At 52.5% G+C, this 69,186-nt stretch overlaps 3 protein-coding genes across 5 annotated transcripts in view; 1 reads left to right on the top strand and 2 right to left on the bottom strand.

The window, feature by feature from the left end:
* Nucleotides 1-11,816, top strand: part of IL11RA (interleukin 11 receptor subunit alpha) — a 24,441-nt gene extending 12,625 nt beyond the window's left edge. Inside the window, exons 1-13 of one of the 3 annotated variants that reach the window (XM_079330788.1) lie at nt 1-217; nt 4,875-4,974; nt 5,296-5,356; nt 5,463-5,629; nt 5,798-5,912; nt 6,700-6,732; nt 7,136-7,299; nt 7,439-7,602; nt 7,712-7,853; nt 8,252-8,347; nt 8,527-8,626; nt 9,243-9,322; nt 9,460-9,998. The exon at nt 1-217 is cut by the window's left edge and continues 8 nt beyond it. In XM_079330788.1, the coding sequence (XP_079186914.1) occupies nt 8-217; nt 4,875-4,974; nt 5,296-5,356; nt 5,463-5,629; nt 5,798-5,912; nt 6,700-6,732; nt 7,136-7,299; nt 7,439-7,602; nt 7,712-7,853; nt 8,252-8,347; nt 8,527-8,626; nt 9,243-9,322; nt 9,460-9,476 (1,449 nt within the window). In that variant the 5' untranslated portion in view covers nt 1-7 and the 3' untranslated portion in view covers nt 9,477-9,998. Of the gene's footprint in view, nt 218-2,454; nt 2,647-4,874; nt 4,975-5,295; nt 5,357-5,462; nt 5,630-5,797; nt 5,913-6,699; nt 6,733-7,135; nt 7,300-7,438; nt 7,603-7,711; nt 7,854-8,251; nt 8,348-8,526; nt 8,627-9,242; nt 9,323-9,459 lie in introns of those variants that run through there. The other 2 variants (XM_079330789.1, XM_079330790.1) reach the window with 2 other exon arrangements.
* Nucleotides 11,817-30,827: 19,011 nt separating this feature from the next.
* On the bottom strand, nt 30,828-33,837 carry LOC306814408 (C-C motif chemokine 19-like). The gene is made up of 4 exons (XM_079330403.1): nt 33,695-33,837; nt 32,524-32,647; nt 32,099-32,186; nt 30,828-31,605 (listed from the first exon to the last, which is right to left on the bottom strand). Exons 1-4 carry the CDS (start codon nt 33,750-33,752, stop codon nt 31,585-31,587), a joined length of 291 nt encoding a protein of 96 aa, XP_079186529.1. The 5' UTR covers nt 33,753-33,837; the 3' UTR covers nt 30,828-31,584.
* Nucleotides 33,838-39,661: 5,824 nt separating this feature from the next.
* On the bottom strand, nt 39,662-43,182 carry LOC306814309 (C-C motif chemokine 21-like). The gene is made up of 5 exons (XM_079330237.1): nt 43,023-43,182; nt 41,960-42,080; nt 41,667-41,850; nt 40,752-41,352; nt 39,662-40,695 (listed from the first exon to the last, which is right to left on the bottom strand). The coding sequence occupies exons 1-3, from the start codon at nt 43,087-43,089 to the stop codon at nt 41,682-41,684; spliced, it is 357 nt and encodes a 118-aa protein (XP_079186363.1). The 5' UTR covers nt 43,090-43,182; the 3' UTR covers nt 39,662-40,695; nt 40,752-41,352; nt 41,667-41,681.
* Nucleotides 43,183-69,186: the final 26,004 nt, after the last annotated feature.

Genomic DNA, 69,186 nt, shown 5'->3' with positions numbered 1-69,186 from the left:
CTTGCCGATGCCTCCAGTTACAACCAGGAGCCAGAGACTTCTTCCCGCAGGATGGAGCAGGGGAGAGCGGAAATCAGGGTGTTGGGTTGAGAGTTTCCCGTTGGGGAAAGAGCAGAGCTTGACCACCACGGTGCTGCTGGCATGCCGAGGAGTCCAGGGCCCCCCCAAGCCAAGCACCAGGAGCTGCTGGCAGCTGCTGGCTCCACAGAGGAGAGAGGTGACCCTTGGGTTGTGAGGGGCTTGGGCTTGGATTTGGACACCAGTGGGGCTGTGGTCAGCTGGGTGTCACCAGTGGATGCTGGGGGGATTGGTATAGTTTGGATGGATGTGCATTGTGTCTGGCTGTGGAGATAACTGGTTCCTTGGGTGATGCTGGGGTTATCCCTATGTTTGGGCTGAGCTGGGGTTAACTCCACTCCAGGGCTGCATTTGGTTTAGCCCCACATTTCAACTGTGTAACTCCATGACTGGGCTGTGCTGAGATTAACCCTGTGTTTGAACTGAGATGTGGTTTAACTCCACTTCTGAGCTGTGCCGAGTTTAACCCCACATTAGCATGGCATAACCACGTGTTTGACCTATGCTAGGTCCAGCCTCCCATTTTAGCTAGCTGGGTTTAGCCCCACTCCTGGGCTGGGCTGAGTTTAACCACACATTTAGGCTGCATTGGATTTAATTCTCCTTGTGGGCTGGGTGGAATTTAATTCTCCTTCTGGGTTCCTCCCAGTGTTTGGGTTGCCCTGAGTTAATCCATGCATCAGAACCTTACTGGGTTTAGTCCTATGTTCAGACTGTGCACAGCTCTTATTGGACTGCACTGGCCTCACAGGGAAAGACTCCAACTGGTTTTACGGGTTTAACTGGGGTATTTCCAGTGTGCTGGGACTGCACTGGCTGGAGCTATGCAGTGTGTGTTGGCACAGCCCAGCATGGCATGGTACCCCCACAGCAGGTGTGGGGGCCCATGCACCCCAACAAAGTGGTGCAGAGAAAAACAGCCTTTTTTGAGGCCCCAAGGCAGTGGGAGTGGGGGGGACTGGAGACAGTGCTCAGAGCATCACCCCCACAGTGCCCAAGGTGGGCAAGGTGCTGCCTCAGGTGCTGCTTGTAGTCCTGGAGGTTGTGTCTGGCCCTGGTGGTGGTGGGGGACGTGCTTCTCTCCAGCACCCACTGCTGGGCTTTCTCTGGGCACCCAGGGAGGGTGCCAGCAGCGTTCAGGGGACAGGGGTGGCTGTTGCAGGGGACCAGCCAGCAGTGGAGCTGATGCTCCCCTCCCAGGCACACGTTGGTACAGTGATTATGGAAGTCAACAGTGCTGCAGGGATGGGGAATTCCAGGGCCCCAGGCAGATCAGCAGCCACAGGGATGCACTCAGACTGTGCCATGGCTCCTCAGAGCAAGGCATGGTGCTTCTGCAGGCCTGTCAGGTGCAGAGGGATTAGCAAGGGACTTCTCCCAAGGCACATTTCCCCACAGGGAAACAAGGAGAGGGGAATTCCTGTGGCATTCCACATTTCAGCATAGGACATTTTTCCTACAGCAGTTACTGGCAGAGAGGAGGGTTTGTAGCACAGGGTCAGAGATGCTCCCATAGCTCAGGGGATACTCAGGGTGGTGCCATCTCTTGGGCATTAGAGTCAACTTCAGGGCTCTGCCCATTCCATCAGGGCCTGGCACAGGATAGGCAGAGCTGCCAAGGGCTCTTGGGTTATTTACCATGTCTTTATTGCAGCAGTGCTGCCCCTGACCACCCTAGGAAGAGGTTAAGAGGCACCCCAGTTTTCTGTGCTTGGTGGGAAGCATCCCACATCTCCACGCTGCCATCTGCAGCCTTGAGGAATGGTGTCATCTGCTTCTGTCCCCACCACCCCAGTTCTGTGTGCAGCCTGTTTGCTTTGAAGAGTAACTTCAAATGAATTAAAAAAAAAAATAAATAGGAAAACAAAACCCAATGTCTTTCAAATCACCGAGCACAATGGAAAGTTGGCTTCCCCCAGGAATCTGTGCTGGGCTCTGCCAGGCCACAGCAGGGCATGGCACAGAGCAGCTGTGCCCAGGGAACTGTCACACCCGACGCGGACACTGGTGCCGGTGCACATGGCCATGATTTTGAGGGAACTTTTACAGTAGTTCAGTTTGAATACAGAAAGAAGCTTATGTCAGGATTTCTCATCACCACTGCCCAAAAACTCTTGCATGAGTTCAGATGGTGCCCAGCAGAACAGCAGGATCAGGGAGGGATGGAGGGTGACACTTTGCAGTTCTGGCTCACATCCACGGGTGCCAGAGGCTGCCCAGTCACCCTGGCCATGCCAGTGACAAGCATCCCGTGCTGAGGGAGCAGGATCCAGACCTGCTGCCCTTCCTACTGGGACCAAACCACACCCCCAGGCTGAGCTGGGTCCCTCTGCCCTGGCTGTGGAACGGGATGTCACCCAGCCCCGACTGGCGGCAGGCGTCTCTCTGGCCAGCATCAGCATGAAAGGAGGAAGAAAAGCTCCGATTGTTCCCTCTGTCCCGGCTCGGCTCCAGCACCACTGTGTCGGGACTCTGCGTCCCCAGCATGTGTCACTGCTGGTGCAGGCACCGAGGGATGTTTTCTCTGCCTGTGTGCCCATCTGTGGGGGTGTGGAGCTGCCAAGGAAGGTAGGCCTGGCCACTCACATGCTTGTGTTCATTTGCACGCCTGTTTCTGCCTTGGCCAAGGAGTTTGGTGGCAGAAAATAAGGGATCCTTTCTGGGCAGGCTGTCTTGTAGCACCTGGCCCCCTGCCCTGCTTCTGCACCTGGGGCAGATGAGGGCTCTGAGTCTCTTCTCCAGCTCTGTGGCTCTTTCCCCTTTGGGCAGGCAAGGAAGGGCTTGCCCTGCTGCTTCTCCCTGCAGTGATGCTTTGTCCCCAGGGATGGTTTTTGGCAGTGCTCACGTGGGTCGTTTACTGAGTCAGTGTGTGTCTGGAGGGGCTCTGTGCTGCCTTCTCACACTGTGCTGGCAGGGTGCCCCTCTGGGGCAGGGGAGCTCATGGGGTGCTGGGGTGAGGATGGGAAGCTCTGGGAGGACCCTGGGATAAAGGGTGGAAGATGTGGATGAGCAGTGTTAGGGTTAGAGTTAGGGATCACTAGGGTTAGGGTCTAGGTTAGTGGTTCCTAACTAGACTTAACCACTTGGGTCATTATGGAAACAGGCAGGATACCCTCTGCAGTGTTTGAATGAAAAAACAGGATAGTCAGGAGAAGAATTTATTTTAAAGCAGTTTTTCTCTCCCTTCTTCCTGACACACACACATACACCCACCCCCTTCCTCCTCCCCCCAGAATTATTCCTTCGCTCTAGCCCACGTGGTTTTTGGAGTTATTTTTGGTTGCTGCTTCTAAGACAAAATACACTCATTTTCATCTTTTTTTTTTTTTTTTTTTTTTTTTTTTTCCATCACCAAAATATTTTACTTTCAGGCCAAATGTTCCCAGTTACTTACCAGCATAGTTTTGGCAGAGATTTTTTGACTGATATTTCTTGGGAACGTTTCTGGGGTGGTTTGGTAGGAAAAGCTTATGACAGCCTCATTAAATTATTTACATTTGGGCTTGTGTTTGAGGCTGCCTGGCATGCTCAGAACAGGGTTGATGTGGGGTGCCACATGCCTTCCCCCCTGCAGCAAATTGCCTTGTAGCTCTTGTTTCCTTCGCCGGGTTGCTTGGTCTGTGGCCATGGGCACTCGGCCACAGGAGGGGAACTGGCTGCTGCTCTGGGGTGCCTTTGCTGGGCTAGAGCATCCCTCCCTCCAGTCTCTCAGCTGTTGAACCCAGGGGGACACAGATTTGTGCCTGCAGATTTGTGCCTACAGTCTTGTGCCTGCTCTTGGGGCTGGCAGGGAGCTCACTGCCTTATGTGCCCTCAGCCCCTGCATGCAGTTGGAAGCAGAGCCCAGCAGTGTGGGTGTAAATGAAAAGGCCTGTCCAATTGTGAGGGGTGGGCAGGGGGTCTTCTAGGGAAAAATTATTCATTTCTAACTGACAGAGACCATGTGGCACTCCTGGTAGGGATAGTGTGATGCTGGCCAGACGAATGCCCTGGAGGGGATGCTTGCTGGCACAGATGGGTGATGGGGCTGGGATAGACAGGGTGACACTGGCTGGTGTGCCCACAGTGGTGTGTGTAGGTTGGGATGGATAGAGTGATGGCTGGCAGGGAGGCTCCACTCTGTGGCAGGGGTTGACCCACGATGAACTGGGTGCCCATCCCTGGCTGTGCATCCCCTGCCCCTCTCACTGGTGATCACTGAGTGGGGGGAAGGGGTTTCAGCACCATTCTCCCACACATGGAGGCTTACGGGACCAGCTCACAGTGGGTCCAGGCATGGGCAGCGATGTGAGACTTGGTACAACCTGAGCTGTCACCTGCTCTCCCTGGTTGTGTGAGTCTTTAGATCTGATTGCTGTCAACTACCTCATAGATACAGGCCAGAATCTCTCCTTGGTCCCTTCCCACCCCAGCTGCACATGCACAGGTCTCTGGACCACCCTGGGGTTGGGAGCCAGCCAAGGCTCCCAGCACAGGATTGTAATGGCAAAGAACCCTTAATGCCTCCAACCCACACAGCCCCAAGCTGCTGGCCAGTGTTTGCCCCCTGCATCCCTTCTCTAGGCATGGGGGCTGCTCAGCAGCCAGGAACCAGCTGTGACTCTGGCACAGACACTGCCAGATGTGCCAGCTGGGGTCTTGGGATTCAGTCCCTCTTCTGTCCCCCTCAGGATGGGATGAGATGAGAGGGAGATGCAGGATCCATGGCCCTGCAGGAATGCTGTGGGCTGTGGACCATACCAGCTGCCCCACTGCAGGGAATAACACTCACTCCTGCCCTTCTCTGCCTTCTCCAGATGCACAGTTCCATCCCAGGCCTGGGCAGGGTGATGGTGTTCCTCACAGCAGCCCTGGCATCAGCCTCCTTTGCTATCCCTGAAGACTGGGGAGAGGAAGGTGAGACTCCCACCAAGCACACCCATATAGCACCCCCCACCATGCCCCAGGCATGAGGACACCCCATTTCTCCCAGACAGGAGCAGACCTACCAGGGCTACATGAAACACAGCCCTACATCCTACAGTGATGGCCAACCTGTGTTTCTGTTCATTGCCCAGCCCCAACTGGGACGAGTCCTCACTAATTCCCCTGTGGTGCTACCTGCATGAAGCAAGACCCCATAGCCAGCACCCACCCACTGTGGGTACGGCCCCAGGGGCTCCCCAGCTGCCCTGGCGTGGGGTGCTAACACCCATCTGGGGATGTGTGTCCCTCCAGGCGTGCAGTATGGACAGCTGGGGACAGACGTGACCCTGCCATGCCCTGGTGTCCGTGCCAGGTAAGTCTTTCCCCTGCATATCAAGAGCTCTATCCAATGGGATGGTTTACAGGGTGGGCCTGGGCATTCCTGTGCTCTGACAGCCTGCCTGCTCTCTCCTGCTCAGCTCACCAGTGCAGTGGAGACGAGCAGGCGCCACGGCGCTGCCGGAGGGCTCAGCCATCCAGCAGGGATCCCTGGTGCTGCCAAGGGCCAGCCTGGCCTCCATGGGCACATACAGCTGCCATGGCGAGGATGGAGGCCTCCTGCACACTGTGTCCCTGCGTCTGGGGCGTGAGTAGCATGTCTGTGAGCTGGGCTCTTCTAGGGGGAGTGTGGTGCCTGTACACCTGCCAGGGGCTTGCCAAAAGGGGGCTTAGGGTTGGCATGGGCATCCCTGTGTGCTGGATGGGCTGTGGGATGGGGGACTCATGGCTGATTGTTGTTTCCCCTGGACCCCAGACCTGCCTGGAGTTCCCTTTGTGTCCTGCAGAGCATCTGACTATGAGAATTTCTCTTGCTCCTGGACCTCCAGTGTGGAGACCTTCCTCCCTACCAGATACATCACCACATACAGGTGAAGTATCCCTACAGGGCATGGATTGGGCTTGTTATGGGTCACAGCCAAATCCATCTAGCCATCCCACATGTGCCCTGGGTTCACCTCCTTCCCCAAGGACTGTGCTGCACCCCAGAGCAAGCCCTGTTTTGGGGTGAGCAGAGCACCAAGCATTTGCTTGCTTTCAGTGGGGGTCTCAGCAGCACTGGGGGGCTGTCACAAGCAAGCTCCCTCCCTGCTGACAGCTCTGCCAGCACCAGAGGGGCAATCAAAGAGAAGCAGGTCATCTGCAAGCCTCCACGCTCTGGCATGCTTTGGGATGAAAGGAGCCCTGACAGCATTGCTGCTTCTAATTATCCCTGCAAGCCAAATTAGTGGGCGGCTTTGAAGTCCAATGGAACTCATAAAGCACAGCCCTGCTGAAAGCTGCAGGAGCTGAGGGCTTGGCGGGGAGGGGGCTGAGTGGAGTATCAGGGGCTCCAATGGGAGGGGGAGTGGAAGCATGGGTTTTGGGGGGGCTTTAGGGGAAGGGTGAAGCCAGGCTCTTGGGAACTGCTTTTATCAGTGTCTCTGTGTCTTTGCGGCTGGGTGATGAAATTCAAGGCAGGAAAGATGTCCCATTTCTTTTCCCTGGGATCCCCAGCTCATGTTGCCACGCTGTTCACTAGAAGAGCTGGACATGGTTTTAGCTCTGTCCCTCATGCTGTCACATGTGACTGCTGTCCCTCCTCTGGGTCATAGTGGGGTTCACTTTGTGCTACCCCCTCATTCTAATCATCTGCTTTTCCATCTGTCTCCATGGCAGGAAGAAATCCCTGACAGGCGAAGAAAAGCGGAGGTAGGACTGATTCCCATCCTGCTCCTGCTCCCTAAGCACTGGCCCCCATCCCAAAGGCTCTGCTGCTCTCTTCAGCAGGGTCTCCAAAGCAAGAGCTCCATCAGGGAGCCAGCTGCTTCCCAGCTGCCCTGGGAGTCTGGGGGAAGGGTTTGCCTTAGGGAGAAGGGTTTGCCTCAGGGAGAGGCCTTCCCAGGCAGAGTGTGGAGCTGGGATGAGGGTCCTTTATGTCATGCTTAAAGGGATATGCCAGATTCGGGAAGGGTGAGTGCAGCCGAGCCAGAGGGGCTGCCTTCTCCCCCAGGGTCTTGGCATAGGGGTCTCCCATGCAGCTCCTTGGCAGCATTTGGGAACTATGCATGGTGAGCAGGTAGGACATGTCCCCATCCTGCCTCCCTGTCTGCAGGAACAAGAACGGGCATGTGGGGCTGTGCCTGCAGGATCCGTCCTGCCCTGGCACCTGCACCGTGCACAGGTCGGAGTTCTGGAGCTCCTACCGCCTGAACATCACCGAGGTGAACCCCCTGGGCTTCAGCTATCGCCTTCTTGATGTCACCATGCAGGCCATCAGTGAGTCCCCATCCATCTGTCTGTCTGTCCCACAGTTTGTCCATCCCCGGGCAGTTGCCTGGGGGTGGCAGTGGGGATCCCTACACCCCTGTGCAAGGCAGGGCAGGGTGACAGGGGCTTCCTGTCCTTTCCCACACAGTTAAGCCAGACCCTCCAGAGGGCTTGGTGGTGGAGCCCATCCCCCTGGCCCCACGGCGACTCCACGTGAGCTGGAAGTATCCTTCCTCCTGGCCCAAGGAGCCCCACTTCCAGCTGAGATTTCGGCTCCAGTACCGACCCGTCATCCACCGTTCCTGGTCCGTGGTAAGGGTGCAAGGAAAGGGTGCCAGCCCAGGAGCGGGTGTGCATGGGGCCAGGGAGGGTAGTGGGGCCTGCCCCTGCCTGCCCCACAGCTCCTCTCTGCCTGGCACAGGTAGAGACGGTGAATCTGTCTGAGGTTATCACGGATGCCTTCGCCGGGCTGGAGCACGTGGTCCAAGTCAGTGCCAAGGATTTCCTGGATGCGGGGAATTGGAGCGAGTGGAGTGCTGAGGCCCGAGCAACACCAGTCAGAGGTGAGAAGCAGCCTACCACATTATGCCATCCCTCCCAAAGTCCCCCTGAACTGCCCCTCCTCAGTCCCCTCCCCATGGCACTCATTTCCCCCAGTTTCAACCAGAGTCAGTCTCAACTCCAGGGCAACTTAAGGTCGGGAGGCAGAGCTGCAGGAGGATAAAACATCTCCCAGCCCATGTCAGTCTGCAACTGTGCTGATGCCATTTGGGGATTGCCTCCCACAGGCTTGGGACAGATCAGGGCTTCCAAAGCACCACAGTGCTTTAGCACCACAGTGGCACCCTTGGGGTCATGGGACCTCTGGGGCACAAAGATACCCTTCCACACTCCTCTCTGTGGGTCCCTGGGGTGCTGAATATGCTTTTAGTGAGTGTTTCCATCCCTTCTGTCCTTCCAGACTTGGCCTCCACAGTAAGTGAAGAAACCACTACAGATGCCAGACTGGAGAGCCTGGCTGAGGAGCCCTCCCAGGCTCCCAACCCTGAGCCCATCAGTGAGTAGAGCCAGGGGTGGTGGGCAGAAGTGCCCTGTGTATGGTTGAGAGAATGGGAAGGGTCTCTTGCCCCAAGCCTGTGTGTGGCTGGGCTACTGGTGTGTCCAGAAGCTTGCCATAGGTCCCCCATGTGCTGGGGATTGTGGCATCCCTCAGCTGTGACAATCTGTCTGTCCCAGATCGCAGTGACCCCTTGGAGAAGATGGCTGTCCTGGTGTCCCTTGGGATCTTTGCCTTCTTCATCCTGGCTGCTGTTCTTGTCATCACCATCCTCATCTGGTAGGCTGGGTTTTGAGAAGGAGGGGCTGTATGATGCCATTCTGAACCCTCAACATGGAGTGCCCTGTGATCCCCCAGCCCTGCTCTGGGATCCCTGCCAAAACACACTTGATGCCCTGTAGGGTGGTTTACGTTGCCCTTGCCCCTATGCCACACCAGTGCCTCTTCCCAGCACACCTGTTACCCCCCAGCCTGCCAGGGCTCTTTCTAAGATCCAAGGGACCTTTATATGAATCCCCTCAGATGCTGCTCCTTCTAACATCATCCCAAAGGCTCCTGCTGGGGAGTCTCATGCTCCAGAGTCAGCAGAGACATCCCTGCATGTGCCTTTGCTCCCTGGGAATACTGTCCCCGGGTCACCTCTCATCCTGCCACCATGGAATCTCCCTGGCATGCTCTGGCTCTGCTGTCAGTCCCTGTTCCCATCCCAGTCCTGTTCTATCTGGTGACCAGTTCTTGCTGTAGCCCTGGAGCTGACCCACAGGAGAGGTTAAGCTAAGCTGGGCACAGCTGGGCACAGCTGGATGGAAACACAGCAGGATCACTGGGAATGTGGGCAATCCTGATGCTCAGGAGGCTGCGTAGGGCCTTCAGCCACCATTGCTGTCATCCCCAGGCTCCGGGTGAGGAAACATGGCAAGGACAAGACCAAACCCAACTTTTTGGTTGCTGCCACCCACTTGAAGGCACTACCAAGTGAGTCGGGGTGCAGGGTGGGGAATGGGGGGGAATGTGGGGTGAGGAATGGGGGGAATGTGGGGCAGGAAATGCGGGGCATGGGGCAGGTCAGTGTCTCCAGTGTCCCCCTTGACCCCTGTCCTCTCTCTCGGCAGAAGCTCAGATCCTGTAGTGAGCCCTGGCCGATCCCTGCTCCCTGCACCCGCTTGCCCACGCGTGGGACTTGATGCCACTGCTGGCCCCCAAGGACCCCACGCCTCCCGGGTCACCCCACAGCTGTGGACATTGCCGGAGCCCCCAGCACCCTGGGGTAGCAGGATGGATCCTAAGGAGAGAGGCTCTGCTCTCAGGAGCGTTGGACTGCCTGAGCCCACCAGGAGCCAGCTGGAGTCACTTCAGGCTCAGGGTGACAGGCCAGCTCCACCTCCGAGCGCTGCTAAACAAATGGGGATAAGACATTGAGCCAGCCCCACTTCACTGCCTAGTGTTGAGGGGGACCATGGGTGTGGGCTCCCGGGGGTGCTGGGCATCAGTGCCAGACCGAGGGGTGCCTGTCACCCCGCACCAGCCGCCAGCAGGCGGAACAGAACACCCCCTGCCCTTCCCTCTGCCCCAATCCCCCGTGCTGTGGCTGGACGGAGCAGCGATGCTAATAAAGGGGATATGCCAATGCTGCCATTGGCACTGTCCAGGCAAAAACCCTGTGCAGCTGATGCTGGGCCAAGGGAACAGTGAGTGCCAGCTTGGGAATGGTCCTTGCAGGAGGTGCACAGGCAGCAGGGCTGCCTCCCAAACTGTTCAGCTGCCTGGAGGGGCTGAGGGAGCGTGACAGCTGAGACAGGACCCTCTGCACAGCCCCCCTTGCTCTGCATGTGGCCCCCTTGCTGCACCCCAACCCAGCCTCTTAATGGCTTCCATGTGTTGGCACCTCCCGACCCCAGTGCTCAGTGCCAGCAGCCCAACGAGATCCAGATGGAGCTGGGTGGAAATTCAGACAGTGACAACACGTGGAGCACGGGGAGCAGAGCCAGGGTGGGGACCCACCTGGGTCCTGGGGCTGCCCATGAGCCTACAATGCAGAAGAAACCTGGACTGGGGGCACCCACAAAGGGTCCTTGTGTGGACTGGGTTGGAGGGAACTGGGGCAGGCTGTACCTTTTCTGGTGTGTTGTGTGCCCACAGGCTCCCTGCTGCTCTCTCTGGGTGCCCTGGTTGTGGGATCTGTGCTTGGCTTTGTGGGGTTGCAGCCCCTCACTGTCCCTCATGAGCACATGAGAGAGATGGGGTTCAACCCTCTGTCTGAAGTGTGCTGCTGGAGTGACACTATCCCTGGTCCAGAGCAGGGCTCTCCACAGGGCAGGTAAGGTAGATCACCAGTTTGGGGAGCTATAAGGAGCCAGATCTTGCCTGGACTTCCAGGCTCAGCAGCCACATCACCACTCCCAGGTGTATTCCCAGGTTGACAGCTCCAGCTTTATCACACTGCCACCATCTGCTGGGCTCTGGTCCCCAGCATCCAACCCAACCAAGGCACATTCTAATGTGTCACACAGTCACCCTTGTCTCTTCTCAGTCCTGGTCACCCTTGTCTCTTCTCAGTCCCCAGTGTGGCACAGGCAGCCTTTACCATTGGAAACCTCCTCTTACCACCACCAGATCCCACTGTTCTGCCACTATGGAAGGGATCAGGGCAGTGGTTGTCCAGATTTGCTGTGGAACACAGGTAATGTACATCCCATAGCTGTGGCTCCAGTGTTTGCAAACAATTTCCCAGTATCTTCCCAGCAATTCTCAGTAATATCCCAGCATCTAGTGCTGGTTTAGAGCCTGCTCAAGATGTAGCAGCACAACAGACAGAAAATGGGAGACAGCAGCTGTGGCCCCTGTATTCTGCCTGCTTTTAAACTCCAGAAGGTCCAGGCATGCTCCAAATAAAAGTTTGTTGCTGCTGGCTGGGGACCTCATAGATCTGTTGCCCTCATGTGTCAAGTCATGTCCCCTTCCTTAGCTGGGGTTTGCCTGGCCAGGCAGTAGGGACACCCAGTTCTGGTGACCAGGGCAGCTTGAGGGCAGGAGAGGCACATCTGGTGCTCATCACTGTATCCTGCTGCCCATGGTCCTGGAGGGTGACCCCTTTCCTCTCTGATGTAAAGAGTCATGACCTGCCATCCATTTGGCAGCTGGAGATGCCAAGAACAGGCAGGAGATCTGCATGCCACCACAATATCCTGCCTGCCTGCACTGTGGCTTCCTGCTGGGATGCCCCATGACTCAGCTCCCTGCCCCAGCAGCCTGTAAATGTGGCACAGACCCTGGGGACCCAAAGAAAGCAGCAAATTCTGTGCTTTGAGGTATAAAGCTGCCTGGTGCTGGGTGCTGCTCTCCCTGTTGCTGAAGGGGAAGATGCACTGGTGCTGGATGTGGGCAAACAAGGCTTTTCAGCAGACTGAAGATGCAAGGGGAGGGCTGGGGCGAGCAGCAATGTGGAATAAAGGAGAGGGATCCAGATGCCAAAATCAACTTTTTCTTCAAGCTGTGAAGAAGAAAAACAGGAAGGGACCATGAGACCAGTCCCAGTGCCGGCACCTCCCTGTCCCAGTGTGGGGCCAGGGCACTTCCTGCAGGCTTGGGCTCTCTGGTGGCTCGCACAGCCATGAGTGAGCAGAGGCTTCCTGCTGCAGCCTGGAGCCCTGCCTGGACCCACCCTGCCCCAAGTAGGCAGAGGCACATCCAAACTTGCCTTTGCTGCCGTATCCCACCCTCCCCAGGGTGGTGCTGTGCCAAGATCGCCAGGGGAGCTGGTACAAGCCAGGCCTGGAGATGCAGAGAATGTGCCAGGCCAAAGCAGGCCATGGACTGCATCCTCATGGGGCAGGGATGAGTCCAGCTTCCTGGCATGGAACAGGGACCAGCTTAAGCCCAGCAGGAAAAAAGTGCTGGAGAGCATGGCCTGGGATATACTTGGTTTAAAAAATTTCCGTCAGGCAATGCTGTGCACCAGAGCAGGTGCCCAGCACTGGGACACAGAGACGTCCATATCCATTGTCCCCATCCAGCACAGGGTGCCCAGATCGTGTCTCAGGCAGGGCTTGTTTGGGAAATCTATAGCTTTGGCAAAAGCCTTTGCAGCAGGGCACTGGTTATGGGTGGTTGTGCAGCACTGCCTGAGCTGTTTGAGTGCCACCAACCCTGCCAAATTTCTGAGCTAGCCCTCAGGATTAGCCTCCTCCTCTCCCTGCCTTGCTGCCAGGATCAGCCCGCATTTTGCAGGGGAGGAGGCGAGTTGCACAGGACTGTGAAGAAAAACAGTCTCAACTTACCTCTCATGGCTGCTTCTGCTTCCTTCTGTGTCAAATCCTGGGCCAAGGAAAGAAGTAAAAGCAGCTTCTGCACAATAGCCAGGAAATATACATCTCTATGTGTCATGTAGTGATGTAGAGAGCAAAGGGTGCATACACAGTCAGTGGTTCAACAGGGAGGGGAGGATCCATGGATTGAGAGAAGGAGACTGCAGATGTATATATGAATGTGTGGGTCAGTTGTCAGAGGGAGGAAGGGATAGATGAATTTATAGATTAATGTATGGATAGGTAATTTGGACAATCAGTTACTATCCTAAGCATCAAAGATGCTCACTCTGCAGGGGCTGACTTGTGAAGAAGGATGAGGGCCATGGGCAGAGAGCAAGGACTCTGTTTGGGAACAAAGCTTGGGCGTGACCTGTGCACCCAGTTCTCATGTGGCATCACAGCTGACATGAGGAGACAGAGCCTGAGCTGTCCTCAGTGCAGGTCTGAGAGTACAGAGGAGAACGTGGGCATCTCCAGAGGGATTGCACCCCCTCAGGAGCCACTTCCATCTCACACTGCCCAGACACTGAGAGAGTAGGAGCAGCAGAGACAGTGTGCCTGGACACACATTGCATCCAAACATGAATGATTTAACAATGTAGTGCTAAGCATTCACCCTGACCATGGCTTTCATCTCACCTCCATGTGGATACCTTTGCCTGGGAGCTTGCTAGAGATCCAAGCACTCAACTCATTAGAGATCCTCCATACTCCCTCTTCTTCATCTGCCTCCCTCTCTAGCTGCCACAGGTCTGAAAACTCCTTGCTCTTCTTTCCTGAAACAGAAAAGTAGATATAATCCACCAGGCCAAATGTGAAGAAGGAAGAGACCTGAGACATCTTTTTGCTGCTGCATTGTCAGCTTCTCCTCCAGAAAGGGGTTGTTTCTTTCTTTCCTTGCTGGGGCTGGCCCCTTCCCTGCCTCTGGGATGCTTTTGGTCTTTCACAGATGGGAAGTGGCAAGCACCTGGCCACAGAGATGCTGGGAGGCAACAGCCAGCAGCACAGCTCTGCAGAAATAGCTACACCTGCTCCAAGCAGCAGCAGCCCACGATTTTCCTGGTAGATTTTTCGTTTTTCTGGGGTTTTTTTTTTAGCACTGGAAACAGTCCTGTTGTCCAAGCAAGAGTTCCTAGTGTTTTGTGTTTCTGCCCTGGAGTGTGGTGGCACTAGGGGACACGTGCTGTGAGCTCCCCATCCACATGTTTCTGCCATGCAACGTGAGGACTACACCTCCTCAGTACTGCCTTGTCACTTGCTCAGAGGAGATGATCTCCTCCCTTCCCCATGGCAGGAGCTCCATCCTCTCCTACAGCTGCAGGGTCTAAAACAGAGCAGGACATGCTTTGGGGGCTTCCCTGGGCAGCCTCCCTGCCTGCTCTCCTCCCACCAGCTGCACTTTTTCCTCCCCTACCTTCACTGCCACATCATCATTCATTGTCAGCATGGGCAGATAAACAAGTAGAGGTTATGGACAACATGGCCCAGTCTTATGCAGGAACTTCTCAACCAGCTGGGACTCTCCAGTGCTCCCCATGTTTCCAGGATTCCATGGAGCAGGCACTGGGCAGACAGAGTTCTGTACAGCTGTGCCTTTGTCTGCATCCTGAATGTGGTGGACCCAAGTTAAATGTGCCTCTGGGACTCTAGTGTGTGCTTTGCAGGGTCACATCATTCAAGCAACTCCCAGCCTTTGTTCTCCACCTGGAGATCCACCAGGTTTGGGAGTAGTTGAGCTGCACATGAATTTTAGGCACTGGCATTGGCATAGTCAGCTCTGTGCTGAAGGATCTGGAGGTTCTAAGATGCCCAAAGTCTCAGCTCTAAAAACCCCTCCTGGGATGATGGCTGATCCCCAGCATGATCTGCAGGTCTTAAAGGCACTGATTCCCGGGGGAAAGCTAACCTGGAAAGTACTGATCACTAGAAATGTGCTGACCTGGAAGGTGCTCATGCCAGAGAGGATGCTGACTTGGAAGGTGCTGATTGCCAGTGGAGTGCTGGAGATGCCAGTCTGGAGGGCACTGATTCCCTGGAGGATACTAGCTTGGAATAGAGATGCCTGAGAGGATGCCAAACTGGAAGGCACCAATCCCCAGGGGTTTGCTGACCTGAAAGGCACCATTTGTCCAGAACATGGTGCTTTTTCCCCTACCACAGAACATTTATTTCAGCTCCCCACTCAGACTGGGCAGCAGCTTGGCCAGGGTCCTCTCCAAGGGCTTGGGCTAGGGATCCACAGTGAGGCAGGCATCTGTGGCTGGCGGCAAAGAGCCTGGCCAGCTGCCTGGAGGAAGCTGAACCAGCCCCACCTATTCCAATTTCCCTCCTCCCCGGAACTCCCAGCTATGGGCAAGGGGGCTGTGGCTCCCAGCTGCTGCCAAGATAACCAAGCTGTATCCTTCTGCAGGCGAGATACACAGACTCTGCTTTCCCACTAGATGGCAAACACTGCCTTCAGAAACAGCCTTCGGAGAAATTGTGCCCATCCCTGTGAGAGGAGGCTGAGAAAATGCTCAGGGAAAGTCCTGGGGGTGATGGACCTGAGGCTTCTTCAGGGTGGGGCTGGGGGTGGCAGGGACCCTGGCATTCTCCTCATCTTGCTCCTTCTGTCATTTCTGAAATGGTTTTGCTTTCCCACCTGCCTGGTTTCTCCCTTGTCCTGGAAGACCCATCCCTTGTCCTATGCTGGTGGACCTGAGCACCCTGGCTGAGCAGGAAAAGCATCTGGTTAACCCTGGGTAGCACCTTGAACTTCCACAGCCACAGAGTGAAGCCCAGAAGCTTTTCTGGGAATTAATTACATTGTGGTTTCTGAACCAAATGAGTGTTCATTCCTCTCTATGAGTGCCCAGGTCCACAGGCAAGCCATTATGCTGTGTAGAAATAAAGGAGGCAGGCATGAAGGCTGTGAATGGGAATGTGCACACTTGTCTAAGGTCTTTTACTACCTCAGAAGTATTTCCAGGCTTGTTTAAGTTTTAATTCAGACCCAGATTTTTTTGTGGTCTCTGTATTATCCTTGTGCAGAAGTTTCCTGAGTGTTTGCTGCTGGCCCTGGCATTGGTGCAATATTGCTGTGTGGTTAAACATGATGTGTCATAGCTAATGAAGGAGCTAACTGTGGATAGTAAATGTTTAATATGGACAAATCAAGCCAATTAGGGAATGTCAAGAGGAAAGTGTGTCATCTCAGCTGTGTCTGTCCTCTGTGGAGGAGAGGTCCTGTGGGAAAGTAAAACCCCTGCCACTGCAGGATCAGCAGCTCCTAACACCAAGAATAAAGATGGGATAACAGCCAAGGGCAAAGATGCTGGATGCTGATCTTCCTGCAGACCTCCAGTCCACCCTGTGGGTACCTTCACCTGGGGACAAGGACAGATTTTCAGAACAAAATTTTATTTCTAGAATGCAGACCTCTGGGTGGCTGGAAGGGGTGGCAGTCATCTCCAGTGCAAGCTGGCAAATGAGAAGTAGTAAATCATCTCACTTAAAACATTCCTTGTAGACCCCCAGCAGGGCTCTGGGCCATTCACAGCATGCTGCCTGGTTTTGTGGCAAGCCTGTGGCCTGGTTTTGTGGCTCAGCAGTGCTCAGACAGGAGCACCATGGATCCCCAGCAATGGCAGCCTCTCACCAAGCATTAATTAACTAATGGCAGCAGCTGTATTCCTCCACAAAGCACTCTGGAGCCCTGCACCTCACAGCTTCCTCTGCCCTCACTGCCTCAGTTTCCTCCTGGGCACATTGTTTGGTATCATTTACACTCAGGTTGGAAGAATCCTTCAGGTGTCCTGGCCACTTCCTTCAGGAAGAGATTATTGCCCTTTCTTCTGTGAGGGCTGGTAAATCCCTCACCAGGCTATTTATAGTCACAGAGAAAACTCTGGAAAATGAAAGGAAGAATGTGGCTAGGGAATAGAAACTGAGGGAGCTGTTGGGAGCCAGTGTGCAGCCTGTGGCTCAGGGCAGCAAGCCAGTGATGATTGTGATGAGCCAAGCAGGTAGAAAGCAAAGGCCCTTCTGGCCCTTTCTAGCTGGACTCCCTGCCAGCCCTTGTGTGGTGTGTGCTGATTACTGGGGACAGCAGTGACAACATGGGTGGTGTGGGCTCTGGTGCAGCACCCCTGTGGCTTGAGGCTTCCCCATCCCTTGGTGAAACTCACAGTCTCTGCAGGCAGCAGAGCAGAAGTTAAGCACAGATGTGACTGCCTCACTCCTGAAGCTGAGATTTACCAGTCCAAGAGGGTTTGACCTCTTAATCTGAGGGCACCAAGGAATGGACAAGTCCCCATGTCTGAGGCTGTCATATCTTTGTCTTGGTGTGTGCCTGGTTCCAGTCCAGGTCCTGGGGCTGGTTTCCACCAAATGATTCTTGCCACTTCATGGCATCTCTAACTGGTGACAGGCTGCCATGGGCAGCAGCCACCCTCCCACCCCCAGTCTTACTTTAGGCCCTGTCTCAGATCCCTGGAGGCTGGGCCCTGTCAGGAGTGGTCTCAAGATAATGAGCAAATCAGGGGCTGAAGTGAACTGGGAGCTGTGTTCTGTCTGCAGCAGCACCATCCACATCCCTCAGCTCCTGCTGCCTGGTGAGAAAATCCTCTAAGCTTGAAGCTGGCAATGCTTCAGAAATTCTGGTAGAGCTGCCCATGCTACCTCCCTTCTCCCAATGGCCTTGTTTGGGGTTTTGGCATGATGTGGGGCACTGGTGGCAAACTCAGAGAGGCTGCAGGCCACTGTGGGGCTGGGCATCCCCTTTGTGCTTGTCCAAATACCCCAGTAGGGGATGGATGAGAGGCATGAGCAGGCAAGGTAGCCAAAGGAGCTGGAGAAATGCTTTTGCTGTGTGCAGAGCTGAGGAATGAGCCTCTCCAGACCCATGGCAGGATAAAGGCAATAACCCACCATGGCACTCTGAGAGCCCCAGCAGAAGCATCGTGCAGAAACCAACACTCTGCATAGAGAGGAGCAAGGGCACTCCAGCTATGTTTGCACTGAGAAATCAGCTCTGCCAAGGACTTCTTTCTGGTTGGGAATGTTGCCTGGCCTTGGGGTCAGGAATTACCTGGGTCAAAACCTGCTGGAAGCAATGCTCAGAGTGTTCTAGCACAAGGGGACATTTGCTCCAGTTGCTGCCATCTGTGCAGCCCTGATGCCCTGCAGTGGGCACCCCTCTGTGTTCAGGGGCACTGGGGCAGCCAAGAAGGTCTGAAGGAAGACTCCTGCCTGTAGCCTGGCTAAAGAGAACTGCTGAGCTCGGGAGCCCAGCAGAAGGGTGGATGGAAGGAAGCCCAGAACAATTTGTATGCCACCATTGCTGGGAGGGCAGCCTGCTGCTGCCCAGCAGCAGGGGAACCCAGCAGAAGCCAAAGCCTCAGATGGAGGAAAGAGGAAGAAGTCAGCTCAGATCCTGCGGCGAGTTAGTGGCCTTCCCTTCCTGTGGGATTTTTGCTGTATGCTTATTCTTATTACATAGAATAATAGGAGCTTGGCTCTGCTCCAGGGCCCACTTCTGCAGAAAATAAGCTCTTTCTCTTCCTCTTTGAATTACAATCCTTTAAAGGCAGCAGTTCCTAAGCTGTGGCCTGAGGATCCTTGGTGAAGACCTGACAGGTGATCTACAGACCTGCTGCTTCACCTCTACAGTGCTCCTGCTCTGATGGGCTGGAAACCTATAAAAGTGTTAGAACTGGGATCTGGAGCCAGGGATCAGGTCATGCTTTCATTTCTTCAGGAAGGCTGTTACTTCAAAGATGAAACACCAAAATGATCTGCCACCTTTGCTGGAACATCAGCTGCAAAGGGAAGTGAAGGTTCCATTTGCATGGGCTCCAGCACAGCCCGTGGTGACTGGCACTGTGATTCCCTTGCTATAATAATTCTGATACCCTTCCTCACACACCCTTCCTGAGCACAGCTCAGATCCAGAATGTAAGAAAAGCCCAATAAAAGACCAGGAGGCTGGTTGTCAGGGTGATGGGCAGTAGCTGAAACCTCAGGTGCAAGAATGGGGCGCTGCCCAGCCAGCTGTGGGGTCTTTTTCCTGTCACACCAAGGGAAGCCCAGCCTCTTGGTATCTCTGGGATCTGAGCTGTTGACCATCCTGTGCTCCTCATCTTTGCCAAGAACAGCAAGGAGACAACACAACTCCTCACTGCTCCCCCTGACTCAGTCCAGGAGTGACAAAGTACCTCTGCAAGCCACACAATCCATCAGCAGCAAAGGACAAATTGCCACTGTCAGCTCAAAAAGAGAGAGGATAAGACCAAGGTGTGGAGCTTGCAAATGTCTCTGCAAGGAAATGAACCTTCATTGTAGCACTGTATTTACTGAAATGTACACAGGGCTGTGTAATCTGTAAACCTGAGCAGACTGTAAAAAGGGGGATAAGGTGCCAAGTCCTCCCTTTATCATTTAGATTTACCTCCACTTCTTTTTTCTTTGAAGACAGATACCAGGCTAAGTTTTTGTATCTTGTACCCAATAAAGATATTGAAAGCCCTTTAATCTACTGCTATGTAATCAGCAGCTTATTTCACTGCAGAGGTAAATGACACTGGTGTAGACATTAGCTGTGCATGGCTCAGAGCTCACTAGAAAACATCCTTGATTAGCTGGGAAGTATTCACTGGCATGCACCTGGGGCAGGCTAAGCAGGCTAGCCTTTCCCCATCCCTGGCTGCAAACCAGGTGGCTTTCAGTGTCCTCACACAGGTGCAGGGGGCCATGCACAGCTTGGGACACCATCCAAGTACACCAGGAGGGTGCCAGGAGGGATAAACCCAGTGAATGGCACCGTGGGATGTGTCTAGGGCTCTGGTGTGATGTCAGCTCTGAACTGACACTGCCTTACATGTACCAGCGTGGGAACCTTGAAAAAGAGTAGCAGGGAAACCACCAGGATGGAGAGTTTGGCTTCCCCCCATGCTCACTGTGTCCTGTGCAAGATTTTTCACCATAAGCCATGGGCTCATGTGGCTGTCACCTGTGCCCAGCTCCCCCTGCCTTCCTGCAGGCACTGCTGGTGCTGGTGGAAATTTGGCAGATGCCTTCTCCTTGCTGTGTGTGAGAGGGACCTATGGGGGCAAGGCTTTTGGACCCATCCCAGCACATCACAGACTCCTTGAGATGGTGTCTCCAGCAAAGACAAGTGTTACATGACCAAAGCAGGGCTCACCTGGCCTGGAGGATTCTAAGAGTGTTTTTCTGTTAGGACAGTAGTGAGGTAAAGAGAATGCTGAAGCATTTCCCATGGTCCATGCCAGGTCTCCACACTGTAATCTCAGTTTCTACACTCCAAAAGGAGCTTCAGCACTCAAGTGCAGGATATGCCAGCCATGTGTGTCTCTGTCAAGGAACTGTTGCTCTTAAGGTGCTGTCCAGAGACTCAGACCAGCAGTAGTCTCTAAAGCCCTCACAGTCTGATCTAAACAGACCAGGCATACAATGAAAGGAAGAGTTATCTGCCACTCCTGTACACAGGGAAGGAGGGGGACAGTGAGTGACACACAGAAACCATGGCAGGGCTACACTTCAAGGATGAGCCTATTGTCATTGTGGAGCAGAGCTCAGCAGTGTCATTCTCCCACAAACCAGGTGCCCCTGGGCTCAGAGCTGCAGCTGCATCTGTCTGATAAACTCTCTGGCATAGGAAAGGAGCAATCTCTTCTGCTGGGGCTGCTCCTCCACCTTGGGCCATACTGGTGACAAGGGGCATCTTCCCATAGCATGACCACAAACTCTCTTGTCCCTTCAGAAATGGTGTTTGGGATGCAGCAGCAGCTGCAAGAAATTCAGAGAAAGGTTAGGCATCTGTCAGAGCAACCTCTTACTTTGTGCCTATCTCTGAGTCCTGTCATATTCACTCCAAGCACCCCTGTCTACAGAAATCACTCTTTTTAAATAAAAGAAACCAACCAACCAACAAACAAACCGAATGAAACCCACAGAGACAAGCCACATAATACTTGAAATGTGTTGGAGTGACCCAAATGCTGACTGATCAGCATTTTTCAGTCAACAGTCAGCACAGATGTGGTCCAGTGTGCTGTTTCTGTACTGCAAGGAACTGCATGTACCCATCAGAACCATTTGTGAGCTCACATAAACCAGCCCAACCTCATGCATCATGTCCTGAGCCTTGCACCACCCCTGGATGCCCTCAGGCAAAGTTCTCTCCAGCTTTTTTATCTCTGCTGCCAGTTTCTGTGGGTCTCCAGGATGTGATGCCACACACCCACAGCCTGGAATGGCTCTGTGTGACAGCTAGCCTTGGACTTTGCCTGCCCAAACAAAGACAAGAAGAGACCCGCTGGTGCCTTCCTTCTTCCCAGCGGGTGGCTGCCTTTTTCTGCAGCTCGGGGCTTTTCAGGGAGTCAGGGACATTGGGTTAAGCATTGCTAGAGCAGGGCAGGGAGCCAGGAGAGCTCTTGTTCCTGTGGCAGAGGAGGTCAAGGGAGCAGCACGCTCCATCCCGGACAGCACTCACAGCTCCTCTGAATGCAGCCACTTCCTCAGGATGTGAGAAATGCTGGGTAGGTAAAGATCTCTTGGAGATGAAGGTCAGGGAAGAACCTCTGCTGGGACCCCTCATCCTAGCTCCCTGTAGGGTGAGGGGTGCCTCAGCAAGCAGGGTGCTTGGAAAGAGCAGCTGCCCCAGTACCCTGTGGGGCTTGTCAGAGGACACCAGCAAGGAAGGTGAGCACAGGTTAATGAGCCTCTTTGATGTTTCAGAAGAGTGGCAGTATATACCTCTTATAAGAACAAAAGGATGTGAAAGGCATCAGGTGGAATTTCACAGTGCAAAGGGTGAAGAGACAGCCCAAAAGCAGCAGTGCTGAGTCAGGACAGAGGCTCTCTCACTGTCTCTCTCTTCAGCTGAGACCACTACAAGGTACATTAGAGAAATCCTCTGGAGAGGAATCCAGAGTCATCCTTCACTGCCAGCACCCAGGAGTCACCAGTGCAGGAGCTTTCCCAGCTGGAGCTTGCGTGGGAGCCACATGCACCTACATGTGGTGGGTTAGTCCAGCCCCTGGCTGTGCCCCACCAGCACCCTGTGCTGAGAGGCCAATGGGTTATCAACAGAGCATGTGAAAAGAGCACTGCTGTTGTTTTTAAACTTTGACCTGAGCATTTCAGGGATGCAAATGGAACAGGAGCCTTTGCTCCTGACATGAGTATTGCCATGGGTTGATGCTGGCAATGTTGCAGTGGGCTGTGTGGAGGACATTTCTAACCAAATTTGACTGAGGGTCCTGGGTCAGCCTCCCTGAAGAAGATGGAGCCTTTAAAAGGCTTTTAAGAATTCCAGGCGATCAGTGCACTTCTAATGCTGCAGGAGTAGCTTTATGAAAAGTGAGGGGAGCTCAGGGGTTCAGTAGCTTTCAATGCTGCCCAGTTTTTGATAGTTCTTTCCAACAGTTTAGGAGTCTGGCTAACACAATGGCTGTGCTTGGATGGGACACATTTTCTTTTCCCATCCTTCTGACTGTTATCTTGATGACTGTCCCCTCTGATTCCAGTAAGAAAGGATGTACAAGCAAGTCCTTCCTTAGCAGGGCATGGAGCCAGTCTGCCTTATCAGGCACAGAAGAGCCAGCCAGGGACTTCCCATTTCTTGCTGTTGTGTCCCTTTAGGAATACCAGCCTAGTACATCTTACATGCTTCAGAGACTTTCCTAACTCCCCCTGTGCACGCTCGGCAGTTCTGTCCCAGAAGACTTTAGCTTGACTTTCTTTGATGGCTTTTTCCTGTTCTTGATAAACCTCTGCCTGGAAATCCTTGCACAGGGGTATCCCACAGGAAAACTGGGAAAGATGATGCTGCTTTGGAGCAGTACAGCCCTTTTGCTCCACAGGGAAGCCCTCAAAATTCCAGCCACTGTGGCCTTCTCCAGGTCCCTTTGCAAGAAGCAGATAAAAAGTCTCACTTTGGAATTTTGGTGTTTTGATGTGCTGATGTCCCATGCAAGCATAGCATGGAGCTGCAGACTCCCTTCACAATAGAGCTGTGTCAAGACTTGGTCTCCTGGCTGTCAAAGAAAGCCCACTGTAGCAGTCCTGTATGAAAACCCTGCAGAACTACCCACCCTCCACATCCACACACACTGTTCTGAATAGGAGAGCAGAAAGAGAAGGAGAAATGCTGAGCAGATTGAGGCTGTCCAGACTGGAAAGTACTGACCCAGGAGGCCTTTGTGTAAGTACACCCAGACACGGTCAATGAGGGGCAAGATCTGGACCACAGTACACTGAAAGGATTCTGGAAGGAGAGAGGGCAATGACCCTCCTGAAGACCAGCCAGAGTCCTTGTGAAAAAGCACCTCAGTGTCACATTCACAGGGGTGAATGTCCTATTAAAAGAAATTGTTCTCTCCCCACCTTTGCCTGCATGCAGCACAAGAAAGCCTGCAGCCTCAAAAGTAGTGGTGCAAGTGAGGCAGGGCCCTCTGGAAAGCTGGAAGGTTCTGCTCATCGTGGACTTGTCCCAGCTGCCAGCACAGCCCGTGATGAATGGCCCCAGCATGTTCCAGCACACCACAGCCCCCCAGCATTTACTTTAGACAGCTGCAGCATAAGGAAGACAAATGAGATCCAGAGAAACCCAACCTTCTGTTGGCCCCTTCCGTCTCTATTTACATGTCTGTTTTCTCCTCCAAGGCCATGCATCTCCTTTGTTTAGGAGAGTGTCTGGCTTCTGATCTTGTTCCAGATGTTTTTTTGCTTGAGTCCTTCCTTATTCTGCTACAGCACTGAGCACAGACACTTGAGGCCTGCTTTGATTAGAACTCCCTTGACTCCAATGCTTCAGACCTTGCACCAACCCAAAACCAAGGCCTTTGCCTGGCACTGCCCTGGGGACCAGGAGTGCACATCTCCTGCCAGCCAAACTCACAGCTGCCTCCCACTCCAAATCCTGGAAACATCACAAGGGTGAGGATACCATCAAGTGGAATGGTCCCCACCTCTCTGAGCTCTCCAGAGATATAAAGGACCCTGAAAGGGCTTCCCCCTGAGCCGTGCCCTGCTCCAAGCCCAGGCTGATGCTGGCCATACACCCATCCCCTCCACCAGAGCGTGCAGCAGCATGAGAGCTCTGCAGGGAACCCAGCCCTGCGAGGACAGGTGGTCTGGGAAGTGTTTGGCAAGATGGAACAGTATGTTCTGCCAGCTAGCTCTCCAGCTTCAAACCAGCCTTTATTTATCCCTGAGCAAGGCTGCACAGCTGCTTTCAAAAGGCGTTTGATGCTAAACTCCTTGGCTTCACGTTCGCCCTCAAGAGCTCTTTTCTGTTATCTCTTTGGGTTGCTTTCCTTTTTTCCTCAAGCCCAAACTCAAATTATGCTGGTGAAACAGAGCCAAGCCTGCCAAGGCCCTCATCAGAAGTACCCTAGCATGTGGCCCAGATGGTGGTAAGAAGAATGCTGGTTTTCACTGCTGATGGTTCCCACTCTACTATTAGCACCACACAGCCTGCTCCATTTCAAAGGTGCTTCTAATGGAAGAAACACAAGATCTGTTTCTTTCAGTCTGGTGTGCCAATCTCTCCCCATGCTCCCAAGGCACCTTCATCACTTGGCAGTAGGTGAGATCCTGGATTTGCACCCAGGAGCAAGAGTTTCCTGTGACCACAGGCAGCCTCACACCAAACACCCAACAAGTAAATGGGGGCTTCAGAGTCCAACTCCATGCTTCTTCTCCACCTTTCAGAGAGATTCCCAAGATCATGGCAGTGAAGGAATTCATGTAGCCCTCAGAAGTACAGCATAAGGTTGAGAAAGTCTACCTCACCCACTAGGAACCTGGTAGGACAATATAACAGGGGGGAAAAAAGATTAGTGCGGACTGCACAGGGTCATCTAACCCATCCTGTGCTGAGCCAGAGCCAGCACTACTTCCAGTTTTCTGATGAGCTCTTGTTTCACTGTAAAAGTTTACAGCACTGGACATGCAGCATTTCTTCATCTGTGTCTTCCTGCTAAATGAAATTTCCCCCAAAGTCTGACCCCTGTGGTTTCTTGACTTATCAGAATTAAGCTCAGTACTTCTTTTCACTTTCTCTTCGCTATATCCTTCAGTGCACTTGGAGACCATGTAATCCATTCCTGTAAGCAAGATTAAATCAAGTTTCTTCATCCTGTTGTTTGAAGCTGCATCATTCACACCTCCGATCAAACTCACCATGGTTCTCAACAACCCTCCCAAGTGGGTGCACTGAGTCCAGCTGTCCCACCTGGGACCACCTGTCCCAATAAGACTGATTTTTATAATTCATGCAATACCTGACCCCTCATGAATGACATCCAAAATCCTCACTAAAGAAATCTCAGAAATAAGCAAGCAGCCACCCCTGCTGAAAGGGAAAGGGACAGCGCCTGGATGCAGTGACAGCAAGCTGCAGGACATGTATCCCATTTTTCTCATCCCAACACAACCTCCACTTCTCCTATTAGCACTGCACCAGCTGCCAAGTTGGGCTGGAGACCTGAGCACCTCTTGGTGTGAGGCTGACTCACAAATGGCTCTTTGTGGTGATTTTTTGCTTCGGTCTGCAGTAATTCAGTTTTAAACACCAGCTCTACAACACACAGGCATGCCAGGAGATGCTATTTTTTGCAACAAACCACCTGTGTTGGATTTGCTGGCAGCAGGGCTAGTGAGTAGTTTAGCTGGAAACCAGATCAAGGTAGAGAAAATATCCCTCCTACCATCTTCTGTCAAGCTGCAAAGTATCTGCTGCTCCAAGTGTCTGTACTGTGATGGGGGGCAAATCATGGCAAACAGAGCCTGCCTACCCAAAGTGAGAAGTGCTGAGCTGAGTGACAGCATCTCCAGGACCTGCTGCCCTCCTGAAGCTGTATCCCAGAGGCTCAGCAAAGAGTCATTGCACAGTGCAGACACAGCCTTCAGAAACAGCTGGGTTCCATACAGCAGATATCAGCCCTGCTTTCACCCCAGGCAGGCAATGAAACCTGCAGCCCTGCTGGCTTTGTCACTGGGAATTCCCTGGGGTAGCTGTCCTTGTCAGGGTCAGAGGACAATGCAGTGGCTGGGAAATGAAACCAAGCACTGTGAGAAGAGGCTGAATCTGTAGCTGTAGCATATACAGGACACTTCTGCTTTTGTTCTTTGCAGTACAGTGGCTGTCATCCATCACCACAAACGCTCACTGGTGCCTTTCCAAAAGCTGTGTCAGCTAAATAAAAAGGTGGGAAACTATACATTGCAGGTACTTTCAAAGAAAGCACTTGATTTATTCACCAAAGACCACCTCAACAGCTCACATTTCTAAAGCATCGTCCCTCCCACAGAGAGCAGAAAGTCACAGCTTGATAATTTAAACAGGATTAAGGAGCGTCCATGTAAACAGAGTTGTGGGTTTGCAGTGTGAGGACAGTCTGTGCATATCTCAGCAGAGGAGGGGCTTTCCCAGCCATGACATCTGCAAGAAAGAAATGCTGCTTTCTTTGGGAAAGTGGGGAAGAATTAGATGTGTTTGGAGCAAAGAACAGCTAAAGACTGCAGCAGGTGAACTTTCCTCCCAAGTCAGGAAACTTGTGAAAGAGCACACCTTACAAATCTGCATTGACACAGCACAGCTGCCAAATCCTCTGGACAGGCACAGAATAGTCACCATGCCAGTAAAATATATCTAGGGCAGAAGGATCCCAGGAAACTGGGCAGAAACTGGGCAGCACAGGGCCAAGCAGGCAGAGTGAGGCACCAGGTTTGGAGATTTGTGCTTATTATGTCTAAAGAAAGATTTCAGGAAGAGCACCTGGGATCCGTCTTGCTATCAGCGATCTTCTGGTTTTCCCTCTTCACCATGGACAAGGAAACATTTCTCATGCTTATGGGTATAATGCATCCCAGCCTCTCAGGCTGCACACCAATTTCACAAACCCGCAAGAATGTCCAAAATCTTGTCTTTGCTTGCCCCATGGCCGTCCCTCTCATCCCAAGCAGACCTAACAAGAACTTTTCTGGCCCCCTCCAAGCCCCATCCCTGCAGTCTGAGCTGGTGGTGACCCCTCACCTCAGTCTCTGGCAGAAGCAGTTCTGTTTCCCCTGTATCCAGGCTGTTTTGCTGTGGTTGCAGAGCAATTGAGAGTAGAAGGGAGGATAGGTTTCCCCCAGCTTTCTGCGGCAGGGCACACTGTGGAGAGCAGAAAAAAGCCTTACCTAGAGGCACAGCTAAGGGGGAAAACAGGAGGGAGAGGTGAGGAGGGCCACAGCAATGGCACTAAGCTTCCTGTCATTGCCTACTGCTTGTTCAGGAGGGATGGTTAACAGACACTTTCCAAAGCCTTCTCTCAGCAGGTTAAAATCTTCTCTTTGCTTGCCCTCCTGGTTTCATCTTTATGCATAGAGAGAAGGTGGGTGCATCTGAGGGTAGAGAGGAACAGGTCCCCCCTCCCTTTCCAAAGGGAGCCCTGGGACCTGGGCAGAGATGTGCCTGGCTCGTGGCTACTCAGCCCCCACTGCAATGAGATGTAGTTCCTGCTACTTCTAGAAACACAAAGCTGAGTCAAGTCCTGGCTAGGCACAAGGGTCTCCATACAAAACAGCTTCTGGGCTCAGTTTGACTCCAGGAGCACAGGGCAGGAAAAAACCCCTTGTCCTGTGCTCCAGCCCTGGGAATCAAACCATGGAGGTGCAGGCTGGACAATGGCACCAGGGAGAAATCAGCAGCAGAGCAGCATGGCAGGAGTGATACCAGCTCCTTCTTGGAACCACACAGCCTGGCTAAGAGTGCTGGCACCATCTTACAGGACAAATCTCTGCAGAAAGTGTCCAGACAAGCAGCAGTGGAGATGATATGCTGGAAATTAGGGGGAAGCAAGCGGGGGCCTGAGGATGAGAGATGCCAGGTCTGGATCCTCTCCATCATCAACACATGTTGTTTAGGCAAGAGGAAAGAGTACAATGGAACAGGACTAAAGGGGATTTTTCTCACCTGGCTTCCCACCCTCCCCAACCATCCACATGTCCCATCTACTCACATAAACCCAGACAGGTCCCTGAGCTGGATATGGCACTTGTGCCAGGGAAGAGCAGCCCCTTGCCTTGGCACCATGGGGATACCACCAGAATGGGGAACAACTGGCCCCTTCACTGGCAAATGTGCCCAGGGCACGTCCACAACCTCTGTTGGTTCTTGAGCACCAGGGAGTCATGTGAAGAAGCTGAGTGAAGGTTGTGAGAGGGGGAACAACTTTTAGCCCCTGTGATGCTGCTCACCTTGCCTGCAGGTCCATGTGGGAGGATGCAGTTGGTTCCTCCCCAGTCACTCCAGGAGCAGCATGTGCAACACACGGGGGATGCTGGTGACAGAAAACACCATCTCTTGGCGATACACCCTCTCTTTGGAGGCAGGGGACAAAACTGGTTCCAGTTAGTCCCCTTCCTGGAAAGGGTATAATGGCACAAAGGGAGACCAGCATAGCGTTTCCCTTGGTGCCTTGTTTGCAGAGGAGCAGATGGGTGTTTTTACCATGGAACTTTCAATCCTACCTCCCAGCTGGGTATGTGTGTGCCAGGTCAGACCTTGAGATTGCTGCAGATTGTGCCTGCTATGTCTGGTCCCCCTTGCACTCAGCCTGGGCAGCATCCAAGACTGCTTTCACCATGCCAGGCAGACACACAAGTGCTCTCATGATCCCAGCTGTGAGAGCTGGCAGCCAGGGAGTGGCCTGATGCCTGCTCAGTTTGCTTGCACAGATGCAGCCTTGTCCTCTCTTTCCTGCCTGGTGCACTGTCACCAAGAGAGTGGCTGTTTTGTCAGCTCCTTGTGAAAAGCTTTGCAGTTATCTTGTTGCTCCACAACATGTGAAGTGCAGGTCCCCCGGTATGAATAAAGAGCTACAGGTGATTCAGCCAATGCTCCAGAGCCAAATTGATCCCTGCACATAACTCCTGAGCTACTGAGGGTATGTCTGCATCATACTGCAATGGATTCTCGTCCTGCACCACCCACCCCTGAGGACAGAGTGAAGGTAGGAAAAGAGCAAGAAAAACATGTCTGGGGGGATAAAAGGAGGAGGACTTTTTTATTGAAACTAGCTTTGGGCTGGGAATCGAGGTTTTTGACATGGCAGTGACTAACTGCTTTCCCTAAGGAAAGTGGCTGCTTCCTTCTAGAGATCGTTGACATTTTGACTCACTCCCTAGTTTACTAAGTACTGAACAAGTCTGGGTTTTGACAGATTTCCAAGAGGAGCTGGGCTCTGGAGTGAGTAAAGAGGCTGTTGCAGCACTGGAGGAGGGACAGGAGCCAGGACCATGTACCTGGTCCAGAAAAGTATGTCTTCTTGTCCTCTCCTGGTGGGGTAAGAGAAGCCTGCTGCCAGAGCTGGGATCTGGATCACCATCCACATGAGAGCCATGGCAGGCAAGGACCTAGCAGGGATCTGTGGTGTGCAGCTGCATTGCTCTGAGGAGAACACATTTACTGCTCCCAGGAGAGATGGGAACTCTGGACTAAGACATCCCTGAAATTCATGTAAATGGATTAATCTCTTTCCAACACCAAGACATCAGTTCAAGGCCCTTCTCCCTCATTTTCCCTGGTCCAGGACACTGTTCTCCTTGTCACTGTAGCCTGCAGCCAGGGATGAATCTGATCCACCCCAGGGTAAGCTCCTCTGGCAGCCCCTGCCCTTCAGGGACCCGCTCCAGCTGCAGCAGCTCAGCCTCAGAGCAGATCCATGCCAAGCATCCTCCCCCTCCCCAGCCACGGCCCCTCACAGGTCACTGAGCGAGCAGCAGGATGGCTTCTGTCCAAGCCAGCGCCAGTTATCCTCATTTCCCACTCACACTGTTTGTCTTGGCCCCTCTTCCCATACCAGCCTTCTTTCTCTTCCTTCTCCTGCCCAGGATTGAATTGCTGGGGCTGTCACTATAGTTAATGATCTGGGACAGAGCTGGTGCTCTGTGAGAGTCACACTCAGAGACATCCGAGCCCGAGGCACTGCATGTGCATGGACCAGGATGAGGACCCCAGAGGGTAGGGCACCTGGAAGGGAAACAAGTCACCAGCTAAGTGAGCCAGGCCACCAGGGGAGAAGAAGGGATGGGATTAAGCTTGAATTCAAGAGTTGTCAGCAAAAAGCCATCCGGTACCTGGGCACTCCCTGCTTGAACAGCCAAGCCGCTGCACCACCGTGGCTGCCATCCCCTGAGGGCTGGTGGCCACGTTCCCCTTGCCTTCAGGAGCAGTCCTGGGCCATTTCACTCTCAGCCTGTGCCCAGGCATGCTGACTAATTTAATGATGTGGAGAATCACACAGCAGTGCATGGGAGGAAAAGATGTGCCTGCCTGTTGGACACGCAAAGGCTTCAGCTGGACATCACTTCAGCTTTGTTCAAACATCACATGGCCTGGACAAAAGGGGATTAAAGGACACTTTGAGACAGCAAGACCTTATTCAGCGTGCACAGCAGACCTGAGGCTCAGGAGGAAAATGGCCACAGACTCTCAGCTTACTGTTGATGAGTAGCAGGAGCTGGGGGGTGGTTGCCATCTCAGTGCCTTATCCATGGATATGACTAGGAGTACATGTCTTCAGCAGCCTCCATTGCCCCAAAAGCTTATCCTTCTACTCACCTGCACCCCAGCTGCAGCAAGTAATCTGTCCTGCCAGACTAATCAATCACACTGTGCCTCAGTTTCCATCTACTACAAGGACAAACCTCCCCTTGCTGCAGCACTTCTTCCATGTGGAAGCTGGGAGCTGGGGAGCTCCAACCAGCATCTGTATTGGTAGGACTGAAGCATTTGGGACTGGATGGTGCAGTACTGGCATGCTGTCTCCTACCCCATCCCTGCACACCTTCCCAGGGAGACCTGGTTCTGTAGACTCAGCAGTGCAGAGCAGGGCTCCTGTTTTGCCATGGAACTGAGAGACTCCCAGGAGAGACCTGCAGCCCATCTGCTGTCTTCTTCATCCCTATGAGCCCTCCTTCCTTCTCCCCACAGCCCAGCACAGCCCCCTTGCCACTGCAGCACAGTAGGCAGTGCTGTTTGCTCACCACACTCCATGCTGACTTTCAGGCTCAAACACGAGGCATGACAACTACCTGCTGGCTTTTGTTTTTATTTAACAAAATCATGGCACAATTTAAAAAAAAAGAGAGAAAGAGAGTAAACAAGTGGCATATACATAAAATTGTTGCATTGAATAGATCTAGCAGCAAATAACCTGAGAGCAGCATGACCTCCAGGCATGGGCATGGGGCAGGGCTGGATAGTGGTGTCAGGCTGGGGGACTGAGAAAGGATGCAATGTCCCAGAGGAGAGCAGGGGCTTAGAGCCACATCTCTGCCTGCTCCACATTACTGGCTCTATTTCTACCCTCGCAAGGAAGGGCAGGAGGGAGACAGTGCAGGGAATTCAGGAGTGAGAGAGGAACCACATCAGCCACACATTTTCTGAGGGCATCTGGTGGTGCTTGGCAAGGATCAGCACAATGTATGGCTGCTGTGGAACATCTCCATCACTCCTCTCCATTCCCACACTGTTCTATGCTGGCAACCCTTCCCTGGGATGCAGAACTCTTGGTTGGGACTGACAAGGAAACCAAAGGGATCAGGCTACAGCTGGAGATCACAGCTGCTGTGCTGGTGGGAAGTCTGAGACTCCCCAGCTCACCTCGCAGATCAGTCCATCAAACAGCTTCCAGGTGCAAAGGTGACACAGTCCAGCAGCCCCCAGCTCAGCCTGACACAGACTGCTGGGTCACATTGGAGGCAGAGGAAGAAAGACAGAGCAGAGAGGGCTCTGCCCAGCCCCACACACAGGCATGAGTCTCAAGGAGGGTCAGCCCTGAGACTGGAGGTAGAAGCAGTTGGCTCCATTAGCATCAGATTCACAGCTGGAAGATGGTCCCCTCCAGATGTTGGGACCAGCCATGGCTTCTTCAGGACTTACTTGCCCTGGGGTTTTCTCTGGGGAAGTGAAAAACCCAACTGGTATTAGTGTGCTCCTTGGGTTATGAGCTTCCCCAGAGTCCCTTCCTCTGCTGGACAAGCCATGGTAATGATGGACCTGTCAGGGCTTGTAGAGCACCCACCAAACTCATCACAAGCCCTATCCATGGCAATGCACAAGCAGCAGACTCCAAGTTTGCAGGGCAGAAGTGGAGAGGGATTTTGCTCCCAGCATCATTTGCCAGGGCACACATCAAGCTCAGACAAGAGAGACACTGGGCAAAAAAAAAGTCCCACGGCTGCATTTATCTGAAATGGAAGAGGTACTACTGAGGAGGTCCCAGATGGAGGCAGGAGGGATGGAGACTAAGACAAATTATCCATGCCTTGGTAGAGCAAGGCCCTGCTCTTCCCAGCATCACAGTCATAATGGGAAAAGCCTGTCTGGCAGTGGATAAACCCACTCCCTGGGCTGATCTCACATATGGCTGAGAATGGGCATGCTTCTTACCCTCCTGGCATCCACCTTCTCTTGGAGACGAATCACCCACAGGGAATGGAGGGGTGCACAGAGACGCTTGCCCTTTGTGGTGATGAATCTGTCAGGCCCATGAGGGAAAAACACAAGTTGTAGTGAGCAGACACCCCATAGACGCTCAAGAACAGCTCGAGATCTCACCTGTTTCCTACCTCACTGCCCTCCCATCTCTGCCTGTGGATGACTTTCTTCCCTGGCTTTTGTCCCATTCTCTCCCCTCTCAGCTGCTCCCCCTTTCTGGATCTCCAGGATCTCTTCTGCAGCTCTCCCTATTCCTTCACCCTCAAATCCAGCCCAGCCTCCCTCTGCCATCCTGCCTTCAACCTTTCCTCCATGCAAGGTCCATCCCTGGCCATCACGACTCCTTGTCCCTGAGGCACCACGCCCTGGGCTCTTACACAGCAGCAGGGATGTTGCAGCCATCCTGCACCAGCTGCAGCTGATAATCCTGCACGATCCGTGGCGGGATGGGCGTCTCTCTCGTCCGCAGGCAGCAGTCGAGGACGTTGTTCCCGCTGCGCACTGGAGGAGGAACACACCACGCAGGCTGAGGCTGGCTGCACCTGTCCCAGCTTCCCCAGAGGGTGAAGGGGCTGCAGCAGGATGGTGCCTGCAGGAATGCTGTCACACGCTGCCCTGGCTGGGCACACAGGCACCAGCTTTACTGCGCTCACACCGCAGTGCTGGGAGCCTTTTGCCTCCTTCTGACAGAAAGCAAAGGAGATGGGGAGGAGTAAACAGCAGAAGGCAACCCTTCTGTATGACTGTGTCCCTCCTGCACCCCTAACTAGCAAGGCAGGACATGGGAATCTTTATTTACCCTGCTTCAGGGTGCTGCAATACAGACACACATTTCCAAGGGGCTAGGGGTGACTTCAGCTTTATTTACTGAAGCAATCACAGGTTTGGCAGCTACCCCATCACCTGCCCACCCCACATGGATCATTCCTGTGACAGCTGAAGGACACAGCTGTCTGTGCTTCTCTGCAGAGAAGGAGATCCAGAGTCACCCTCCCAGCAAATGCTGCATTCACTGCTAATGCCTGACAAGACTGGCTGCACACATGGACGTCTGTTGCCCTTGTGCAAACACCACAAGATGTCTAGACCCCCCCAGCTCCCCACCACAGGTAGAGGTTCTGATGTCACCCACCCAGACCTGTGCAAACCCCCCTTCCAGCAAGAACAGCCCCTCAAACATCAGCCCTGCCACTTGACTCCGGGCTGCCCTCCACCACAGGGTGACAGGAATGTTCCCTCAGTGAGCTGGGGTAAGTGGGACCAAGACAATCCCAGCCCAATATGTGCAAGCTGGGCTAGGGCACTGGGAGGCAGGATTGCTCCATGGCCTTTCCCAAACATGCTTTGCCAGACCCAGAGCCCTGCAGGCTCCTGTCTGGACTTTGGGCAGGACAAAGTCCCTGCAGGACAGGTTACAAGAGGATGCAGGAGGGCTCTGATGGAGCAGCAGCTACATGTCCCTCTGAAAGTCTGATGGAAGTGCAAAAGAAAGAAGAAACTCAATCCTCTCACTTCCACAGGAATGGCAGCCTGAGAGTCCCCTCTTACCATCCAGGATATGTCCCAGCAACACGAGACTGAGGCAGAGAAGATGCAGGCACTGCATTTTGCTGCTGAGTCTGGCAAAGGATGGGCTGAAGGCAATGCAGCTCCAGGCAAGAGAGGTGAGCTCTGCACAGCTTCTCTGCACCCTCCTGATGCTGCTGTTGCTCCCTACTGCTTATATATCCTTCCAGACCATGGCTTTCACTTTCTTTTGGAGTCTGGCAAGCTGTAACAACTCTTACAACAGGCTGGATTTTAATCTTTGAGCAATTCCTGAACACCCCAACAGCTGCTTTCCCTGCAGCCAGCTGTTCTGTGGAAAAATAGCCAAACTCTCTTTCCCTCTCTTCCAGCACTCAGCCCATAGGTGTTGCTGGTCAGGACCAGGCAGCTCTAGAGTCCCTTTACCTTGTGAAAGCAACCCAGGACCCTGGGATTGCACCTGGGGTGGGGGAAGGGGGGAGGTTCTTACTGTACACATTTCCCAGTCTCTTCCCTGAGACATCTCTGGGACATTAAATATCTGATAGTCTCAACCTCTGATGCTATGCGGGGGTAGAATTTGTCTCAACCCCATTTTGGGGGTATATGTTGGTACTAGGCTGATGTCAGTCTCCACCCCAGACTCTCCCTGGCTGTTGCTGAAGCCTGGCTTTCTCCCCCTGGCCTCTCCAGTGCCTGCACAGAGGCACATCCAAATCTGGCAGAGAGAGGAGAGCCCAGTCAGCACACTCCACTCCAGGGCCAGGATCTCACAGGCCAAAAGCCAGCCTGGTTTCCAGGTGTCCCAGAAAATGGATTCATGGCCAAAGGCAGCTACAGAGCTTCCTGTAAACAGATTTTCTCCCTGCTAGAGCAGAAATCCCCCACAGAGGCTGTGTGCACAGCACAGGGTGCCAGCAGCTCACCCGCTGCGTGGGCACTGCCGAGCGAGGACCAGCGCTCCCGCTTCGAATCTTCACAGGAGCTCAGGGACGGGGGCTGTTCCTCCTTGGTGTGGTGACTCACCACCATGCCAGTGCTAGTGCCACCTGCAGTGATGTCCCTTAAACCAGGCTGCTTCAGCCCCTTGTGGGAAGCAGAGAGCACTGGGGTTGTGCAGCTCCGGGAAGGAAGGGAGAAAGGCTCACTGCTGCCAGCAGCTGAAGGGAATTGGAGATGCCAGAGTCAGGGTCTTCTTTGAGGGGCCCAGGGGCAGGACAAATGTAAAGGCACCAGATGCATCAGATAAATTCCCACTTGGGAATTTAAATAAATAGGAAAAATGCTTTGCCACAGGGGTGAACAAACCCTGGAGCAGAGTCTCTATGCCTGCAGCTTTTCTCTTGCTCAAGCTTTGGACTGCCCTTGCACCTCAGTGGAGAGCAGCATACACACCCCTTCCACATGGACAAATATCTACTCGGCCACAAGACACACAGATGGGACCTCGGGACCTCAGTGAGTCTCTCTGCCCCTCTCAACAGCAGGAGAGGCTCTGCCCCTTCCCTGCTTCATGGTGAGAAGCAAGAGGAGAGACCAGCCATGCCACCAGATATGATGCAACCTGGCACTGGCACTGGCACTGGCCCTGGCACTGGCACCAGCCTCATGTGCAGGGTGATCTCCTCCATCAGCAAAGCATTGACTCTGGCTGCTCTTGTGCCTGACAAGCCAGTGCTGTGGAGAAGGAATCAGTCTGGTGGGCAGGAGGAGTAGCACAAACAGGATGTGCCAGCTTAACATCAATCAGCACCTGGTGACACTCACAAGCCAGCAGAAGGTGAGTTTAGGTGGTGGATTAGTGTCTGTCAACAGCCTCAGGCTTCCCACAGGTTTGGGGATGTAGGCTGGTTCTGCAACCTGGTCCTTATTTAATCTCCTCAGGATACTGCCTAAGCATTGTCACAGCAGGAAGGATGACAGCTCCTCCTTGTTGGTGGCCAGAACTGCTCCTAACCCAGAGCCAGCTCCTCACTGGTCTGACAGTGTGGAGCCCTCTGCAAAGAGTGGGTCCCAAAAGCAGAGCCCTGATCCACTGTCATGGGGTGCTGGGGGGCTTGCCCAGCAGCAAACCCTCACCTCTCTGTTCCATGTGTTTGACAGATCTTGGAGCACAACCAAGGTCTGGCAAGGGTTGCTAAGAGTCCCATGTTGTGAGATGGCAGGCACTGCTGGGTCCTGCACCCCATGGCAAGCAGGGCTGCCCCCAGCCACCACTCCCCTGGCACAAGCCTCTCCTGCCTGCTGCTGGCTCCCAGCTGGCTCTACACCAAAAGGAGCATGCTGAGTTGGGAATATATCCATGTGGAACGAAATCTCTTAGCTATCTCTTGCTGCCGGGGACCCCCACCCTTAAGCTGCCCACAGCCCCGGCTAGCAGCACAGGCAAGGAAAAGGAGATTGTTCTTCCTCACAACAGTTGTCAGGGAGCCAAGTGGGTGAAAGCACAACAGCTTCACACGCCTCTGCTCCCCAGGAAGAGCCCCAGAGTGAGGAAAGGGGCTTTCCATTTGCATTGTGAAAGGGGAATGTGGTGGGTTTCCACTCCCTGCTGGGGTCAGTAAGATTTCTAAGAAAAGGGTGGTCATGTCTGAAGTGCATCCCTGTGGCATTCAGGAAGGTCACCCATCCCCCTCACAGGACTGATTCTCAAGGACCAGAAGAGGTGATGCAGATGGGAAAGACAGGGATGCTTCAGGGTCCAGGGTCTCCAGAGGCACAAACAGGCAGGGGATTTGGTGGGGATGAGGGAAGAGCATTGTTAGCACTGACTCATTTAAGCCTCTTCCTGAGCAATTAAGAGAGCATTGGAGCTCCAGCCCCGAGGACACCACAGGATACAGCATAAAGCATCCATGAGCACTCACTCCTGCAGAAACCTCGATAATGCAGTTGTTAATTAAAGCGGAAATCAGAAGGGACTAATGATCCCTGTGGGAAATCCAACCCATTGAAATGTAAACAGACCGTGTGGGTATCACCTTCACCCCTGGGCTCTGCTCAGGGAGCACTGACCATGCTGCTGCCTTCCTGGAGACCTGACAGCCACAGGAGCTGCCAGGACAGCTGCTCCCCATGCTGTCTGGTGGTGGTCTGCCTTCCACCTCTGAGCTATGGAGCTGGAAAGAGCAAAGGGGGAATTTCAGCAAATTCCAGCTACAGCCAGTCCCTTGGGTAGGATCTGGTCTGGCTGCATTCATTTCATTGGGAAATACTGGGAAAACATTGCAGCTGCTGCAATTCCCCCTGCAACTCCCAGCTCGTGGCAGCCTCACACAGCTCTCATCACATTCCCAGTCCTGGTGTATCACAAGAACTGAGGCTACTGGATCTCCTCTGGCTGAATGAAGTCAATCTGATTTAAATGGGAATAAGGGAGGGAAAATTGCAACTCACAGCTTTGCCCAGAAGCAGCAAGGTGGACCTAGGGATCTCGTTCAGAAGGACTCAAACGGTTCCAATTCTTGCTCTGTCTCTAATACTCATTGGCTTCAGTGTTGAAGTCAACATGTGTGATGATCAGTAGTCCAAAAAAATCTTCAGCTGTGTCTTGCTCTACACTTCTAGAAAAGTAACCACCTCCCAGGATCCCTGCAACACACGTGTCTCTCAGCATCACCTTTGGGCTGCAGTTTCCCAGCCAGATGCTCCCTGCAAATAGCACCAGTGGCCAGGGGGAATGTCCCCAGCCTTGATTCTCTGACATCATTCTTCCTGTCCTCTTTGCAACCCCTCCAGGGATTTCAGAGGGGATGACTGGGGGCAGCTCAAAGCTGTCATGACAGCTCATTGCTCAATCAGCAATTTCCTTGACACGCCCTGCATGGCTTGGCAGAGAAGGATGCCTGGTGAGGCTGAACACTCAGTTCACCTGTGGACAAATCTACAAGCATAAGGGACAGAACAAACCCTTGGGGGCTGCTTTCACTACTCTGTTGGCTCTTTGGCAATGGGCAAGTGAGACTGTGAAGTTCTCAGTTTATTGCAGCTCTGGGTAGGGCTCACATTGACCCCAACACTGGAGGACACTTGGGAGTTATATATAGGCCATAAAAGGGTTGTGAGAAAGGTCTGGGCTTTGCCCTCTGGGACAGCATGAATGCCAGGGGATGCCCAGGACTGAGAAATACCTCAGGACAGGAAGGCTGAGAGCCCCTGTTGACCACCAGCCACTTTCCCACATCCTCTCTGCTCTCAATACCATAGCAGACCTCAGGAGAGCAGTGCTGGTGAAGAGAACACCGAAAAACACCTTGAAGCTTTGCCTGGAATCCAAAGCCCCTCTAACACCCATGTAGCCCCAAAAGCAGCCCTTGGTCCCCACGAGTGCAGCACATCCCACTCCTGCTGCTGGGCAAGGACCTGGATGGAGGGAGGGAGGGAGCTGGTGTGCCCATGTCCAGGTAAGCTTTGCTGGAGCTCCACCTGGCATCCCAGCCCAGAGCACTCTGCTCTGGCACAGCCCTGGAGCATCATCTGCACAGCTAATGACTTGAGCTAATCGTTTGGCCTGGGGTCCAGGCTTCCTTGGCTGCAGTCTGTTTTTGTCTCACCCGGCTGCTCTCTCCTGTCACCGAAGCCTTTCTGCTCCAGCGTAACTGAGCTTTCCTGACTCTTTGCTCAGCTTGATATTGTTGCAACTTTCCTTCCTTCCCTGCAGACTGATTCGATGCCTAGATGGGCTTTTTTATAGCCTTGTCCATCTACTACCCCAGCACATGCTTCATCAGCACTGCCTTATCTTTGCACAGAGCATCAGGTTTGCCCTGGCCAGGGGTACAGCTGTGTGAATTCCTTTCTGCTGCTTCACTGCTGCACCACCTTAGATCTTCTTCTTCACATCTCTTGTCCCAGGTTCTTTGAGAAGAAGGAATTTTGGCACCCGCTGAGTGCTGCAGGTGGCAGCTCATCACTTCTCACAGGGCATCTCCTCAGAAGTGTTTCCCTGGTGCCATTGTCACTGTATCACACATTGTCACTGGTGACATTGTCACTGTCACAGGTGGTCACTGCAGCAGCACTGTGACCACCTGTTTCACACCTCGAGAGGCTCCCAGTAACCTGCCACCTTATTTTCCTGGAAAGCAGCATTCAGCAATAAATCTGGAAGGAGAGTGCAAACACCTGTGCTTGTGCATTACATTTGTGCATCTGTGCCCATGCTCATGTGTGCCTGCCTCCCTGAGCATGGGACAAACTGTGCTTCCAGACTCTGGTTTTGGGGTAAATTTTAGGGCAAATTAGAACACCACTGGCATGTCTTTTTAACCTGTTTAACCTAACACAATCCTCCTATTCAAAGGGAAAAGCCCTCCTGTGCAGTGTTTTCTGCCATAGCCACAGAAACACCAGGGCACATTTCACATGCTGGCTCACTCCTGCCATCCTCTCATGCTTAGCTGTTTGTGACTGCAGACATATTCGTCTGGACCTAATTTCTAGGGAATTTTTGGGACCATTTCACAATCCCCTGACACCACAACCAGCACAAGGAGCTCCTCAGAGGCCACTAGATGCAGTGTGTCCCCATCAGACACAGGGCTGCCTCCAGCCCTCCCGCAGCATTCCCACCCTTGTGTGCAGTTCCCAGGCTCCCAGCAAAGCCCAGTCCAGAGCACAGCCTCATTAATTACCTGTTTTATTGCTGTTATCCCAAAGGAGCACAGAGCCCCTGCTTTGTACAGTGCACATCCAGGATGGGTCGGACTTAGAGGGTCAGGCTCAGCCATGAGAAAAGATGCTGTGTCCAAATCATGTTCACCTGAGAACCCCTCACTGGGGACAGAGGAGCAGCCAGGGTGTCTCCACCCTGCTGGGCAGCACAGCTACAAGAGAGCATTGCTCCCCTGTGCTCCCAAGCACCCCGGGACGCATGGCACGGGAGCACTGCAAAAGCTCAGACCCAGGGGTGATGGTGAGTGGGGAGCACCTGGCCATGCAGCCCTTCCCACCCTGCCAAAGCCCATCACAACAGCTGGAGACAGCGAGTTTGGTTATGAAGAATACACTTTATTGCCACACATCCTGTCCAAAAGCCGGTCTGGCAGAGGCTGCATGCTCCATGTGGAGGAGGCAGCAGCGAGGAGACAGCTCAGCGTCTGCCCCACGCTCAGGGCCCATATCTTGGACTTCACAGTTACTTTACACAGCCTTAAAATTATAGACTTAAATGCCCTCTTAATAAAGCAGTCAAGCCAGATAGGTACTTGATAGAAATACTCAGCTACAAGGTTTACTCCAACAAATACACAGCCCGTGCTGATACTGTTAAGCTATGCAAATCCTATTATTGCATTTATATGACTTAATAGACCTTTACTGACCAAAGTCCACGTTCAAAATCTCTGCAAACACATAGCAGTGTAGATTTAGTGCAGCTGTTTAATTTGCTCCTTCTTAGCATGCCAGGGAGAGCATGTTGCAAGCACAGGGAGATGCCACTTTTTCCTCAGCCCTGTCCCAGGAGTCTGTCCCCTTGTAGTCTCACCTGAAGGTGTCCTTCACTTAGTGACTTCCCTCACTAAAGCTTTGGAATAGAAATGCTCTCAAATTGCTGCAGGATGTCTACAATTAATTTTATAAAATCTTCTATTCGCTCACCTTCACAGCCTTTCATGTGTTTTTCACCACGTGGGCTTTTCAGATTTTGTAAATAAGTATAAGAGAGTTGCTGATGGCTTTTTTTTTCCCCAGGAAACTAAGCATTTATCTTAATAGTGTTTCAATCCCTGACACAAGCAAAGCCAGGGGAAAGAAAAGGGTAAAATTCCACTAAACAGAACAATTTGTTCTGATTTCATTGCAATTTTGTAGCCAGGGGAGCTAAAAGGGTGTAATTCCACTAAATTGAACAATTAGTTCTGATTTCATGAAAATGTTGTACCTAAAAAAGAAAATTAAAAAACCAAAGGGATAAATTGTGGCTATCTTTATCCAAATTACAATCCAACAGTGCATCATAAAACCTGAAAGATTAGAACAGTCCAGACACAGAGCCACACTGTTATCCCAAAACCTTCCATCTCAGATGCTATTAATCTGCAAAGAAGCACCCAGCAAACAGCTCAGGTAGGACCACAAGATTTGGGACCTGTCTAGTTCCCCACAGCCTTGCAAGGCAAGAAGGAGCAAAGAGATGAGAGGAAAGTAAAATGCAGCCATGGTTTATTTGGTAGAAAAATAAGAGAAATCTTCCAGAAAATCTATCCTGCAGCATAAAAGCTACTTTGTGAAGCACAAGGAGACAGAAATAAAGCCTTTCAGGAAAACTTAATGAAAGCACAGTTTTCAAATATAAATACAAACGTATAATATCCCCCAAAAAAAGTCGTAGAAAAAGCATCCATCCTGCTAGGCTAAATAACTCCCCTTCAGTGGGAAGCCTGTCCACTTCCCTCTAGAGGCCATGGCTCAGCTCCCACTCCCAGGTCCCCACTTATTCGGCCGTGAGACAAGTGAGGCCCTGGGTGCCTGCTTTGCTGAGAGCACCCAGGCACTGCAGGTGCTGGGGGATCTCTGTGTCAGGCATAGCAGCAACAAAGAGGTTGTGGGGCAGAGGGAATCCTCCTCAGCCTGCCCCATCCCCGCCCTGGGGCTGGCGGGTGGGTGGGTGTGTGGTTTGTGTGCGTCCATTGCCATTGCCAGGCCGTGGGTCAGTCACCAGTGGGAAGGCATCCGTCCTAACAAAGGCAAGGAGGAGGGGGGACATGGAGAGGATGTCAGTGAGACCATCCACCCCAACGGGGGGCTGTTCCCTACTGTCACCTGCCCTGCCCATCCCCAAGTATTGCCTTACCCCAGCAGCTCCAGATACAAATTTAATTTCAAGGTCAGCACAAACCAGGAGAGGGTTGTTCCCTAAGTGCCTCTGTGCTGCAGCCACGGCTCTGACAGCTCTCCCAGGGTTTGCACCAGGAGCTGAATGCCCACCCTCCCACACAGAAGGGTCTGGAATGGAGTGCAGCACCCTCACTCCACTGACCCCCTCACCTACCTGTTCAGGCCTGACTTAGGCCCGCTGCCGCCGCTGCTTCCTGGGTTTGCGCCTGGGATGCTGGCTCTGCCCCTTCTTGCTGCTCCTGTCATTCTTGGCCTTCTTGTCCAGGTCTTGCATCAACTTCTGGACAGCACTGTCCATGGGAGAGGCACAGATTTTCCTCCTCCTCTTGGTGGTGAACCTGGGGGAGCAGCAGAAAGATTTTCTGGGGGGGAGAAATGGGAGGACAGGGGAGGGTTTGTGTGAAGCCAAACTGTTCCAAGTGGTCCTGGCTGCCTCAGGGTACTCACACAACAGCAGGAAGCAAACATCCCGACTCGGGTCCCTGGACGCGGTAGGATGTCACCACGCTGCTGGGGATGGCTTTCCGGCTGTGCTTCAGGCAGCAGTCCGAGGCTGAGCTTCCAATGCCTGTGAGCAAGGGCAGGATGTGGGATTTGGGATCATCAGTGAGTCAGGACACCTTCAGCACAGAATGCCAGTTGACAGCACAGGGGTCCCTTGGTGTCGCGGGTCGGGTGAGCTTGGGCAGCACGTGGAGTTGGAAGGTCTCAACTCCAGTGCCCAGGTACAGGTCAGACCTGCCTCCAGGAATACAAGACACCACATCCGAGAGTGGTGGAGGGGAAACTGAGGCAGAGATGAGCTCCTTGAGAAGAGACTGAACCTTGTTCTCCTCCTGTCCTTTTCAGCTTGGGGTGCTGCTGCCCCACCAGCCACATGCACACTGACACATTCCCAAGGTGGGCAAGCACTGCAAGCCAATGCCACAGGCACACACACACACACAGAGCCCTACACACACACAGAGCCCTACACACACACAGAGCGCTAGACACACACACAGAGCCTTACACACACACACAGCCCTACACACACACAGAACCCTACACACACACACAGAGCCCTAGACACACACACAGAGCCTTACACACACACAGCTCTACACACACACAGAGCCCTAGACACACACACAGAGCCCTACACACACACACAGCCCTACAAACACACACACAGCCCTACACACACACACAGAGCCCTACAAACACACACACAGCCCTACAAACACACACAGAGCCCTACAAACACACACACAGCCCTACAAACACACACACAGCCCTACACACACACACAGAGCCCTACACACACACACACAGCCCTACACACACACAGCCCTACACACACACACACAGCCCTACAAACACACACACACACACACAGAGCTCTACACACATCCCCAAACCCCACACACAAATGCACCACCCTCACCACCCGGCACCCTGCCCAGACCCCAATGACCCCACACACCCTGCCCCATCCCAGCAGGAGCTGGCAGTAGCTCCTTGCCCTCACCTTGAGCCTGGGTGATGAGGAGGCTGGCAGCCAGCAGCAGCAGCAGCAGGAAGGGGCGGAGAGCCATGGTGCTGCCACGGGCGCTGAGCAGGACAAGGCTCAGGAGCAGGACAAGGCTTGGGAGCAGGACACGCACTGCTGCCTCGTGCTGAGGCTGCTCCTATTTATCTCTGGATTCCTTGCTTTCGTTTTCATTCAGACAGCCTGGCAGGCAGCCGGCCAAGGGCTGGGCGATGCAGAAGTAGAGGGTGGGGGATTCCTGTAAGCTGCAAGCCCCCCTTTACAGACACGTCCTGTCTTGTTCCCAGCTGCCCATCACAGCATGGGGTGCCAGGTGGGGGACATGCTGGAGATACAGCTCCCATCACAGCTAGATGAGTTTGTGGCTCCAGTTTCCTACACAGCCTCACAACCTGCCACTACCTGCTCTCAGAGGGTCGGGTGTCTATTCCCATGAAAGGGATCCTGGAAGGTGGCCAAGCCTTCATAGAAACCAAGGAGTCAACCTGTTGTGTTCCCCCACTTTGTGATTTGCTTCTGAGCCAAACTACCAACACAAATAATAGGTATGAAGTGGCTCAGGGTGAGCCTGTGCCCCTTCCCCCCGAGCCCCCATCCATGTCTGGCTGCCTTGGGACAACCTCAACTGAACAGAGGTGAATACATCTGTAGGGCTAAGATGTGCAAGGGCCAGACTGCAATGAGGCTGGGGAAACAGCACAGCCTGCACATTTTGCTGCTGATACCAAATTGTGGGGAGCTGAGGGTGAGGGGGGACCTTGACTAGCTGAAGGAATGTGCTGACAAGGATGTGACAGCCCACAGCAGCATGACACGACCCTGTGCAGCTGGACATAGCTGGACAGATGGGGACTATGTAGAAGTGAACCCAGAGAGCTGAACAGGACCCCACAGGAAATTCCTGTGGTGACAAAAGCTGTCCAAAGAGATGGCCTTTATTACCAAACCAAGCCGTGAGCAACTATTGTGACACCAGTCCTGCTGTGGGGAGAGAACGGTCAGACATTTTTCAGGCAATCACCAGAGCATGGTCTGGAAAAGACCAACAATGGTGGTATCACAACTGCTTTGGGCAACCTGTTCTAGTGCTTGATACATCCCCAAATTGAAAACATTTCCCCCACTGTTTAATTTGAATTTCCTATGATGTGTCTAGTGTCGCTGCCTCTCACCCTGCTCCAGCGCCCCTCTGAGATGATGTACCAGCATCACTCCAGCCTCCCTAGACAATCCCCATCAGCAAAAAGTCTCCCTTGCTGTTCTTCAACACCCACTGCTAACAGTGGCTCTTCACTCACCGTGGCCTCCAGCTCCTTGGATTGCTCCAGTCCCAGTGCTCAAGCCAGCTGTGTCCTGGGAGCCCCAGTGGAATGGGCAGCTCTCATGGGGTCTAACCACTGATAGTGAGGCTCAAACCCCTTTGAGACCCTGCGAGCTGGGACTTTCCATCAGTTCCTGATAATGACCCTGAAAAATACTCCAGGACAATGAGTAACCCTGGAGAGGAAAAAAGTCTCAGCTGCTGCAGAAAGCAGAGCTGTGTAAGTTGCCCAAACTTTTGTTCCCCTCAGCAGGGAGAAGGCATTGCTGGAGTTATGGATCACCAACAATAGCCAGCAGCCCTGTCCTGAGCCAGGAGACCAGCATTCCTCTGGGACTGCCTGGGGCAGTGTGCCAGGGCTGCACTCCTGGGGCTTCCTCCATCACTCATGCATGGAGATTCCATTCAGGGGACTGGGTGCCCAAGTGTGCAGTACATAGACAGGGAGAGGCAGCTCCCCACACATTTGTGCAACACAGAGGCTGCTGTGGAGTCAGGCAGCAGAGCTTGGGGCAAGCAGCAGGCACGGGACACAGGCAGTAGCAGGTTGTCTGCAGGTGCATCTCCCCAGTGTACTTGGCAGCATGGGGAATGAGTCCCTGGAGGCATCCTGTGTGCTGTCACCCATCCCTCTAATCCCAGAGCAATGGTGGCATCAAGGCAGGGCACAAAAAGGAGAGCCAAGCTGCTACTCAGTGCCTTTTCAGCCCTTTCCTTCCCAGGCAGCAGTGCCTGGGTGCTCACAGAGGAGAACAGGAGAGCTCTGCAGTCCCAGAACAGAGCCCAGGCTCCTTCCTTGTCCAGTCTATGTTCCACTATGGCAGCAAGCTCCTGGAAAGTCCCTGGCTCTCTGAGTGTTTTGAAGACACTGCAGCAGCAGCCTCTGGCCAGAGGCCAGCCCCAAACACGGTCTGAGCTGCTGAACAGAGGCAGGGCACGTGTTTCCCTTCCCAAAGGCATCGGTCTTTGGCAATTCCCTGTTGCTGTGGCTTGCACCTTTAACAAAACATCTGGATGAGCAGACTCTCTCTCTTTCCAGGGAAGGTAGTTGGAGAGGTCCCAGGAGGGAAAGGGGTATTGGCAATTGCAGACTCATCTGCATGCTTTAGCAGCAGGGCCCCTTGGAAATCAGTCTGGGGATCCATGCCCTGCCTCCCTTTCTGCCTCCCTTCTCTCAGAGCATCCCCCTTCACTCCTTCCTCTTGATGCACCTTACTCTGTCACCTGTTCCCCCAGCCCCATGAGAAAGAAGGGAGCTTCTGACAGTGAGAGATGAGTGAGCATCCCTGTTTGCAGGGATGACTGAACTTCTGGGATGCAGAGGAATTGACAGGAGGGGAGAAGGGGTGAAGACAAGGCTTTCTAACTGTCACACACCAGCAGCCTCCAGCAGCTGACCAGGCACAATTTCTTGCACAGTAACCTGTTCCTCATTCACCTGCAGTTACTACCTTTTTCCATAGTTCATAGGTACAGGATGGAGGCAAACACAGGGAGGGATACACAGCCAGTCAGGATGGTGACACCTCCAAGGTGTCTCAGCCACAGAGAGTCCTTCCCTGACCACTGGGTCTGTGTCTGACACTGTACAGAGCCATTGCAACAAGGCTCTGCATGATGATACCTCCAGCTACCCCCGCAGCTGCTCAGGCATCCCAGCTCCAGCCCTTTCCATCCCTGTGGTGGAGGAGTCTCCACAGTGTATGGAGAGGGGAGGGTGTCCTAGGCAAAGACTGTGGTGACCCACAAACGGAATGCACAGAAATAGTGGGACCATAGCAAAGGGCACTTCACTGCCTTGCTCATGAACTTTTCCCAGGCAGTAAAACCACTGTGGCAGCTTGTAGGGGCACTCTCAAGCCTCCATCCCAAATGCTTCCCAAGTTTGTACCCTGCACCAGAGCTCCAGGGCCTGGAGTTCATCTGTGGATTACTTTCCTGGTATCTGGCATCACAGTTTTCCAGCATCTCAATCCATATTGCCAGGAGATCCTTTCTCCTGAGCACTCAGCCTTCTGCTCATCAATGCCTGAGCTGACCATCAGCCCTGGAGAAGCTTCCAGCTCGGTCCCACTTAACCAGACTGCAGAGTCTGCTTCCCAGGCAGCTTAGGCCTGGGAGCAGAGGTCCCTCAAACTGAGGCATCAAGAGGGGCCAACCAATGGGACAGGGAATTTCCAAATCCTTGTGGATGCTGCCTCCAAGTTAGAGTCACTGCTGACAGGAACAGGGTCGCACAGCTCAGTTCAACCCGCTGACCAGCAAATTCCTTCCTGCAGAGGCCTCGATTCCCAGGACCCAGCACAGAGGTAGTTTGCAAAGCCCAGTGTGGAAAACCCCCGTGTCTGGGAAGGGGAGCAGGCTGCCAGGCACAAACATATAGAAATGTCAAACAGTGACTTGTTCCTTGGGATGCAGGGAAGAATTGCTGGAAGCCAGCGGCACACGAGTCGGGCAGGCTGCCTGCTGGCTGCTGCCCCATCCTGACCCTCAGCAGGGCTGGTGGGGAGAGCGGGATAAGCACAACATGCTGAGAAGGGCAAGGAAACAGCTCCTCGAGAGCACATGGCTGCTGAAGCCAGCTGGGCTGGGACAGGGTCTTCAGCCTTGAAAAGCTTGCTCCACACACACTCTTCATTTCCCCAGATGGAAACTTGATTTCCCAGCCTGGTGTGGGTTAACCCTTCGGTTGCTATCATGACTGCATAGTGGCTCATGTTTAAGGCAGGACGCTGAAAATGTTCTGGGGCTAAGTGAATAGGATGAGAGGGACCTGAGCAGATCCTGCACCCTGGAACAGTGCTCTCTTCCCACAGAATCCTCTGCGGGGTGTGCAGTGCTGCACACAGTGCTTGCTCAGACCCAAAATCAAGGGACTGGGCAAGTTTTGTGTCCCCATGGAAAATACATGGTCAGCATTGCTCAGTTCTGTTGTGTGCACTATGCCACCAGAAAATATAGAGGAGATGTCTCAGAGCCTATCCCTCTGTGTCCTGGTGGAGACATCCATGGGGTGGCCAAAAGTTGTGTCAGAAAGGAGATAATGCAGAGAGTGGGAGACACTTCAAGGAACAGAAGTTCAACTGTTGTTTGCACAATCCTCCAAAAACAATCTCCCTCTCAGCAAGCCCTCATCCCTCCCACCAGCCACAGGTACAACCCTCTCTCTTCCATCAATACGGGAAGTACATCAATACTCCATCCAGAAATCCCATGGGCCCTCGTATGGAAGTGTAAAACTCGGTGGAAACTACTGGCGCCAACCCAGCCCAACTCTCTGAAAGTGGAGATGTAAGGAGTCATAAATCCTCTCACAGCAAAGCGAGCAGCAGCTCCCCAAGCAGGGCACGGCATGTGCCAGCTGAGATGGAGCTCTGGGCGCTGGGAGATGGGTGGGTTGGACAGGCACTGTCTGGGATGGGATACACTTCGTGCAAAAGCATCCCTCTGGAGTGTGAATTCACAGAGACTTGAGAAGCTGCTGGGAAAAAGGAGCTGTCTGAGTGTTTTTGGAGAGGAAACTGCTCCTTCTCTCTTGGGATGTTGTGCTTTGGCACCTGGCAGAGCCTCTCTGCAGACACCCGGCAGCCCGCTCTGCCCCACGCTTCTGGCACGAGCCCACTCCCTGGGAGCTTGAACCTGAGGAAACAGCAGCTGACACATCCAGTGAGCTCATCAGTGGGGCTGGTAGGGGGCTCTGTGCATGGAGGAATCAAAGACAGCCAAAGGGAAATGAAGCACAACATGGAGAAGGCTCTGGAGATTTGGCAGAAGACATTACAGCGAGCCATAAACTAGGAACTAGATACACTTCAGGCAAGACTGGAAAACACCAGAGAGGGGTTCTGCTCCTCGTGGTGGCCCAGCCAGATACCCCAGCCAAGGAAGCAGCTGCCAAATGCCCAGGCAGCAGTAGAAAAAGCAAACAACCAAGAGAAAGCAAAGAGAAATGAGATTAAGCCCCACAGTGGGAGGAGGTGCCAGGCACCAACACCACCATGTTGCTTGCCCATTTCACGGCCATGAGCATCAGGACTTGGCATCAAGGAGCATCGTTGTCAGGAGGGCACCTGAATAGTTATTGGCCAAGTTGTTCCCAGCAGCCTGCATGGAAAGGAAACAGCTGCTGGAACAGAGGGAATTGGATAGTGGGGCTCTGTGGGGGACAATTCTCTTCCTGCAAGGATATAGTTAAAAGGTAAGAAAAAGTTACATACCCCAAGCTTCATTATAACTGGCCATGAGGAGAGATTCAGAGCAGTAGGGCAGAACAACAGAGCCTTCAGAACTTGGCAACAGCTGGCTCTACCACGAGGTTAGCACTAGAAGACATGAGAAGTGACTTGAGGGTCATTTTGGCAGCAGCCAAACACAATTTATGCAGAGGGGGCACCCTGTGCCACCCAGAAGACCTGCACCATGCAGAGCAACCCCCTCCCAGGCACACAGGGAGCAGGGACTGACCCAGGCACACCAAGGACTGGGGACACCATGTTACCTGGCCATCACCAGATGGGTGTGCCCAAGAGGATGCTGAAGACACATGCTTAAACATGGGGAAAAACATTGTTTGGAGCTGGGACACTGCTCGAGGCCAGCCAGCATCTGTAGTTCAGCAGGCAGCATGTGAGGGGCTGGGAATAGTGTGAGGGGCTGGGAATTCCCTTTGGGGCTGGGGATCAGGCAAGCATCTGTTTATAGCAAGGGAAGAGCTGCAGGCCCAGGAGCTGGGACACCTCCTGGCAGCAGCTGCCTGCCAAGGCCCCACAGATCCTACAATGGCAGCTCCAGAAAAGTCACTCAGACAGCTTGAGAGATTCTCTTTGAAGATGTCTGGCTTGGGCAGCAGGTCAAAGGGCAGACATTCCATCACACCCTCTGATGGGCTGCATCCCAGTGCCTCAGCAGCAGAGCACACCATGCTTGCTGCAGAGATCTGGAGAGGGTTCATGGCTGCCAAACTGAGAATAAGTGCAGGCCCTGCCCCATGTCCTCCAGAACTGGCTGACTGTGATCACAGGCACAACAGGGAAATTCCCCACCAAGAGCACCACGAGGGCTGCAGTCCCAATTTCCAGATGTGCAGGAACTCTGCTCAAAGACTGAAGACCCCTGTGATAGTTGCCAGCATTGTAAACCCCACATGGTGCTGTAAGGCAAAGTTATGAAGGTAATAAAAAGGTTAGTGAGACCAGTTGGTATGGCTGGCATTTATCAGAAGACAGAGAGAATCCTCAGGACAGGCTGCCCAGAAAAGCTGTGAATGCCCCATCCCTGGCAGTGTTCTAGGCCATGTTGGATGAGGCTCTGAGCAACCTGGTCTAGTTGAAAGTGTCCCTGCTCATGTCAAAAGGGTTGGAATGAGAGGATCCTAAGGGTCTTATCCAACCAATCTTATTCTGTGATTGTATAATTCTATGCTTCTCTTTCCATTGCCTGCAGCTACCTCCCATGGAACAGCAGATCCCTTACACAAATACCACAGCCCCTGAAGCCCCTGACAATACACAGAGGCAGATGTGGCCTATCCCATTCTCTTGGGTTTCACTCTCCACGCAGTAGGGAGATGCAGCCAGATCGAAATCTCCCCATGGGTTTCCAGACACAAAAAATGTTCTGCCTGTTCCCATCTCTTCCTGCTCTTAGGTTCAAGGATGAGTTGGGCAAAGCATGTCCCAGCAGCAACTGGGGACAAGGGAGAATGGTTTCAAATGGAAAGAGAGTAGGTTTAGGTAAGATACTAGAAAAAAAAATCTTTTCTGTGAGATGGTGAGGCAATGACATGGGTTGCCCAGAGAAGTTGTGAATGCCTCATCATTGGAGGTGTTCAAGACCAGCTTTCATGGGGGTATGAGCAGCCTGGTCCAGTGGAAGTGGAAGGCCCATGGCAGGGGGGTTGGAAAAAGATGGTCTTTAAAGTCCCCTACCAATCCAAGCCATTCTGTGTTTCTATGAACTCACAGCAGTGGGGTAACACATCCTCCCATTACAGCCCTGGGGTAACACAGCCTGAGCTTAAAATAGGCTGATGAGCTGTTGTGGGTTAACCCCAGTAAGCAGCTAAACATATGGCTCACTCGCTCCCTGCCAAGTGGAGTGGAGGAGAGAATGAGCAGAGTAGAAGTCAGAAAACTCATGGCTTGAGATAAAAGAAGATTTAATAGGTAAAGCAAAAGCTGCATGCACAAGAAAAACAATACAAGGAATTAATTCACTTCATCCCATCAGGAGGCAGGTGTTCACCACTTCCAGGAAAGCGTTTATCATGCTGATGAAGTAAATACTCCATCACGTGTGGTGGCTGTTTGGAAAGACAAATGCTATAACTCTGAAAACCCGCCCTTCCTCTGTCTTTCCCCCATATTTTGTTGCTGATCACAACACCATTGGGGTACACCTTTGATCTGCTGGGGCTAGCTGTCCCAGCTGTGTCCACTCCCTACTCCTCATGCACTCCTAAATTATGAGGAAGGCACTGAGAGTATGCAAACACTGTTCAGCAATAACAAAAACATCCCTGTGTTATCAACACTGGTTTTGGTCACAAATGTAAAACACAGCAGCATATGAGCTATTGTGAAGAAAATTTACCCTTTCCTGGACAAAACCAGTACTATACTCACCCTTTATTTATACCATTTCACCCATTTAGGTTATGTTCACGTCCAAACCACTCAATACCTCTTCATTAAACCATCTCCTCTCCCCTTTCCCATCCTTTGATTTATAAACAGACACCAATCCTTGGTCATCCAGGTAAAACACCTACAAAGTGACCATTGAATTAACTCAGTCCATTACTTTGGGCTCCACCTGTCATGGTGGTCACTGGGGCAGGAGAGGGAGTGTGTTGGCTGGAGTTACCGGGCACCAAAGCCTGCTCAGATGGGGTCCCTGCTGCACTTGTACTGCTTCTGAGGCTTGTCCTACACTGGCTCAGGGGTTCTTGGCACAGAAACCCCCACAACATGCAACTCAAATCCCAGGTTGCCACCATGCAATTTCCACCCCTGGTCTCTCAGGGTGTAACACTGTGATGAGCCCCTGCCTTTGCTCCTGAACTCATCCATGGGCCACAATCCCTTTAGGGGAGAGCCTACTGTGATGTGCAGATTTTTATGGCCCCAGAGGCTTCGAGGTGTTCCAGCATGGTCTTATCCATGGCCACAGATGCTTCACTGAGAGCCTGCTGCACCATGGCCACAGACACCTTGGGGTGCACCACATCCACCCTCCAGGGACTCCATCTACGGGTCACTCTGGAGTTAGTGCCTGCCCAGTGCAGAAGCACAGGAACAGCAGTGGTGCCATGGCCATCTGCCATTGCCATGGATGTCATCAGAATGTTCCCAGACACAGCACAGAAAGGTGACAAGCTGCACAGCACTGCAGCAAACTGCTAAAACAAAAATCAGCCACTGAGAAGCACTAGGGTCCAGTACATCTATATCTATATCTATATCTATATCTATATCTATATCTTTATCTATATCTATATCTATATCTATATCTATATCTATATCTATATCTATATCTATATGTCTATATCTAGTATATGTATGATACTCCAGTATCAGGCAAGCAAGCCTCATGGTAATTGCAGGAGCTCTGCCCACTGACAGCTAAATAACAAAACAGATACAAATTCAGTCAAACACACCCCAGTCAAATCTGTCATTATCTCAAACACTCTGAGCACCACGCTGGGTACCAAAAAGGCCCTTATCCCTGTCAGAACCAGTACATCTGCCATATGTCACAATGAACACCTTTCATTAGTGCTTCACATTCCAACTATGCCCATGATGCTGTGGAAGCCTCAAGTAAACACAAACTGCAAGAGCGAACCTTCTTCTGCCATTGAGGTCAAGGTACAATAGTCAGGGAGATTTAATTTGATAGACATGAAAAATGGAAGCAATGGTTAGGTTCAGCCTGTCTGACCACAGGCCAGGAGCTATCATCAACATGATCGATCAAGTCCATTCCTCTTCTGTAAGCACAGCCCAGAGAGCCCTGCTGTCCATCAGTAAGTTCAGTATCAATAATTTCAGTGGCCAAAATAACCTGTATTTATAAAATGTGTGTGTGCCACAACCACTGGGGATTCACAAACAGGGCATTGGAGCTGATGTGCCCTTCCGCACATGAGCATCAGTGGCGACTGCTGACATCACCCAGCTTTGAAGTCAACCTTTTGGGGAAAGAAAGAGAAAAGGCATTGAAAAAAGGATGAGGAGGGACACAGCTGAAGGATGGGATGACATCCAGAAAGATCTGGACAAGCTCTAGAAGTGGACCCATAGGAACATGGGTTTAACAAGATCAAATGCTGATGCTGCAGCTGGGTTAGGGCAGCACAGGCTGGGCTTGAACAGATGGAGCAGCCCTGCCCAGAAGGGCTTGGGGGTGCTGTGGGTGAGAGGCTGGACATGCCCCAGCCATGGCACTGACAGCCCAGAGAGCCAAACGTGTCCTGGGCTGCATCCAGAGCCCCGTGGGCAGCAGGGCAGGGAGGGGATTCTGCCCCTCTGCTCTGCTCTGCTGAGACCACCTGGAGCACTGCACAGAGCTGGGGTCCCTGCACAGGAGGGACAGGGACCTGTTGGAGTGAGCACAGAGGAGGCACCAAGATGATCAGAGGGATGGAGGACCTCTCTTATGAGGAAAGAGTAGGAATTGTTCAACCTGCAAAAGAGAGCGCTGCAAAGAATTGTGAACTTCCAGTACCGGAAGGGAGCCTAAAAGGAAGATGGAGAGAGACAAGGGCATGTAGAGACAGAACAAGGGAGAGTGGTTTCAAAATGAAAGAGAATAGGAAGAGGGTGTTGATGTGCTGGCACAGGTTGCCCAGAGAAGCTATGAGTGCTCCATCCCTGGCCATTTCAAAACAGGTTGGATGGGGCTCCAAGAAACTTGGCTGGGGGAAGGTGTCCCTGCCCGTGGGGGAGGGCTTTTGGAGTGAGATGATCCTTAAGGTCCCTTCCAATCCAAACCATTCTATGATTCTGTGCTGCTGGTTCATATCCAAGCAAGAACCTCAGTTTATGGCACCAGGAAAGCTTTAATAAATGACTCTGATGGGGCAGGAGGCTGGTGTGCTGCCTTCACAGGCACTCAAACACATAGATTTGCCCAATGACAATATTCATCAAGCCCATTTGTCATCCCAAAGCTGCAGGGCAAGCCAGAGAGCTGTAAGCAGTTCTCCCTCACTCTGTTTGGGCCATGGCAAACAGTCTGATCCCCACTGCAATAATCATTGTGATTTTGACCTCTCTCACGGGGGAAAACTCCAGTTTCTGTGACAAACACTCCAGAGAAGAAGAAACATCAGGTATAACTTCCATCTAGTATCATAAGGAAATCCTACAAAGGGCAGCTAGGACTCACAGCTTTCCCAGGGAAGGACAGCTGGTGTCATTTGTGGAGATGGGAGAATATTTCTAAATCCCCAGGCAGCCCAAGGCTCCTCAGGTGGTGCCATCAGGTCAGAGCTCAGGATGAACCTGACATAAATGTCCATTGTACCCCTGTGCTCCCAAATCATGAGCAACTTCTCACTCCATGGGACAAAGCTGTCCTGGAATGAGGATCTTACCTGGAAAACAGTGAGGAAGCTGGCATCTCTTCTGAAAAAGAGCCCAAATCTTTCCTTTCTAAACTGAAAAGACAGACGAAAAATCTGCTTTGGCCTATCTGGTACTTCCCACAGCCCAGAGCTGCTCTGTCCTGATAGACTGGTGTGTTCTGTCTGCATCATTGTCATGTGTCTCCAGAGCCTTGGCAGGCAGACACTGTCAGGAGGTCACCCAGCTTCTGGCCCTACAGCTCTTCCCTTGCTGTAAACAGCCACTCGTGTTATCCCCATCTCCAAAGGGAATTTCCATCTCCTTACACTGCTCCTGGACCATCACACACTGCCAGCAGCCACCCACCAAACTCCAGAGCTCAGCTTCTAGCCGGCTCAGTGCTTTCCCTGTGGGCTGGTGGGCGCCTCTTCTCTTCTGCCCCTCTTAGCAAACAGCTCAGTGTGACACCCTTTCCCCTTTGTGAGGGTGTTGGAGCTGATCTCAACACACCCAGAGCTGTTGTGGTGTGTTTCCAGTGGACAGAGGGACAGCCCTGTGCATTCCAAGCTGGTCTGTCCCTGGTGGCCCAGCTGATGGCTGTCTCTGAACAAGCCCAAAGGGCCCTGCACTCTGCACTGAAGGTCCAGCTCCACACCCTAAGAATGAGGGTCCCTTTCCTGCCTCCCCCTATGGGTCTTGCCCCAACATCTTGGTTGCAGATCGGACCCTACAAGTTGCAGGAGTCTGGAGGAGCTCGAGGTTGCCAAGATGAGATTCAGACCAGATTATGCCCCATGTATCCCACCAGTAACTGATTGTGGTTGTAATCAGGACGGGAATTTTGTACTCCTAGAAAGATCACAAGGGCCATGGCCCTAATTCCCATCTGCACAGGGCTCTGTTCCAGTGCTGAAGGTCTCTGTGAGAGTTGCCAGCATTGCAAAACAGCCTGAGGGAGAGCGGGAAGATGTACACACTAGCAGGGGAGGACTGTGTGCCACTGCAGTGCCAGAAGCTCTGGGGATGTTCCTGCTCTCTCTGAACTCACCCTGTGCTCCCACCTCTGGAAGCAGGAGTGCCAAGGAGTCCTGCAAGCCCAGAGCCTGTTCCCCTGCTGAGCTGCGTGCCAGCTGCACTAAAATCCTGGGAAATCAAACTTGTCTTCCTTCATCACTGCACAATGATACAACAGCCAAAGCTCTGTGGCCACAGAAGAAAACTCAGTAATGGAGAGAAAATCCAGAGCAAAAGAGGCAAGGAGAAGAGTTCAGAACATCTCCTGCTGCTTCTGGATGGGAACGGACAGACAGCATGGCTATTTCTGATGCTGGCAGTGTTGTGGGATTTAGAGCTCCAGGAGCTTCAAACCCTACACAGACACCCCTCTCCCTCCCCCCTAATCATCTCATGCCCCCAGAATCATGAAATGGCCCCACATGCTTTTTTGACAGCAGAATTTCCTTTGGAGCACTACCTGTGTTTCACCTTCCAAACAGCAGGACTCTGGCAGTGCTCTCTAGCCCTTGCTAGGGAGATGACAGCACTAGGGAAAAGGAAATGAGGATGCAATCCCCAGCACAGCCACATCCCAGCCTGACAGGACACCCTGAACACAGCTGGCATGAGACACTCCCTCCCTGCTGCTTCAGAAGTTGTGTGACCACCTCAGGTGCCTCACCCCGTTTCAGAACAGCACCAGCACATGTAAAGATTGGTCGGATTTGGGGAGCAGGACTTGGAGCACAAATGCATAGGTGCTTGAAAACACAAGACACTTCACTCTCAAAAGAGGGAAGCTGGTACAGAGAGACACTCAACATCACACTCTGCCTGTCTCCAGCTTCTCATGAAGTAAACTCTGTTCAGGGGTGCCCAACAGGACCCCAACATGCCACCATCAAACCCATGACACTAAACCAATCTCCTCCTAGTCTCTCATGAAGTGCCTTTTCACCTTCCATCCCCATTATATTAGCTTCTCTCTGCCTGGGATAATAGATCTTCCTGGAAAATAATGAAATTTCCAATTGCCCAGATATCACAGGGAACTAAAAGATGAAGTATTTCTTAGGAATAATGAGCCTGAGTTGAGTGTCCAGCTGAGATCGCACACAGCCGCTCTGGCAGCAGCTCTCCAAAGATAAGGGTAATGCTCCAAACATCCAAGCAACTCTTGGAGGTCAAGTTGTTCTCCCTTCCCACTTGATGTTATCTGCCTTTGGATCTGCTGGGTCACACAGAGACTTGCAGAAAAAAGAACTCTGTCTTATTTTAAAAGTTTTGATTTCCAGAGACAGCTTGGGTGAGGCACTTGCCTCACAGACACGTGCAACATCTTTCTAGTCACCCCTGTACCCTTGTCAAATACTGGGATAACATTTTCTTCTAAATCTTCTGGAAATTCCCGCTGTCCTGAGACTTGGCTGATGCCTGTCTTCATCATGTTTTGCTGAAATAGACATTTTATGTATGCTAAAGAAAATTATGTGGGACATTAGAAGAGCTTTTCTCAGGTGAATGCAGGATCTCTGACACTGTACCCCCAAATCTCCCTTTAAGGGCCTCCGTGAAACATTGTGCTGCGTTTATCCACCTCCACCACAGGGACTGTGGGACACTCAGAGTGCTGGCCTTAGGCTTGCCAAAAAGACATGGCTGCAGCAGGCAGGCTTCTGGACCTGCAGCCCAGGCCCATCCCAAACCCCTGGGGAATCCTCAGCATCCCTTGTGGGTCTCTGTGAAGGCAGCAACACCTCCTGCCCGAAGCAATCACAGTGGTTTGTGATCTGCACTGTGCAGGGCCAAGACTGAGCAGCCCAATGGCCTCCTCCAGCTTTAAATACCAGCCTTTTTAAGCCCAGACAAACAAGGAACAAGGGGAGATGTGGTACCCACACCTTCTTCTGTCCTTACTTCCAAGCCAGTGCTCTCTTGCCCCTCCATGGATGCCAGAGCATCTGCTGGGCAAACTCACTACCTGCTCCCTTCTGCTCCAAGGGGTGTCCCCACAAAGTCCTTCCAGTCCCTCAGCACTAAACTCTGCAATTTCTGGGAAGCTTTGGATCTCACATATGTTTGTCCCACTTCCCCGGCTCGCCAGCTGCCCAGCTGTTCCTTTCCATTTGAGCTAATCACAGAGATTAAGGCAAAGACCCAGCCTGAAAGGTTTGCAAACACTTCCAGCCTGTTTCTGCAAGCAGCTTTTGCAGTCACACCCGGGCACAAAAGCACTAAACACTGGGCTAATAAACACCATGGCATCTGTGAAGAGAATTCCCAGGCAAGTTATCCACCAGCCTGGGGGCACTGCAAACCATAGGGTGAACAGGCATATCTCCCTCAAAGGGGAAGAAAAGGGAAACAGCAAGGCTGGGGGAGAGATGCCCAGCGCTGTCAGAATGGATTCATGTCCATAACAAATCTCACCAGAAACCCCAGTGTCCTGTGTCCCCCCAGGAACTCTGCCTGGCTGTCCCCTCCATCCTCCCAAGCACATTAACACACTCACCCTCAGGAAGGGGGCAGCCCACCATCCTCCAGGGCTCAGTGCAGCTGAGCTGAGAGGAGCCTCCATCGCAGTCCTTATAGACAGATTCCCCTGTCCTTGTGCCCGGAGGCAGTAGATGCTTCCTGGAGCTGTTCATAATTTGATCATCAGCCTTTCTCAAACCTTCATGGCCCAGACACCCCAAACCAACACCATAGAGAAGCCATCCTGCATCTGTCCAGCTGTGTGCTGCAGCTTCTGCAGCCTCCCCCTGAGTCAAAGACTGTCTCTGTCAAAGAAAACAAGCTGTCCTCTCTCTCAACAAGCTTGAGGGTTCAGTCTGGACCCCCAGAACATCTGCATGTTTGCCACTCCCTAAAGCAAGCAGCTTGCAGCTGGACTCGCTGTAAGTGCATGGAGAAAGAAGGGACTGCAGCCATGTGGGGCTCCTGATGGACTGCAGTGTAGCATGAACAGTAGAGAAACATGACCCCTGAGGAACAGACACAAGGGTGAGCTGGGGAGGAAAGAGAAGGTAGGTGCTTCTGTAAGAGGAGCTTGTGGTTGAAATGTGATGTTTTCCCCCAGCATGGTGCAGAAGGTGCCCCAGTATGCTGGTTTTGGGGTGATAAAGACATTTCTTTGGGCAGTTTGCCTGTAAGAACATGACAATGGGACAAAATGCTCTGCCCTGATGCCCACGGGCTTTGGGGACACAGAGTGGCTGATGTACTGACACCAGAGCAGGAGCAGAGCTCACAACCCATTTCCTGCCAGCGCAGGAACCCGAACAAGCCTGACAAGCTCCAGGCGTGTTGAGTGGGGAGGTCTGTCCTTCTCTCCTTCCTGTCCCTGCCACCAGCCCCCTCACTCTCCCCAAGGCCATCACAACACAAGGCTGGGGGAATTCACATTTGGCCTTGATTGCAGCCATGCCAGGACCTCCCCTGCCTGCCCGTGGGCAGCTGTGAAGGCCAGCAACAGGCAGGGCTTGTGCTGCTGCCACACACGAAGCTCAGGCGGATTTTGGCAGGGCACAAGGTGACCAGAGATCTCCATGACCCAGATGCAAGGACCCTGAGTGCCCTATCTGTCCCAGATACAGAAGATCCCATCCCCTTCCCAGCTTGTCCAGCTGTTCCCAGTGTGATGTCTTCCAGGCATGAGAACCCAAAGTTTTGCCGGTAATACAAACAGCACAACTTGGACTCAAAACATGGTCAGTTCAACCAGAAACATAGATCAGATTTAGAGGGAAGATTTTGAGACAAACAGCTTAATTAATTAAACTGAGGAACACAATCAGAGGAAAAAACATTAAAAGTCCTTGCAATTGTTTTTTTTTCTGTTTTTCTTGTTTTCTTTTTCTTTTTTTTCAATAAGAGTGTTCCTGAAAGCCATATGGGTAAAAGTTGAAAAACATGAGTTTTCCAGTCAGGAAAGCCTCCAGAGGAGCACTGAGGACCCCAAACTGGCCAGGGGACACTGGGAACACACAGCACTGACGAATGCTCTCTCTCTGAGCCATGGAAAGATAGAAGACAGTTTCTTGCTAGTTGGGAGGACAAAATAATCCCTGATTATCACAGGGACATGATCACATAGAGTAGCTTTTCGGGTTACTAATTGTCCATGGATGAGGGGTGAGCAAGAATAAAAGTAGACAGAGGAGAGCACACAGACATGACTTCCCAACTTTGTGACCTTTGTGACTCTTGGGAAGGGACTCTGCTGGTTTCTCCACAGCTGCAGCCCCTGGTGTCCCAGCCAAGAAAACAGGGATCACCTGTAGCTTCAGAAGACTCTCTTGCATTGGTTCCTCCTGTTTTATTACTGTAGAGTGGTGGTGCAGCCCTGAAGTGATGCTCAGGATGCAGTGGCTCCACTGTAACATCCCTGCATATGCTGGCAGATGGTCTGCATCCTCTGGCCTCTGAGCCAGGCCAGCTAATGCCCAGCTAAGTGTATGGAGGCAAGCAGAGCCAAGGACCATCCTCAAGGGATGGGAGAATGCAGCCACTCCATCCAGGGATGAGAGAGCTCGGCCCAAGGCTCTCCCTGCCAGCTGGCCACGGTGCCTGGTGGCTTTGTTGTGCACATTTAATCACCTCATCCAGACACAGCAGTTCCTCCATTAATCAGTGATGAACACGGGTCCCACCAGATGCTGAGACAGCCCAGACATCTTCCCTGCCCTGTGCACCCTACCATTCCTGATTTACAGCCTCCTTCCTCTGAGGCGTGGGCGTAACCTCATGTCCCGCTCCATTCCTGATGCAAACGTCAGCATCCCACTGCTTTTTCCCCTAGAAGGTAGTCTGGCTGCCAGCACCCAAGCAAATCAGCCCCCAGCCCTGCTCAGGATCCCCAGCCCCACATCACTCTCACAGCCTTGTCCCACAGCCCTCTGCATGAGGCCAAAGCATTTGAAAGTGCTTTCCAAGCAGCTCTATTAATTTCCCCTCTCCCATCTCCTTTGGAGCTGGCAGAAAAGCATGCTGGATGACTCTGAATTCAGCAGAATATGATGGAAATTGGCTTTATTTCTTATCCAGCTTGTCTGACTCCTTACGCTGTTTGGTCCTGCTTTTCTCCACCAGCTCCAAGAGTCTTGTACTCCAAGTAGGTCCTTGCCAAGGCCAATTCTCCTCCAGTCTCAGACCAGGCACCAGGGACTGGTGGTAAAGCAGGCCTGAAGCAGAGCAGATTGTCCTCCCCTCAAGTATCCAGCTTCCCTCTGCCCCTCCTTCAGGCTTGTGCTGCACAGGACCACTTTCAGTCCCTGACCTCCCCAGTCTCCTTCCTACACCTTCACAGACTGACAAATCCACCTCAGGAACTCACAGACCAAACAAGGTCTCAAATCCACCCTTCCATACCAAACAGGAGCAGCAGTGGGATCAGGGAATCACAGAATCCCTTTGGTTGGACCTGCTTGCACAGGATGCACATCTGCATCTTGACATCATCTAAGGCTGGAGATCCTTCCAGCTCTCCAGGCCCCTCCTCAAGCCCATTACTGTGCCCATGGGGGTAATTTTCCTGTGCTACAAGTTAGATCACTCTCTCTCATGCCCCTCACTGTGCACCTCCATTAAACACTTGGCTCCATCTTCTCAATAATAGATGTTGGGAACCTGCTCTTAGGTGTCTCCTGAAACATCCCTTCTCACAGGTGGACAAGCCCAGCTTCTCTTTAGGGCAGGAGTTCCAGGCCAAGTCATTTTAGTGGCTTCTGCTGAACTCACTCCAGTTTATCAATGTTTCTCCTGTACTGAGGGGCTTGGAACCCGGACACATTACCCAGATGTGGCACAAGGAGAGGTCAGCAAAAGAGATAAATCACTTCCTGAGATCAGCATGAAAGAGTTGAGCCCTTCGGCCTTTTAGCAGCTCAATGGTGTTGACAAAACTATTGCTCTGGCAGCCTCAAAATGACAGTCAACTTTTGTGTGTTCAAAGAACCTGTGAGTGATGCCCACAGAGCTGCAGCTCCGCATTTCTGCGTTGCCCAAAAACTTACAGGGCAAAGCAGTGGAGGAGGTCTTTTGCAGACAACAGATTCAGAAAAGAACCAGGTTTCCTGCCTCTTTGGATGTCTAAGGGAATGAAGCAGCTGCAGGCTGCATTCTCCTCAATCTCAGAAAGCCTCCAGCCTGAGGGAGCCATCAGAGGAGCTTCTCACAGCCCCAGGTCTCACGGGTGGCTGTGAAGATTCCCTGTCCTTGCCACGTTCTAGCTTCCTGATTGTCTCCTTGTGCCTGCAGATTTCATCTACAATCATTTAATATTCATTTCCCATCAGGCTGAACGTCATCAGGTGCAGAGCTGGTCCTGGAGGAATACCCTGGCAGGTGTATTCCTCACAGATGGCTTCTGGCGCCTACTGTCCCGAGCCACCTCCGGCTTCTCCCCAGCTCAGGGAAACCTGGTGTCTCCACCTTCACTGGAACTCCCACCTCCACTGCATTTTGTAGGGTACCTGGAATACCTTTCACAGCACAGGATACTACCAGAAGTGGCTGTAAAAACCTGTGGAATTGACAAAATAAGTTGGGAGTTGTTCCGGAGATCTGTTTAGTGAGGCAGGTTGGCAGAAAGCAGCAACTACGCACCGTTAGGATGTTTTCTTTGTAAGGGACAATTCTGCAGACTCATGGTCCAAAGGGCTACAGAAAAGATAAACCCCATTAAAATCCATGCATACCAAAAAAAGAGGTGCTGTCTCCCAGCAACAAGACACAGGGTGTACCCATGCCAAGGGAGAAGCGATTTCCCTCCACAAGCTTCTCATCACAAGGATGGAGGAGGCAGAAGTAGAGAGCTAGACAAAGGGGGCTCCTTCCCATGGGATATGTTCCTATCACCCTTTAAAACCTCATGTGGGAATTGCATTTCCTTTGCTTTACTCTGCTCATGCAGAGGAAGCAACCAGTCTTCTTTCAAGATGCTGGTAGTACGAGCAGTGTCATCTTTGTGGGCCTGACTCACATGAAGGATGTTCTGTGCTTCAGGGAATGTGGATGCCTGAGCAGAGAGAAATCCAGCAGAGGTCTGTCAGCCCCAGCACCTCCTGGGAGCACCAGGGAAATTCCAGTTGTAAAAGAAATAAAGACTATTGCAGCGAAGATCCCTCAGCCCATTTTACAGGGCTCTTGGGTACAATTTATGCAGCCAGCTACTTTTGAAATATTTGCCCTTGGTATATGTCTTATAGCATCCCCTATAGGGCCTGATAAACTGGAAAATATTTCACAGTCCTCCTTACTTCTTCCCAAACACTGAATACAGACATTGCTTTCCTTTCTGCATCTTGCATAACAGCACTTTCTTTCTTTTGAGAAATATATTTAGAAGACAAGTATGTGTTTCTGCAGTACCTCCTCATCAGCATCACTGCTGTGGTCAGCCATGCATATTTCCCAGAAGCATTCACAGTTTTATACTTCTCAGCTCCCCATTTGCATCTGTCCATGCCAACCATCACCTTTCTGGCAGGTGCTCCCCCTTTTTTGCTGAGATCATCAACTAATCCATGCACCAGCACAGACCTACACCCACAGCTCCAGTCTGTCCAGTCCAGTGCCACTACACTGTCCAGGCTCAAGGGGCTTTGCAGCCATGCAGAGATCCCAGGGAGCAGCTCTGCAGGAGCTTCTCTCTCTGGGTCAGGTCTGTGTTGCTCAGAGTCTCAGGGGAGTGAGGCTCAGCTCCATGGGAGTGGCCAGGCTGGGGGAAGGAAAATTTTGGAGTAGTGAGGGCAGAGGAGCCTGGTGCCCCAGGCTGAGGCAGCAGCCCCACTGCAGACAGAGGAAGCACTGCCATGGCAATCACCAGGCACTGGGTGGGCAAGGGATGCAGCCCAGGGCATGAGTCAGCCTCGCAGGGATGCTGACGTGCCACCTGCTCTGGCTTAGCCAGGCACTCTGGACACAGGGGCCAGTCACCACCTGCAGGAATTTGGGCAGCAGCCAGTGCAGCCTCTCCTGAACCACTGCACTGCTCCACAAACATTCACAACTTCAGATCCAGCCTTTTTCCTGCTCTGTGCTCGCTGCTTGTCTCCTGGCTCAGCTCCAGATTTGGGAGGACAGCAGGCACAGCAGTGTGAGGCTGGCTCCTGTCCTCAGCTCTGGACAAGCATGTTGTGGTGGGATTGGTCTGATGGTCATGGTATTTGGGAAAGATCAACACTGGTCCTGCTGCAGGTTCTGCTGCCTTGCAGGATGCACTGTGGGGGGCTGGGAGGACCAGAGAGAAACCAGGAGACCCCAAGCAACTTCTCCAGCCAGGAGAAATATCTCAAATGCAGTGTTCCCCAGTGATAGTCACAGCTCTTCCACTGCCTGGCATGTAGCCCCAAATCTCTCAGTCCTGAGGGGTCTGGGGACAGTCAGGACCTGCAGGCAGCTGGCTATGCCTGGAGAGCCCAGCCAGCATCCTTGTGTCACTGCCAGCAGGACAGGGAGGGAAGAGTCCAGGTCGTGGCACTCACAGAAAGGCCATCAGCCTTCTTTGGCAGGATCAGAGCTCATACTCTTGCCAGCTCTGCCACCACTCCTGCTGCCTTATTGGCCAGGCTGGAAAGGGCTGGGGGGCTGCCCATGGACAAAATGAGGGAGCACAGGGACTCTTCCTAGTGCCAAGGCAGACCCCATTTGGGCAAAGGAAGCTGTCACACACAATGCTCCCCAGCACTGGCTCCTGGCTGTCACACACAGAGCACCCTGGGCCCTCCCAGGCAGGGGTCTTGCCTCCCCACACCCCCACAGAAGCAGCAGCCCCCCCTCCACAAATTGTGGCAGGGAACCTGCCAGCCATAGCAGATGGCACCTCTTCCCTTGCTAATGAGCCGGCAGGATTTAATTCCTACCTCCCATTAGCACTCATTAGAGTGTCACTTGGCCATTCTTCTGTGTCTATCACATCTCTGCGGCTTCAGCTTGAAGATGCTAATTTAGGGCCACCTCTGCGGTGGCCACCATCCTCCCAGCCACTCCCAGAATTTGCTGCCTCACTGTGCCCCAAGTGGTGAGGTGTGACTCTTAACAGATCCTGTTAAGACTTAAGTGGGTCTTAAGAGGGGGCAGGAACAGATCAGCCCACTGACACCCATGGAATAGATGGACGGATAAGGTCTTAATCTACAGACCAGGTCTTGTCTCAGGGCTTTTCCGTGGTGTCCCCACCCTCCCTAAAATTCCACAGCCTCACTGAGGGCACAGAGTCTTAGGAATATGCAGCCAGACCTACCACAACTTGTTAGGGGACAGAAGTAGGTTACTTTCTGCCACGCATAGAAATGATTTGATGCATATTCATCAGTTATGGTTGTGTGGAGATTACAACAGTCGCATAAATTGCAGGTTTAGGGATCATCAGCTGCACTCCATGACTTTTTCAGGGCTTCCTCCCCTGAAAAAGAGATGGAAATTGGAGCTGTCTCATGAAAAATAAAGGTCAGAGCTTTAAGTGAAGCCTTAGGAAAGTACTGTTTACTGTACATGTTTTGCATCCCTCAGGTGAACAATTCAATGATCATAAGCCTCATCTTATATTTAAAATTATATTTATCAATTATAATGACTGTCAATACATTTTTATTCTCAAAAACCATTTTACCGAACTATTCACAGATACGATGGAAACAAATTGAATTTGAAGCCCTGCCTCACAGGATCGATGCTAAGCAGGTCGCTGCATCTGTTTACAAAGGAAAATATTCTTTCATGCAGCTGCCTTTGAGCATAGTAAAGCCCGGGGAGCTTAAAAGCTTTGAAAAGTGGAGCGGATTTGGGGATTGATGCTCTGCAATCACCCATGAAGGCAGGAGCTTGGGGCAAAGCTGTCCCAGGGTATCCACTACTGCCCTCGATTCCCTGTTGAATGAGGCTTGCCACCTCCAGAGTCACTTGTCACAAGCCTGCCCATGCCACTGGCTTGAAAGTCTGCCCCAGCCACTTGTCACCAGCCTACCATGTCACCTCTTCTCTAGTGTGTGCCTCCTTGCCAGCCTTGCCTCGTGATGCTGGATCCCTCTGAGGTGTTGACAGTGTGGTAATGGCTTCACCCAGCAGTGAGACCACTCCCACAAAGCACAACACCCAGGGCACAGATACCTGTGATAACAGAATTATCTGGGTTCCTCTCAACCACAAGGTGTTAAGTTAACCCTGGGGGGAAAATGTGCCTACCCATGACAGATAGGTCTCGTCTGAAACACCGAATTTTGGACACAGGCAGAAAGAAGAAAGGACTGAGAAAACACTGATATGAGCACTCTCCATGCAACACAGACTGTGGGCAGTCAGCCCTTGGAAAATACTGATTTCTGCTGCCTGCATCCTCAAACAGCTGCAGCACTGTCAGCTGCACAAAGCAATGGTCAGCCAAGATGCTGACCACTCACTTTTTCACACTTTGAACTACAGCTGAAGCAGTTTTTATCCTGAAAGCAGTACAGCAAATAAAGTATTACTGTGTTTCAGTTGGAGAGTGACTGCACAGCAACTCAGAGCAACTGGAAGCATTTCAATATTCCTATATTTTGGCATATCTGTTATCATAGAAAATACCTCCAGGCTCTACACAGCCAAATCTTTCATTAACTTTTCATCCAAAAGACAAGTTAATATCCTAGTGTAAAGATCTTGTTTCCCCAAATGTGTCATTTGAACTATACAGGACTTGGAAAGGTTATGTATTTCCCAAGCAGGTGCTCCAAGTGCCTTGGGATAACACTTCAGCTCCTTTATTGCTCCTGCAGTAACCCCTGTATGATCATCTGTATTTTCACCTCCTGGTATCAACAGAGGAAGCTGAGGGAGAGCCGCTGTTAGGAGCAATTCAAGAACAGCTTCCGTGATCTGTGCATCCCCACCAGTGCCAAGCAGCAGGGATAATAACTTCCCCCAATCTGCTGGACACTTTCCTCCTAATGTAGTCCAGGATGTGGTTTCCCTTTTCCACGGCCAGAGTGCTCTCTTGGCTCTTGTTCAGCCCAGCATCCACGATAACACACAGGTCCTTCCCCCATCGCTGCTGCTCCGTGCTCCGCTCCCTGCCCGGGCTCATCACACCTCAGGGCTGCACTTTGGTGAATTTCAGGGTTTTGTTGTACATATTTATCTCATCCCTTTGCACTGAGGCTGTGTCAGGTGTCAGCCTTCCATCTGTCTAGTGGCACCTGAGGCTTGGCTGAAGGTTCATTCCCTGTGGGTACCCCCGTGGCTGATGGAAAGCCCTGTGTCAGCCTCCAGGTGCTTCAATCATTACTGACCATCCACCAGCTGTCGAGCTGTTGGTGGTGACCCTTGGAGTCCAGGACAGCTTTCCCTTGGGAAATCCTTGCTTGCCCTTTGCACACTGAGAAATGGTTTCTGAGATGCTGCCCCATAATGCGTCTTACAGCTATTCCCATTTAGTGTTCTGATCCTCACCAAGTCACATCTCTGCCTTCCCCAGAGAGCACGGAGCCCTTTGACTCCTGCATGGATGATCCCCACCCCCCAGCCTCCTCCTGAACCCATACTGCAACAGAAATCACAACAGAAAATGGGGGTCAGGGCCAATAGGATGTCTCTGTGCACCCTCTGCTCTGGCTGAGCCCAGGAAGTATGCCCCAGGCAGACAGCAACACCCCAAAATCTCCTTCAGGATGATCCATCTCCAGAAGAGAGTAAAGATTTGGGTGCTCCAGCTGCGACGTTTCCGCACAGGCTGGAGCTTTGCATCCCAAAAGCAGCCTCAGCTAGTTTTATACAAAGACGTTAACGAAATTCAGGATATCTTGGTTTTGAAAGCACTGCATAATTGCAAGCTGTTATTGTCTGAAACCGCATTTGCAAGATGCAGTCTCAACAGCCAGGCAGCTTGGGGAAAAGAAGCACTTGTTCAGTGTGGGAGAAGCTCCTGCAGAGGATACAATACCCTTGCCAAGCATTCACAGGCCTACAGCTGCCCAAGCACCACAATTTTCAAGCAGAAACTTGTGGACAGCATCCTTCTCAAATTACCCCCAGCTCTCGCTCTAAGCTCAGGGGTTTTTCTGTTCCATTCCTCTGTATGCCATACAGAAGCCTTCATCACACTCTCATCATCAGGTAGCAAAGCCAAGGTTTTTTTGCAAAGGGGCAGGACCACAAGCCCCCCACTCTGAATCTCAACATCCAGAAAGCTCTGGCAGAGTCTTCATGTACATGTTTCAAACCCGCCCCTAGCACAGCTGCACACTGAGCCCTGCCATGCAAGCACTTGTGACTCCTTCTTGACTCCTCTTCCTCATCTGCCTTGAAAAGCAGAGACAAGAACTGGGAAATGCTGGGCTTGATAAGTACTGGCAAAGCCACAAGGGTGAGCATTGCATCAGGCATAGGATTCAGTGAGGGACTAGAGCATCCCAGGAAGAGTACAGTTGGGTTTTGTCTTCAGCTTTGTTGTTATATTTAATCCAAAAAGCTCAGCTGCTTTGGGCAGGATCCTGCATCTGCTCAAGCTCCGATCATTAGCTCAGCAAGGGTTCAAGTGGCAAGTTCAGTCTTTCCCTGCAGGACATCCCTCAGCCAGGAGAGGTGGCCACATGCACTCCCCATCACTGTCCTGTCACAAATAGAAAATCCATGCATATCCCTCCCCTTGGTCCCTCATCCCAACTTTGGAGGACTTGTTAGGTGGTACAAAGTTTAGACTGTGCCTTCTTGATATTACTCAGCCTTGGGAGGTAGATTTTGCACTGCATTCATATTTTGTAATGTGCAGGACAGTCCTGTTTGACTGTTGATCCAGATTTCCAGTATGATCCAGTATTTGTGGACAAAGAGCCAGGAGCATCCATAGACTGACTTCAGTTTGGGGCATTCCTTCTATGGCCTGTAAGTGGCAGGACTTTCTGGAGTGTGTGTCCCAGGTCCTGCAGGATGCCTGAGGGATGAGGATAGCTCAGGGTTCAACAACATCCCTGCCAAATAAATGATGCTACAAGTCTGCTCGTATTCAGTGGGGGATCAGGTTATGGGGGAGACCCTCTGCTAAACACAGCTGCAAACTCTCACAGTGGCCAGCATCCCCTGCCCCTGGCCACCACTAATCCTAGGGGAGGGTGGCTGGGCTGGTGGCCAGGCACAGCTCTGCGTGGCCTGGCAGAACCAGTGTTAACTGGGCTCTGCCCTGGCCTGCCGAGAGAGCACATTTGCCTGCAGAGCTGTGTTTCCAGAACACTCCTTGCAATTACATGCCCTGCCACAGTTATTAATATTTATTAGGCTCAATTATTCATGGCCTCTTTAGGATCCTGTTGTTTAAGTCCAGCTTGAGATCTCCAGGCTAGCAATCACAAAAGTTGCTTTCCAGAGGAATTACAGTAAATCAAGCTGTTGGAAATGTTGCAAGCAGATGTAAAACTCAGAGACAGAGCTGCCCAGAAAAGAGCCTCATGTCCAGCACTGAGAGGCCCATATGTGCTACATATGACCTTCCTGGGGTGGGATGCAGGGTCGTGGGACACCACATTCCTTCTCCCTGCCACCTGCACAGCGGTCACACTGACCATCTCCTTCTCAATCTGCAGGGGAGAACAGCCGAAGAATAATGGCTTGGAGGCTTTTCCCTGTAAAAAGGACACATGGTGAGGATGGAGAGCAAAGCACAATGTTTGTGACAAAGCAGGCAGCAGCTGGGAGGCTGCAGCCTGTCCTGGTGGCTGTGGCACAACTGTGACGGGGGAAGTCCCTGTCCCAGCTCCTGTCCAGAGTTTGGTCCATAGTGGGGAAGCAGGATCCAGGAGGAATACAGCAGGGTATCCTGCCAAGCAGGCATAACCCCATGGCACAAGGCATCCCACTGAGACCTCCCAGACTGCTCCCTCCATAGAGCTAGCAGCACACACACAGCCCTGAGGAGGAGCACTTTCCTTCCTGCCCTGATGATGCCCAGATTTGCACTGTGGCAAGGTCTGGGTGAGCCCCAGAACCCAGCCAGGAGCAGAGCAGCCCCTGAGGGCGTATGGGAGGAGGCAGGGGTCTGCCCACACAGCATGTCCAGCAGATGAGAGCTGCCAGGGCTGCACTCTGCCAGCAGAAAGCCATCTGGGCCACTCAGAGGTGCTCAGCGAGGCTGATAAGCTAACTGTGATGGCTGAGCTGTCTCAGGCTGCTCACAGAGCCTGAGGCAGCACGGGCAATCCCAGAGCTTGCTCTGCAAAGCCTTGGCCACACTTCTGCTGCTGACCTCTGCATCTGCTCCCAGCCTGAGGCTCACAGCAGCCAT

The sequence above is a fragment of the Erithacus rubecula genome (assembly GCF_903797595.1).
Source record: "Erithacus rubecula genome assembly, chromosome: Z".
NCBI classification, from domain to species: domain Eukaryota; kingdom Metazoa; phylum Chordata; class Aves; order Passeriformes; family Muscicapidae; genus Erithacus; species Erithacus rubecula.
The sequence above is the reverse complement of the archived record's forward strand: the minus strand, read 5'-3'. Positions and strand labels throughout refer to the sequence as shown.

What these genes read in the sequence shown, in the direction of transcription:
- LOC306814408 (XM_079330403.1), bottom strand. Translation starts at nt 33,752, where the DNA reads ATGCAGTGCCTGCATCTTCTCTGCCTCAGTCTCGTGTTGCTGGGACAT. An exon ending in GCTGGGACATATCCTGGATG is followed by an intron (nt 32,648 to 33,694) that starts GTAAGAGGGGAC and finishes TTCCTCCTCCAG; the next exon opens with TGCGCAGCGGGAACAACGTC. An exon ending in TGCAACATCCCTGCTGCTGT is followed by an intron (nt 32,187 to 32,523) that starts GTAAGAGCCCAG and finishes TGGGCCTGACAG; the next exon opens with ATTCATCACCACAAAGGGCA.
- LOC306814309 (XM_079330237.1), bottom strand. Translation starts at nt 43,089, where the DNA reads ATGGCTCTCCGCCCCTTCCTGCTGCTGCTGCTGCTGGCTGCCAGCCTC. An exon ending in CCTCATCACCCAGGCTCAAG is followed by an intron (nt 42,081 to 43,022) that starts GTGAGGGCAAGG and finishes CCTTGCTCACAG; the next exon opens with GCATTGGAAGCTCAGCCTCG. An exon ending in TGTTTGCTTCCTGCTGTTGT is followed by an intron (nt 41,851 to 41,959) that starts GTGAGTACCCTG and finishes CTGCTCCCCCAG; the next exon opens with GTTCACCACCAAGAGGAGGA.